Source organism: Thalia democratica, chromosome 5 (genome assembly GCF_965202585.1).
Source record: "Thalia democratica chromosome 5, ktThaDemo2.hap1.1, whole genome shotgun sequence".
Taxonomy (NCBI): Eukaryota; Metazoa; Chordata; class Thaliacea; order Salpida; family Salpidae; genus Thalia; species Thalia democratica.
Window position 1 is genome coordinate 54,763,791 of NC_139169.1, and position 68,384 is coordinate 54,832,174.

The 68,384-nt window shown below is 26.0% G+C and overlaps 2 protein-coding genes across 2 annotated transcripts; both read left to right on the top strand.

The window, feature by feature from the left end:
- Positions 1-13,138: 13,138 nt before the first annotated feature.
- Positions 13,139-41,018, top strand: LOC145836635 (endoribonuclease Dicer-like). The gene is made up of 35 exons (XM_082944421.1): positions 13,139-13,230; positions 13,561-13,702; positions 14,106-14,224; positions 18,533-18,670; positions 18,847-18,972; positions 19,190-19,351; positions 20,512-20,579; positions 21,060-21,181; positions 21,706-21,926; positions 23,810-23,967; positions 24,407-24,691; positions 25,381-25,501; positions 26,162-26,316; positions 26,489-26,633; positions 26,804-26,909; positions 27,883-27,971; positions 28,158-28,337; positions 28,974-29,072; positions 32,555-32,669; positions 32,981-33,191; positions 33,380-33,535; positions 34,331-34,537; positions 35,596-36,031; positions 36,218-36,400; positions 36,501-36,624; positions 37,274-37,486; positions 37,669-37,722; positions 37,878-38,024; positions 38,131-38,262; positions 38,580-38,755; positions 38,928-39,153; positions 39,519-39,697; positions 39,761-39,997; positions 40,237-40,430; positions 40,714-41,018. The coding sequence occupies exons 1-35, from the start codon at positions 13,183-13,185 to the stop codon at positions 40,865-40,867; spliced, it is 5,628 nt and encodes a 1,875-aa protein (XP_082800547.1). The 5' UTR covers positions 13,139-13,182; the 3' UTR covers positions 40,868-41,018.
- Positions 41,019-48,607: 7,589 nt separating this feature from the next.
- On the top strand, positions 48,608-51,016 carry LOC145836199 (uncharacterized). The gene is made up of 4 exons (XM_082944017.1): positions 48,608-48,782; positions 49,427-49,492; positions 49,842-49,980; positions 50,411-51,016. Exons 1-4 carry the CDS (start codon positions 48,650-48,652, stop codon positions 50,595-50,597), a joined length of 525 nt encoding a protein of 174 aa, XP_082800143.1. The 5' UTR covers positions 48,608-48,649; the 3' UTR covers positions 50,598-51,016.
- The last annotated feature ends 17,368 nt before the right edge of the window (positions 51,017-68,384 follow it).

The following is a 68,384-nucleotide window of genomic DNA, read 5'->3' on the forward strand; positions in this document are numbered from 1 at the left end:
TAGTTCCAAAAAACAGCAACTGTCTATATTAGTATGCAACGCATAAAAATTAACTTATTTTGCCAAAAAACATGGGTTGAAAAATCAAAAAGTATACCTAACAAAAACTTTTTTAATTTATGTCATTTATATTGTTTTAAATGTGTCTGTACACACTTAGATATAACACGTAGAAACAATAATCATGCATGAACTAAATTTTATCTCGTTAAGTATTAAGTAAAAAAAGGTTTAAAATATGAGCATCTTCATTTATTGGTGTGCATAGGAATTAATTTAAAATGCAAAGAAAACTTCTAAAATATCAAAGGTGTCAAAACCAAAACAAATAAAACGTATTTCTTCTTTTTCTTCTTCTTCTTATTATCAGTATTGTTATCATTATTACTATGTTATTTAAAATGTTTTTGTATAAATTAGAAAATAACATTTAAAAACAAAACATCTGTAATAGAAACTTAGGTATAAAAAACGACACTTTAGTTCATTACTATGCATTTGTATGCATTATACAAAAACGGAAAACATTTGAATGAAGTTTTTACCAAATAGGTATTATATAACTATCTTACTAATTTAAAGCACTTTTTAACTTCCTTTTTCAGAAAATATTTTGCTGTTGTAAGAAGAAAATTATAAGTAAATTGAGAAAAAACCCTAGTAGAATGCTAAGCTGTCCTTCTCACATTTTAAAGCTAAATCATTAAAGTCTTTTAATTGTTTAAAATGTTATACTGGAACTTAAAACTAAATTTATCAAAAAAATTTGACTGAAAATATATTTTTGCTCATCGGGCCACATTTATATGGTCGCGGGCCGCAAAATTTTCTTTTGCGGGCCGCATTCCATTCAAAAAAATAACGTGCTCGCGGGCCGCAGATTTACCCTTTGCGGGCCACATTTGGCCCGCGGGCCGCAGTTTGCCGACCTCTGCTACTGCAATTGTATAACATTTTTGAAAATTTTTTTTTTAAATATTCTTGTTTAACTAAGTTTTTTACAACAAAAAATTTTTTTTTTTGATTTTTTTTATAAGACCTATGCGAGTTTTACATAAATTCATAGCACTTAAGCAAGAAATCCCTCAAATAATGTAAACAAATATGAATTTATGTGAAACTTGCATCAGTCATAAATTTTTTTTTTAATCGGAAAAATAAATATTTCCTTAATATAAAAGTTTGTTAAATAAGAATAATAAAAAAAATTATTAATATTGTATAATTGCAGTAAAACCATGATAAATTTAAACATTAAAAAAAAAAATTGAAGAAAAAAATTCATATCTTATTATATAAAAATAGAAAAAAAAACTTTCATCATAAAAAACTTAGTTTAATAAAAAACAGGTGGGGATACTGGAGTTTTTAAATACCAATTCAGTAAGAAACACATTCTACGTTTAAAATTTATTCGCATGACGACGTTTCGACTTTCAATAAGTCATTATCAACAAATTACTGTGCAAAAATAAATAAAATTAGTGATAAGCAACTAAGTATACAAAAAAAAAAAAAATTTTCTAAGTGATACATTATATAAAAATTTTATAAATTAAGATTATAAACTCTAATAAAATAACATTTTACATAAGTACTAACAAATTGTTACACTAATATATATCAAACTAATCAAAAATTCTTAATGTATGGGTAATACCCGGTTTAATTAATTGTTTATTTAAAATTGGATTATAGCGTTTAATTAGTAGAGCTTCACTTATCAGGGTCTCAAATTTATTTCTACATTCTTTCAAAATTCCAAAATTATTAGCAGTTATAGTTTGTTAGTACTTATGTAAAATGTTATTTTATTAGAGTTTATAATCTTAATTTATAAAATTTTTATCACTTAGAAAATTTTTTTTTTTGTATACTTAGTTGTTTATCACTAATTTTATTTATTTTTGCACAGTAATTTGTTGATAATGACTTATTGAAAGTCGAAACGTCGTCATGCGAATAAATTTTAAACGTAGAATGTGTTTCTTACTGAATTGGTATTTAGTTTAATAAGTAATTTAAAAGAAAAATTCTTAATTTATTTTTTGAGAAAAGCTAAAATAAGTAAAAAAATTGAAAAAAACGTTAAATTTTTAAAGCGGCCCTACTTCAAAAGTCAAACCTCAATCCAATGGATTTTTTTTATTAAAAGGCAAAATAAGGTTCTTTAGACTAAAAAAAAATCTAAGTTAGCTTTAAAGATAAGGAAAATAATTGGATATAAAGTTTAGACATTTTTTTTTAAATACAAAAAAAGCTATTCGAGCCAAATTAACTCTTGTGGTTAAGTTAACTCGTGTGATTGTAGAAGTTAGTGTGTACTTCAAACTTTAAGTTTTTAATTTAGATAGGTTAAGAGAAAAAACTTATTTTCAACATCAAACAATTTTTTGTTTATTCGTGAAATTTTGTTCTCGTGCAACTTAGTCCCCTCGTGCAATTTAGTAACCTCGTGCAGTTTTTATCTTCGTGTAATTTAGACCCGTTCTCGGCCCGCAAACAGCAATCTCTGGCACGAGATTTGTACTTTTTCTTGAAAACAATTTGTTAAAAAACAACTTTTAAAACTCACTTTTTTATTACTTTTACTTTAAAATGCTATCTTAATACAACATTTAGTACACTGTATTGTTTATAACCGTAGTCGGAAGCCTTTTATAAATCGACAGCCTTTTGTAAGTCGACAGCCAAACTCCAATGAAAAAATTGCTTGCAGGCCGAAGTTATTTATGGTAGTTAAAATAGTTAATGTAAAACTGGGTTTCACAAAGTGGGCAATCACAGATATTCAGAGGGCCATGAGCAGCAAAGAGGCCATAGGTGGGCCATCAGGTCATAATTTGAAAATTACACTAGGTATTCTGGAGCTGTTAATAAAGAGCAAAAAAAGGTCTTAGGTGTTTTTAATGGTAGTTTTTTGAGTAACTTTCTTGGAGGGCCATAGCTTTTTTAACTTCTCTAAAGGGGACCATTAAAAAAAAAATCAACAAACCCTGATATAAAATTATTATTTAAAGCAACAACTTTAAAAAAAGTTAGTAAGCACTAGTAGCTTAAGGAGCGTAAATGTAAGTTTTTACTATATCAACTTAATTGATTGTTCTTTTTCCTAAATGAAACTTTTGATCTGAAACTTACATCGCAGGCCGCAGACTTTGACTTTGCAGAACGCATTTGACCCGCAGGCAGAATTTTGCTGTCCCCTGGTTTATAAAACGATTATTTTATAACAATTTCGCTCCAAAAATAATGGTTTAGTTTTTATAGCACAATTTTTGCTTTTAGGCGGCTTGTAAACATGTTTATTACCAAATCCTGCTTTTTTTTTTTTTGGTAAATCTGGTCTGTCGACTAAAAAAATTGCCTATTATTAAATTATAAGTCACTAAAGTTTTTTTTTACTCAAAGAATTTACATTAATAAAATTTTAAAGATAATCAAAGAATAAAATAATATACAACACGTATTTTTGCAATTATTAAATTTAGTTTTATCAATTACAGTAACCTCTTGCTTATCTACGCACATTGTGTCCACAGAAAAAATGCGCAAGATACGAGAAATCGTAAAGATACGAGAGGTACCAAATATACTTACTATAATGGCTGTTTTTTAATATTGCTTCTAGTTAAAAGCAGATTGGGGACCTTCCCACTTTTAACATTTTGTTTACTTTATTTATAAATATGAAAACAAAAGATAGAACTATACATATTTAAAAAAAAAAAATTTATATGAAATATTTATACGAGTAAAAAAAAATTACTAATTTTAATAATAAGTAGATTTTATCTTTATCTATATGTGACTTATTTGATACTTAACATTTATATTCTATTCTACTTAGTAAGTTTTATTTATATTTAAGTATTTGTTTACAACTATAAAATAGTGTTTATTCAAATATAGGGCAAGGGTGCTGTATTATTTATTTTTGTTTTAAACTCTTATTAGTTCATTATACTTTCATCATTTAACATAGTCATATTTCTTTGAGAATTTTAATTTTATCTTTTATTGACAACAAAGTTTCTGATATACTGAGGTATAACTAAATTTTTATCAATTTGTCAACGAACATAAGTTTACAAAGTCTAAAGATATAGAGAGGTGAGTTAGCATTTAAAAACATGTTTTAGAAAAAAAAATATACAATAAACCTAATTTGTGAAACATTAAAGAAAATTAAAGTTTTTATTTTTTGATTTTTTTAGAATTCAAAATGCGTAACTAAACGAGAGTGCGTAACGTCACGAGTACTTAAAGATTGCGAGAGGTTACTGTACTTGACTATTACGATATTGAATTAGTTCTTACTAAAAATAGTATAACTTCAAAACTTTGAAAACATTGAGTTTGTAGTTTTTATTTTAACATTTTTGTTTGATGTAAACTTTAGTTTTATGTGAAAAAGTTATGAAGTAATCAAGCTTAAGGCTGTAAAACTAATTTACTAACTTGAACAGGTGACGTCCTATTTAGAATACATTTTGATTCTCAAATATACGGGTTCTATTGAAACTATGCATAATTTTTAAAAGCTCTTCTATTATAAATAAATAATTTAAACTATTTTAAAAGGGATAATAACTTTAAACTAAATCTAAACTGTAATATAAGAGACAAAAACTTCATTTGTAGATGTTATTCGTTGTGATAAAAGTTTTGTAAATTTTATTATTTACCAAATATGGCAAATTTTCGCAAAAAATAAAACACCTTTTCATCACATCTACATTTTAACTCTTTATCTCTGATAATATAGTACAAACTAACTAGTCATATATTTGAAGTTTTTGTCTCCGATAAGATAGTTTAAATCTACTACTTGCATTAAGCTAAAGGGCTTTAATAAAGAGCTACAATATGGCTTCATAATTACTCCAGTATGACATTTCAAATAATAAAATATTAAAATATATTAAGCCAGTTGTTTCAGGGTAATTAACATCTGCGTACAACAAACTTAAAAAATAATCTGTGCACCAGGGCGTGTTTTGACTGATTTCCTGTTTCCTGTGAACCCTATGAAAAAAAAAGTATTAAAAAAAAGTATTAAAAAAAAAAAAGCTTAGATTATTCACTTAAAACATTATCGAATCGGATATTTTACATATTTAAGTAGATTTAGCTGTGCTTTTTTTCTAAACTTTTGAATAATTTTGATCTATAATGACGTAGTTTCAAAAGATTTTATGTTAAAAAAAGTAAAAACTGTATAAAAATTTTATAATTCAAAAAGATGCACATACGAAAAATGAAACTTTTGATACAAAATAAGCCAATCAAAATTGTTTAAAAAACTAATTTTGAATGTTAATCCGACTCAATTGGTTTCATTTTTAACTTTAGAAACTTTCACTATATATTTCGTTTTCAAAATTATAATTAACTTTAGTTAATAATTTTGATTAATTCTTGTGTTCAGTGTCGTGTTAATAAATATTTTCGTTATTCATGTAAGCTTCACTTTTTAATACAAATTTCTGCATTGTCATTAATAAATGACCTAATGTACATCCTTTAATTGTTTTACTAAAATAAAAATAATTTTATACTTATCAATTTGTTGCTTTCTGTTTAAATAGTATTTTTAAATTTTTGAAAGTAAAAAGAATTATGTAGATAAGAAAACTTTAGACAATTATATGATAGACATTCATGAAAATTTCTAAAGTGTTTATTAAAATTTACCATACATAATAATTTGTATTTGAACAAAAATTTGTGCTACTCACTGAAAAAAGTCTAGACACGTCTCTGCTACTTTTTGTTTTTTTATTTCTAAGCAGAAAAAAGCATTCTAGACACAGAGTTTTTCGGCTAAATTTTGCGTACTTAACTGACAGTGCATACCTAAGAAATGCGTACTTAAGCGGCAAATTAAGAACAAAAAAATTGTGAACCCCCTTTAAAAAAAGTCTAGACACGCCCCTGCTGTGCACCCCAACCAAGCTTAAAACTATCCGTTTCTTTCTCTTTATTTCAAATCCAGAATAACTAGTATAAGTTTCGATTTTTCCGTGAAATGTACCCAATACTTTTTCTTTTGCTCTCAAGCACAAACCCGGAGTACCTAGTGAAACATACAGAAAAAAGCTTGTTCCTCTCTTACACGACTTTTGTGAATCCCAAGCTTCTGTGTGCACGGTGAATACCATTCTAACTAATACACTTTAAACTACTAGGTGTATGCTTTTTTTTTCAATAGTTTTTCAATAAAAAGTATGAAATTCTGAAAAATAAATAAATAAAATAAATAATATTTTTTAATAACACATGAACACTCAAACTTTTTTCTTTCAAATATATTTCGTCAAATTCTCTTTAGGGAAATTACAATTGAAACAATACAATAAAACACAACAAGTATATATAAAAAAAATTACAAATTAATTAACTAATCGATTAAATAAACGTAAATGTAATCAACAAAAACTTTAGAAATTAACACAAAATGGTCTTAACTTAATAAGGCTAAAGTGTAGTCAAATTCTTTCTTTTTACATAAAATTGGTTTATTTAAATGTATTAAAATGGCTTCAAGTCTAATTAATTCCAATGTAATTAAACATTGTCGCATTACACTGAAATTAGATAATGCAAACTTTTTTCCACAACTCGGATTATTCACAAGGTGTTCTGCTATCGCAGACTTTTTTATTGCATTTTTGACTGCAACACTCTTTTCGTCTTTTTTGTCTTTAATATACGAAGTGATACACTTGGGAACATGTTCCTTTACTCTAGTTATGAGGTGTCGAGAAGTTTGACCAATGTAGCTGCTGTCACAGCAGCAATTAAACTTGTAAACTACAAGACTTTTTTCTTCAGGTGTCATTAGGTCTTTTCCCGAACGTTGAAGTATTGGTTTGGACATGAATAGAAAACAACTAGAATAAAGGAACATGTTCCCAAGTGTATCACTTCGTATATTAAAGACAAGAAAGACAAAAAGAGGGTTACATGACAATTCAAACTCGGACAACTCAAATTCCGACAATTCAAATTGTTAAAGAAATGTTTAAAAGACTATATCTCAACAAGTAATATAAATTTGAAAAAAATAAAAAATTGGTATGTAGATCTTATTAATATATACCAGCCACTTTTATCTTTTTTGATAAATCCAAAAAAATTTATTAAAATTAACTATATTTTTTACTTAAATAAAGCCATATCTTAAAATATATTTAATTTTTTGCAAAAAGAAAAAAATGGCCTGTAGATATTAATATGATTCAAGTATGCATTTTTTAATTTAGATAAATATACATTACTTTTTTATTTTTAGCCGTTTCAATTTTTTATTAAGAATTTGAATTGTCAGATTTGAATTGTTTGAATTTGAATAGTCGTGCAATCCGAAAAGAGTGTTGCAGTCAAAAATGCAATTAAAAATTTTGCAATAGCAGAACACCTTGTGAATAATCCCAGTTGTGGAAAAAAGTTTGCATTATCTAATTTCAGTGTAATGCGACAATGTTCAAATACATTTGAATTAATTAAACTTGAAGCCATTATAATACATTTAAATAAATCAAATTTATGTAAAAAGAAAGAATTTGACTACAGTTTAGCTTTATTTAGTTAAGACCATTTTGTGTTGATTTTTAAAGTTTTTGTTGATTACATTTTTGTTAATTACATTTACGTTTAGTTAATCGATTAATTAACTAATTTGTAAAATTTTTGTATATATACTTATTGTGTTTTATTGTATTGTTTCAATTGTAATTTCCATGAAGAGAATTTGACGAAATATATTTGAAAGCAAAAAAAATTGAGTGTTAATTTATTCATTAAAAATTATAAAGTAAAGTCTGATGTTAAAATTACTAAAAATAGATATTAGTTGTATATTATTTTTTAATTTTTTGTGCTTGTTCTTTAATTATAATTTATGGTCGATTTAAACGTTTTTAATTAAATTTCAATGTGTTTGGGTAAGGTAGGTTTTAATTATAGTTTATTAAACGACAAAAAAGAAGCTCAAAATATTTGGTCCTAGGACCTGGTGCACAAAAAACCATTTGGTTATTAAGTCGCACATCACGGAAACCTTTCAACGTCTTGTCTTTGACTACAAACTTACAACACAATGTTAGATGAATGTTTAAAGATGCTTAAAAAGAATAATAGTTTATTTTACTAAGTTATAATACTGTAAAACTGTAAAAAAAAACTAGTGCGATATATACGGATATCTGATTTTAGTTAACTGCGAAACCTTTGCATACTTAAAAGTATACTTAGATTTCAGTCTGAGCTAAAAAAAAACTGAGTCAGCATTTTTTTTACAGCTAAAATATATATCTTTTAGTATATACCCTTATCTCTAACCTGGAAAAGTCGTTAGAAGATATCCGTGGTGTGCGACTCTATAACTGAGTGGTTCATATTCAAAGGACTCTACAAAAACCAACCGTAGTAGTAGTTTACAGTTAAAACTGAAATATAGTATAGGTTGGCCATTAAAGGCTACCCGCAGTCTGTATAGGTTTGATGATGAACTGTTTTTATTGATTTCTTTAAGTACTTTTTTTTTATTTTGTTTAAGTACTTTTTTTATTAATTTTTTTTATAAAGCACAGCCTGAACTTATCCTTTGCTTTTAATTATTTTTCTGCGAAACTAAAAGCTTTTTTAGATTGTTTAACAACTTAATTCTACAATAAAATAAAATCTCAATTGTTATACAGTTTATTTGTATTTGACTAAAAAACTTAATTTTAAGTTGTAAGTTGACTAATAAGTCATTCAACTAATACTTTTTTTACTTAGTATTTGTGATGACATTATGATTAAAAATATAATTATAAAGACTGTAATAATAATATTGTTTTATTATTTAGCATATATATATTATTTAAATATCTTGTATGGTATTTTACCTCGTTTTTAAGAATAAATACTGTTTTAAACTTCAAAATAGTCATCGAAAGCAAATTTTATACAGTAATTTCGTTTTTTCTTTTTACTTTCTTTTTAAAGTTATTTTAACAGATTTTCATTTTAGTACGCAAACTAGAACATTTATTAAAATGTGTTTTGAATTTTGAATTCATTAAAATTGTAAATAAATATTTTTCATCTAGTGTTTTAACTTCAGTGCATTTCATTCAATAGCAGCAGAGCTAGAGTAACATGCAGTATTTATATGACAATTTAAATTTTGAACTACATATAGAAACCCCCTATACAGGCTTGGGTTGAAATACTTTTGAAGCTAACAAAAAAAGTGGTTTAGTTGCTTTACTTCTGAAGTTTGCGGCCTAAAACTCTTTTGGGGAGGCTACATATAGGTGGTATGGCTCATAATAGTCATTTTTTAACTGTACAAAATAAGATAAAGATCTCTAAAACAAACTATTTGTTATTTACCTAGCATGATGTTGCATCAATATCAAGCTGAAATTATATAGTATTCATTGTCTTTTTTAAGTATAAATTTTGGCTACAAATCAATGTTTTTAGTGTAATATGTTAAGTCTATAAAAATATTTTGTTCTAAACAAGCTACATAAATAAGTAAAAAGTATTTACGTGTTCAGAAAGTAAACAAGATAGTAACTTTTGGTAATTACCTAGGATGATGTTGCACTAATAAGGGTTGCCACACACTCAGGGAACTCAGGGAATTTCCAAGTTATAGAAAATCTCAGGGAAAATCAGGGAATTTGATTCTTTTTTATTCTAACTCAGGGAAACTCAGGGGAGTTTTGTTTATTTCTAAAAATTTCAGGAAAATTCTAAGATTTTTAAAAAAATCTCAGGGAATATTTTTTTCAAGATCTACAATGAGATTTAGTTAATCCAGTTTCAATATTTTGTTCAAAAAAAATAATTTTATTTATTTTTAATTGCTTATCTAGAAATTTTTTAGCCTTGCGGTAGCTTAGCCTTATCTATAACTAATTGCGGCTAGTTCTTCAATTTTCTTAGAATTGACACTATAATTTTTTAAAAAATAGTTACATTTTTATGGATTTGAAAAAAACTCAGGGAAGTTTCTGGTCACTCAGGGAAGGTTTTTTGACTTAAAGAGTGACCAAAAACTTCCCTGAGTAACCTTAAATTTCCCTGAGTTTTTTTCAAATTGTTAAAAAATGTATTTATTATAAAATTACCATTTTAATTCTAAAATTATTGAAGACCTAGTGGCAAGGCTAAAAAGATTGTAAACAGGCAGTTAAAAATGAATAAAATTAACTCTTTTGAACAAAATATTGAAACTGGATAACTAAATCTTATTGTAGATCTAGAAAAAAAATTCCCTGAAAATTTTAGAAAAAACCAAAACTGCCCTGAGTTTCCCTGAGTTAAAAAAAGAGAATCAAAATTCCCTGAGTGTGTGGCAAAATTGTCAAAGAGTGGCAACCCTGATTTTAACAAAAAATTAAATCGCATCTACTATTAACTCAGATTTCTTATAGTTATAATATTTTTGGCAATCCAGATAAGACTTACTGATTACCTGAAGCAGTTGTTAATTACATTTAAGGTGATCCCATTAGTATTTTCAGCTGTATGTATGCTTTCATTTTGTTAATATAATGTTTTATTTATAGCAGGGTTCCACACATTCAAAATACTCAGAATAACTCAAGGTAGTTTGAAATTTTTGAAAAACTCAGGATAGTTTAGATGTATTTCCTAAATATCAGGCTAGTTTTTATGACACTAATTTTTTTCATTACTTGTGTTTTTATTAAGATTTTTTGTAATTGTTTTGGTAATTTTAGGTATTTAAACCTATTTGATTGTAAACTTTTTCAGTTTTTGACTCTAACTTTTTTTTCAAAACTCACATCAACTCAGACTAATTATTTGATACATCGTAAAATAATGAAAACATGATTTAAAAAAATAGTTTTAATCTTTCATAGCACTAAACTATCCTGTTTAAGTTTATAAATTACTGATTGTAGATTTATTTACATTTACTCCATTTTACATTTAGTTATAGCTTATTGGTAAATACACACATCATCTTCTTTATCTTCTATTTTTTACAGTTGTTATTTTTATCAAAATCCTATGAAACTGTATTATTTAAGGGCATAGGGTGGTTAACTCCTTTTTTTTGAAATTTGATCTTATTTTATATAGTTTTTACTAAGCTACGAGATGCTTTTTACTGATTTAAAATTTCAAAATAACTTTTGAGATATAGCCTGTCAAAGTTGGAGGCAACATAAGGTTCCTAATGAGAGGCGCAAACTAAAACGACAAAAATAGACTGTTTTACTAAAAATATATCTTTTCCTACCTTTTTTGAGACAAGCACATAAAATTTTCAGGAAGTGTTTCTTGATATATTTAGAGAATTCTGTCAGAAGTAATTTTTATTTTTTATTTTTCTTAAATTTTGTTCTGACAGAATTTTTTAAATATTGCAAGAAACATTTCCTGAAATTTTGAAGTAGTTATCTCAAAAAACGTAGGAGAAGATAGGTTTTTAGTGATTTCTAGTTATTTGCCGTTTTAGTTTGTGCCTCCCATAGGGGACCTATTGTTGCCCCCGACTTTGACCTGCTAAATCTCAAAAATTATTTTGAATTTACCATACAACTATTTTAAAAACTATACAAAGTAAGATCAAATTAAAATAAAAAAAATGTTTTACCCCCCGCCTTATGCCCTTAATAGATTAACACAGTGAAGCTTGAAAACATGACTAAAGCAAGCAATTTGCTAATTGTTCTTATAATTGTATATTCCAACAAACTTGTTTAGTTAGGATCTTTATTAGCAAACTATAAAAAGTAAGATTTGAATACTTATATCTCAAGTAAAACTTTTAAGTTTTATAAAAAAAATCTTTTAGTTAATACTTCAAGTTTTTGTTTTAATAACCAGAAATATAAATAGTTTATATCAGCAAATCTTAACCTTTTATTTTTATTTTACCTCTTTACAGAAGATAGTTACTAAATTTACCCCATAAAAAAGGTTTTAAGTTGTTTTGAGCAGAAAAAACTAGGTTTTCTGAATATTGAGGTTACTAAATAAATTGTAAAAAAGTAAAGTTTTTATTTAAGTTAAGAATTAAAGTTAAATACTAAGTTATGAATGAAAAAGACAATAATTAAGCGTAAATTTACATAACTTTTATTCAAGAAAACTTATCTCTCAAAAAAAAATAAATTACCCTAAGTTAAAAATCACTGGTTTATTTAAAAAATTCGTACCTGTTACCTTACACTAGAAAACTTAACTTTACTTTAAAACACAGGAAAATACAGAGTAAAAAACTGAATTACAAATTTATACTTTTTTATGCTTAGTAATTGATTATTTAAAGTTTTTTTATAAGTATATTAACTAGAAATTTTAGTCAATTTTAGTTATAAAATATTTATTAACTTTTAACTTAGAGAGTTTTTAAAGTATTTTGGTATGATATCATTATTGTTAAAATTCTTATTGTTTTCATTATTTTTTATTTTTCTTATTAAAAGCATAAATTTTACAGTACTTATCTTCATATTTTTATTTATTAAGATTAAGTTCAGTTATTGTAAAAATCACTTCTTTTCATTCTTAAAAAATATTACAATAGTTTATTTAAGTATTCAAATGTAAAATTATTTTTATTGTTCAAGTTAAATTATTAAATAAAATAAAAATTACCTTTTTAGCACAAAATACTTATAAAATTGTTTCGTAAAAATATTTCAGCGTATTACATTTTACTTTTTTTAAAGAGGTTGTAATCTATAGTTCAAGTATTCACATGTTTGTTATTAGTGTTGTTTATCTCCCTTTAAAAGTTAATTTAAAGTTATACATATTTTTTAGTTCTTATGTTACAAAACAAGATTCATAGTACATTATTAAACACACAATTCAGTTAATTTTTGTTTAGTTTTATTTTCTTTCATTTTTTGTTTTGTTTAACTGATTGTTTTATAACTAAAAATTTAAATATTTAAATTATAAAAATAAGCTATGTGTAATAGCTCGTAAGAAACTTTATAAGCATGTGGTATACGACTCAATAACCGAAAGGTTCCTTTGTACACCAGGTCTTTAGACCAAACTTTTTTAGCACTTTTTTTCAGCACTTTTCAATAAACAACATGATACAGTTAAAAAAAAGACTATAGTCTCAATTATTATTTTAACAGATTTTTAAATTGTTTTATACATATTTCTACTGACAAATAAGCCAGTATGCCAATTCATTTTGGTACAAATATGCTTATTGAACGCCCGTTTGAGGTAAGATATTATTTAAGTTTATTAGTGCTTAATTTTTTATTACACAAATGAACTGTTTCAAATAAAAAGCCAATGCTAGTTGTTCGTTTTCATTAGTTTAAAATATTTTTTTTGAATTTTTTAGAACAACTTTCTAGTAAAAGGGTTGTTTTTATAATCTATATAAAACATTTAAAATGTTATTTCATTAAAAAGTTGTAAACTATAGCTAAATTCATACTATCTATTTGTTAATATGCAAATATTAATTTTTTTCACACCAACTAGAATGTTTTAAAATTCATACACTTTTATCTATCATTACATAAGTGTATATATTATTTTAACTAGGTTGGTGTGTTGGAGTACTCTTTAAAACAAAGTTCTGTCATTTGTTTTAATAGTCTTGAGCTAACAAACTTTGTTGTCCACAAACTTGTGGGAGAATTAGCTATTCAAAAAAAAAAAGTTGCAATCATACTTGCTGATACTGGTAAGAAAAAGTTGTAATTTACTATTTTTCATCACAAAAGTTATGCATTCAAATTTTACTTGTAATAACATCTACAGTGTTAAGCACACAATATAAATTCACTTTATTAGTTCAGTTGTAATAATTTTGCTGCTAGATTGCTTTTATGAATTCATACCTCAGTGAAACATTTAAGTAATTAAGCTTTGGGATATTCAAATATCTATAATCTTATTGCAGCCATGTTTGCTTTTTATAAATAAAGTAAAGACAAACTTAAATTTAAGTTGTCAGTGTTTGTAAAATTGCCAGTAACTTATAAGCTTAAAGATACTTATTACTGATAAATGTATGAAATAAAGTTATTTGTCCATAGTTTATATGGTTCATTTTGATTATATAAGTTATTAATTTGATATTACAGAAGAAGAAGTTGACAATCACAGTAGAAAATTGAGTTATAATTTAAATATCAAAGTACAAAAAATTCACAAAGGATCATCAAATACCAACAAGTCTCATGAAGAATTACATTCAGCTAATGTATGTTAAATTAGATGTCTTATCTAAAAGTTTGTGTTATCAATGATGTATTTCAGTGAAAATTAGTAAATTAGCAAAAAAGTTAACAGTTTTTTTTTATGAAATAATTATCAATCCAAAGCATGTGGTGTGCAACTCAATAACTGAAAGGACCTGTCATAAACTGGGTTGTTAGACCAAAATTTTCAAGTGTTTGTTTTTTCAATATTAAAGTTGTTTAACTGTTATCATGTTACTAGTGACTTAATAAACATAAAATTCAAATTCCATTAACTCGATTTTGAAAGTCTATTTTTAATAGTTAAAATTTTGACAAATCGAAATCTGAAAACTTAAAACATATATGGTCATCGTATAAACATTTTAATTTTAATCAGTGTTTTAAATTACCTTATCATTTTTTTGGTGATATAGAACACTTTATAATTTCATATAGATAAATTAGTTTATTTATTAATAATAAAATTTTAATCAGTGTGTATCAACTTAATGCCATTTAATTTTTTTTTTTGCATATTATGAATTTCTAATTTGTTTATAACTTTGAACTTGATTTTATTAAAGCTATAGGTGGTCCAACATTGAAAAAAAAAATTAAAAGCTCTACACTATACACTCAATTAATTTTTGAGAAGTAGTCAGTTTAGTGAAAAGTTTCAGATACAATCAAATTGAGAAGAAATGTTTAATAGTTTCCAGAAATTTATGAAACTTTACTAACTATATTTTTTCTTAACTCTTAAGCTGTCAACCAATTTCTTATCAAATACGAAAATATTTTAAACATTGTCACTTTAGTTTAGTATAAATTTGAGTGAGTTACTGCAACAAAACATTTATCCTTGATAAATAAATTAGCATAGTTTTATTATTTTGTCTATATATTTTTAATAAATAAAAATATAAAGGAAGATTAAAGTTTTAGTCAGTATTTAATGTTTTTCTAGTCCATATAACTTATTTATTGACTTACTAAGATTCAAGCGATAAAGAGTGTAGAGATAAATACTACTTAAAATCATATGTATATGAGTATAAAAATTCATATATCACAATAAAAGTTAGAGAGTAATATTTAAACTTTTCAAAACTAAATAAAGTCATCATCTCTTAACTCTTAAATTACAGCAACTTTTAATGAATTGAATTTTAACCTTATAAAACTGTTAAGAAAAAATAAAATTTTCTTAATAAATCCAAACTTATATATATTTATGCACAAGTCGTTTTGCATGATTTTTGATAGTTTCAAAACTACGTCATAATCTATTTATGCTAAATTTTTTAACTTTCATCTGTGTGTTTTGTTTTGTGCTTTATTTATTAGTATTACTTGTTTTGAAGTTGATGAGTGCATAAGCACGAAACTCGAGTCCTTCAAGTTTTACATCTTGAAATAAATCTTTTTATTAAAAAATCCCTTAAGGTGGCCTCCGTGTGAAAGATTTGATTTATCAAGTTAATTAACTTAATTCTATATATATATATATATATAGAATTAAGTTATTTAACTTAATAAATTAAATTTTTCACACTGAGCCCACCTTGAGGGCTTTGTTAATAAAAAGGTTTATTTAAAGATGCAAAACTCGAAGAACTCAAGTTTCGTGATTACTCACTCATCAGCTTCAAAACAAGTTTAAAATAAAGCACAAAACAAAATCACTAATGAAGGTAAAAAATTTTTTGCATAAATAGATTATGACGTAATTTTGAAACTATCAAAAATCGTGCAAAACGGCTTGTGCAAAAACTAATCTACCAACAGACAATAAACTAGCGAAAATTCATATAACTTCAGTGAGTAACTACATATTAGGACAGATAATTGAAAGAGATAAAGATAAAATTAAGATGCAAATTGAAATTTAGGTTATTTTAAGATGAAATTAAAACTTGTTAAACTTTAAAAGCGACTTTTTTATATGTCTACAAGACGATACAAACTCGCTTCTTTTGTTCAAACATCTTTTGTCTTTCAGTGCATATACAACGGCTGATGCTTCTTTGAGACACAGCCTACATATCGGGCTATTGCCGTCGGCTATAGGCTGTGCTCTTTTTATAACTTCCCAGAATATTTCGTAGTCAATGCCGCTGCGCTTTAAGCCACAAACATGCTTCGAAAGTTCAGTGTCATTTTCATATATGCCGCCTTTAAAAGATTTTTTATGATTGGCATACCTGAATCTAAACTGAGTCGAGCACAAGCCGACATAGAACCTCGTCTCAACGCCAGAGTTAACTGTGGCCTTGTAGACGATGTTCTCTGAACGGCAATTACCCCCTTTCAAATTATATTTACAGCTACCAGCGCAGCCGCATTGACTTTGAATTCCTGAGTTTTGATTTAAAATTTTTTGGTTGTGTGCCTTAATGATATTCTCTAAATTTGCCGTACACGAATAACTTATTCGCATATTATGTTTGTTGAAGATTTTAGTTAGCGGATTTTGTTTATTGAAGTGTTTCTTGACTAGATTTATAAATTTTCTTCCAATATTAGTTTTTACAGAATTGCTAAAAGGAGGGTTATACCAGATTACATTTCTTTTTCTTTTGTGTTTTTGATTATTAGGTTGTTGCTCAGGTTTTTCGAATTTAAGTTTGTTGTCGTATCCGCATTTTTTCATTATTTTTTCATATTCATCTTTAGTCTTTAAAAAATTTTCTTCTTTGCTTGATCGTTTATTTAGGCGTTGATTTATTATGTTAGGAATTTGTTTTATAATATTTTTAGGGGATAATTTAAATCAAAACTCAGGAATTCAAAGTCAATGCGGCTGCGCTGGTAGCTGTAAATATAATTTGAAAGGGGGTAATTGCCGTTCAGAGAACATCGTCTACAAGGCCACAGTTAACTCTGGCGTTGAGACGAGGTTCTATGTCGGCTTGTGCTCGACTCAGTTTAGATTCAGGTATGCCAATCATAAAAAATCTTTTAAAGGCGGCATATATGAAAATGACACTGAACTTTCGAAGCATGTTTGTGGCTTAAAGCGCAGCGGCATTGACTACGAAATATTCTGGGAAGTTATAAAAAGAGCACAGCCTATAGCCGACGGCAATAGCCCGATATGTAGGCTGTGTCTCAAAGAAGCATCAGCCGTTGTATATGCACTGAAAGACAAAAGATGTTTGAACAAAAGAAACGAGTTTGTATCGTCTTGTAGACATATAAAAAAGTCGCTTTTAAAGTTTAACAAGTTTTAATTTCATCTTAAAATAACCTAAATTTCAATTTGCATCTTAATTTTATCTTTATCTCTTCCAATTATCTGTCCTAATATGTAGTTACTCACTGAAGTTATATGAATTTTCGCTAGTTTATTGTCTGTTGGTAGATTAGTTTTTGCACAAGCCGTTTTGCACGATTTTTGATAGTTTCAAAATTACGTCATAATCTATTTATGCAAAAATTTTTTTACCTTCATTAGTGATTTTGTTTTGTGCTTTATTTTAAACTTGTTTTGAAGCTGATGAGTGAGTAATCACGAAACTTGAGTTCTTCGAGTTTTGCATCTTTAAATAAACCTATATATATATATATATATATATAGAAAATAAGGTTATTATTTAAACTTAATCACTTTCTACAGAGCGAAATGGAAGGGTTTTTAAATAATTTATTAGAAAAATGCAATTTTAAAAGTTCCAGAACATATTTTTCATAAAGACCAAAAAACATTGTCTTTAATCTTCAGCTGGTTAAATTTATAATAAAAAACACTTTGGTTAACAGAGGTGCAAAAGTTATACAAAAAAACGTCATATTGTTTTTTGTATAACTTTTTGCATCTCTGTTTACCAAAGTGTTTTTCATTTTAAATTGAACCAGCTGAAGATTAAAGACATTTTTTTTTGTCGTTTAAAATCACATTTTCCTACTATAAAATTAAAAAGTTGGAAATTTTTAAATGTTGCTAAGTTTAAACACAGAGAACATATTTAAAATTTCATTAAGAAAAACAAGTTTGAAATCTAAAAGTTTGTATATTCTTAATGTCAAAGAACTAGAAAAACCTATTAAAGTTATAATACTGTTATAAAAGCCATAGAGATGTTTTATTTGTTGTAATTTGAATAGTTGAAATTTTAAATTTTGTTATCAGAATTTTTTTACATTAAAAAGTTATAATCTAAGATGTTGGAATTTGAATTGCTTGTTAAGTTTTTGTAGTTTCAAATGTCAGAATTTGAAACATAGTGCTTGAAATGCAAATAGTATTTATTGAGCTTTAGTAAATTAAACATTTATGTTTATTTTATATCTTTCAACTATGTTTAAAGAAATTTTTGATTTTTTAGGTAATTGTAAGTACATCTGGGAATGCTCTTAAGATTTTCAATGCTGATCCAGTCCTAGTTAGGAAAATTAAAATTGCTGTGTTCATGGATTGTCATAAAGTTAAAAATCCTCATCACAACTACAATAAGATTTTAGAGGTAAGAAGGATACTGTTGGTATTTATTAATCTTCTGATAGATTAATCAATATATTACTAAGTTATTTTAAAATGGTATGTAAAGAACATACATATTTTATGGCTTTTACTTATTTAGACTTTACATTCTTCTAAAATGTGATTTAAAACCTAATCTTAATTTTATTATTATTTCAGCTACTAAATAACTCAAGTTCAGAAAAGCAAATTCATGGATTAACTTCCTGTTTACTTCATGAAGAAGCAAATTTAGATGAGGTGAATGCACTAATTGGAATGATGGAATCAAAGTTCAAATGCAAAGTGTCTTATTATTACTTATCTCATTTTTGTTCTTCTATTACAAAGGCTTTCATTTACGTTCTGCAGCATTTAAATTTTGACATTAACTAAATTTTCTAACATGAACTTTTTTATTTATTTTGGTTTTGTTAATAAACTATTATTGAGATAAGTATAGAATTGTTTTAATTTGATGTTTAACAAGATTCTATTGATTAAAATAAGATGATTTTCGTAGGTTTTGACTCGAACCGATTTGATAGCTAGCAGTGTTAATTGCATATCAACGCCAAAAGAATCAATTCTGGTCAGTTCAAGTGCTGAAATGCAGAAAAATTCGTTGTACACTAAAATTAAAAAAATTCTTGACAGCACTTATAAGCATTTGACTGAATGTCAAGTTAGTTGATTTCTTTATACAGTTTTTATATGACAACTATTTGCTACGTTCATAGATATGTACTATATATATTTTAAATTTTAATAGAAGTACGTCTCCTTAACTATTTAAACAAAAGCTAAGAAGTAAACCTACTAATAGGATATTATAGTTTTTTAAATATTTAACAACTGTTATTTAAACACGTATTAAAAACATTATATTTTAGTATTTTCAATCTAAATATTTTTTTTTTGTATTGTGTTATGTACAAGTTATATTATATAGTTAGTTGTATATGATTTTTTAGTAAAATCCTTTATTATTTTGAAATGTAAAAGAAAAATAGATAGATTAAGGGCATAGGGGGGGTAAACACCCTTTTTTGGTTTTTGATCTTATTTTATATAATTTTTACTAAGCTACAAGATGCATTTTACAGATTTTAAAAATTTAAAATAATTTTTGAGATATAGCCGGTCAAAGTCGGAGGCAACAATAGGATCCTTATAGGAGGCGCAAACTAAAACGGCAAATAACTAGAAATCACTAAAAATCTATCTCCTCCTACGTTTTTTGAGATAACTACCTCAAATTTTTAGAAAATATTCCTTGCAATATTTAAAAAAATCTGTCGGAACAGAATAAAAAAAATAAAAAAATAAGAATTTTATAACAAAAAAACTTAAAAAAAAACAGTTTTTTTTGTTTATTTTTTATATAAAATTTTTATTTTTTAATTTTTTTAAAATTCTTTCCGACAGAATTTTCTAAATATATCAAGGAACATGTCCTGAAAATTTGAGGTAGTAATCTCAAAAAACGTAGGAGAAGATAGATTTTTAGAGAAATAGTCTATTTTTGCCGTTTTAGTTTGCGCCTCCCATAAGGATCCTATTGTTGCCTCCGACTTTGACCGGCTATATCTAAAAAAATATTTTGAATTTTTAAAATCTGTAAAAAGCATTTTGTAGCTTGGTATAAACTATATAAAATAAGATCAACAACCAAAAAAGGGTGTTTACCCCCCCTTATGCCCTTAATTTTGTATAGTTTGTATATATGTTTTTGATTACTTTAAAATTCAACTCTCTATGTAAAGTAGGTAAAAGTTCTCTTGTACTTTTATTCGAAGTTTTTAGCAGCAAACTTTTGTTTTGAACTGGTTATATTATTTATAGATCATGTCTTCTGACTTCAGCGAAATAAAAGACTACGAAGTAGTAAATGTACCAACTAAAAACGAAATGTTAGTTGTTTCTTTTTATTGTTATGAATTAGCTTTACATTATAATTTGTTATTATATTAAGAAAACAATAACGTTTTCGTTACTTAATCAATAAATTTATTAAGATGCACATACCGTTGATTGATTTTAAATTTTTTTAATCGTTTTTGATTCAATTTTTTTTTTTAATTTAAAAACATTTTATTAAACAGTTTTAGAAATATTAATTAATTTTAGAAGAACTTTAAGTTTAGCAAAACTAAAGTAATAATAAAAGTGCAAACTTTACTTTACAGTAGATTAAGCAACATTTTTAGTTAAAACAAATAGTTATATGAAACTTAAGTAAAAAATACTTGTAGTTTTAGTTGTTTTATGTGAAACATGCAAAAAAAAAAACAGTACTCTGACCTATCAAAATTAAGTTTTAAGCTTTAAAGTAGTTTTAAACATGTATTCCAAAGCTTTTTTTTGAAAATTACCTTTAATAAAACCAACAGAAGAATGAAGGGAGAAGCTCAAAGAAGTTGTATAGATGTTAATGACCAAATTGAAATTCATTCAAAACCTCTTAAATATATAAAAGCGCTTCTTAAAGTACTTGAAGTTCTTGGACCTTGGTGTTAGTCGATTCTCAACCAGTAGCTATTGTTTACTAATTTGCTACTTAAATTTTTAATTAGCTGCAATGTTATCATGAAAAAAATATTATAATTGTTTATTTATTTTTCAATTAAATAGTGTATGTGTTTTCAAAATAGTAAAACATATTTCCATCATTTTAGTAACTTGAGTAGAATTTTATGTAGATAAAAGTATTTAAAAATATTTTTTATGTTCTAAGAATCACATAATGAGGTTTTACATTTTTAATGGTAGATAAATATTATAAAAAAAAACCAATAGACTCCACTAAAAATCTGTAATTTCAATTCAATACTTCAAATTTCTAAAAAAACGTAAACACAGTTAGATTTAAAAAGTTAACATATATTTGAGCGTACGTTTTCAATATAACAATAGGTTAGATAAAAAAACCTTTGAAGTTCATTCTTCAGTTTTCTTACAGAAAAGTTTTCGCTTCTTTTACTTTCAAAGCTTATAACAATAAGAAAACAATAAAAACATTTTTACTCGATATAACAGCGGTGTACAAACTCTCAATTCTCCTGGCAACGAAAATTCAATCGACCATTTTGACTAAGAATCGCAAACTAGTCGCTACAAATGAGCTGAAAAGCAACGCCTTCAGCCTTGGTGTCGATCATTGGGAGGGGATGCACCTAATTAGAGTATCAACTGTGCTTAGGCATATTCACAGATTGTGCTACAGGAAGTTCAGGGGCATTGATTCACCACCTGATGAAGTTTGTTTAAATCTAAAGTTTATTAGTCAATTTAGTTAGAAAATATCGTTGCTTGGGACAATGTTAAGTAAAAAAGTATTATTTTGTAGTTTTACTGTTGATATAGTTGCAATACTTATAGTATAGAACTAAAAAAAACTTATTTGATAATTTTAACAATAGCAACAAAGGAAGTTCTAAAACTGATTGACTAAAAGAATTACCTCTTCTTTATAGTTGTTATATCTATTTTTAGCATTTTCATATTTTTTCAAAAGATAACTTACTTTTTTTTACAGTTTATTTCACAAAAAGTTCATAGATTGTTGGAAATTTTTAGGGAATACCGGCCTTCTCCTAAAAATGCCAGGCTAGTTGATTTAATATTAAAACTAAGAGCTCCGAGTACTACTTATTAAGTTCATTTAAAACATTTAATAGAAAATGGACTTATTTTAAGTTATCAATAGCTGAATATATTTCTTTGTGTTTTCTCTTTAATGAAAGTACTTTTTCGAGTTTGTGAAAATTGTTTGAAATAAACTTTTAATTTGATATTTTTGAATACAAACTATTAAGTCAACAGTATGTTTAACCAAAGTTTTTTTTATGTGTACTTGGTTGCTAAAATGTTCTGATAATTGTATTCAAATAAAAATGAAAATATTTTGAAGTTAAAATGTGTTTATATGTTCTTACAGAAATTGCATGAATTTATTAAACGTTAATACAAGTTTTATACATAGTGATTTTTACTTATATATAATTTTATTTATAAAAAAAACAATTTCAATAAAAAATACAAGTTTTCGATTCAATGCTGTAGTATTTATTTAATTTTTTAAAGTTTTTACGCTTAAGTTAAATAACTCTGTCATAGTATTTTTATTTGAATCAAAATCCATGATATTATTATTATCCATGATATCAATTATAATATTAAATTTTTAATAATTTTAAAGTAAGCACACACTATTATAATTTAATATTTGTAATTTTTATTTGAGATGATTTTTTTAAAGGTTAGTTCGTAATAAAACAAAAAAAAAAATTAATATTGCCTCCCTCATTATTTAAATAAATTGCAGACTAAATTTAAAGTTTTTTTTCTACAGGGTTGCCACTTTACCTGGAATCCTGGAAAAATCTGGAATTTGACAGTTTAGGCAAAAAAACCTGGAATTTTTAACAAAAGTCACTATAAAAACCTAGAATTTTAAGAATTTTCATATGTTCAGTAGTAAAATTTCGATTTGACTAAAAAGTTCTATCATATAAATAAAAATTTTTTGTCATCATCAAAATTTTTTTATCTTAAAACATATTTAAAGTAGCTTTACAGAATTTTTTAATGTTTTTATACTGTTTAACACAGTTTCTTAACTAAAACTTAACTTTAAACTAAAAATAGACCCAAAAATGTGTACTTTTTAAAAACCTGGAAGAAGTTTGGAAAACCTGGAAAAAATTTTGAAAAAACGAGTGACAACCCTGTCTCTTAAGTTTTAGACCAAGGTTTCCCAAAGTGGGTCATCTTATAAATTTAGTAGGCCGTAAGGCAAGGGGGGGGGGGGAATAAGGACATAAATAAAAACTTACACTAGATATTCTGGAGCTCATTATTATGAGCAAGAAAAAAAGAACTTGAGTAAAAATTACAGAAAGAATATTTAATACTTATTACAGATTTTTTTGTTTGATTTGTAGTGACAACCATGTTTTAAACAATTTTAATTAAAAATTTTTACTTAGTTCTAATGATTCGAAAATTGTAATATATTTTGCTCAATTAGTATAGTTTTTTTTTTCTTCAAACAATCATATAACTCATTTAGTATGTCTCTTTTTGTTATTTATGAATCTTTAACTTTTTTTTTTTACATAACGAAATACCAACACGCTAGATACCTTTTTACGTTTATTTTGGTTATTTCTACATAGCTATACAAATTAGGTCTATGGATGATTTTAAAACTAATCCAAACAAAGAAATTAGTTCAGAAGACAACCAAGTGCAAGACTACGCAAATCATTTTTGCTCAATTGTTTTTGTACATGACCAGTTAGTTGCTTATTTTTAATGTAACTATAAACATTTTTGTATAACAGTTTTTACTTAATCTATAGTTTTACCTTTGTCTATCATAACGATTTTATTTTAGATTTTATTATAATAATAAGTACGCTTGTAAGGGTTTACAAGTTTTTAGAGTAAAATTAACACCAAGTTTTTTTAGTATAATACTTAAAATCAAGATGCTTGTTAGATAATAGTTTTAAATTGTGCTCTGATTAGAAACTTGTGCGATTTTTATAAAATAACAATTTTTTAAATAATTGAAACGCATTAGTTTTTTATCTTATGAAAATATACTAATATAATTTTTCAAAACTTAATACTTATAATACTTATTGGTACATATCCTGTAGCTAAATTAAAACAAGGCTAGACAACAAGCGAAGGAACATACTGCAAACAACACAATATTTTAAATGTGCAGCTACGTAGCGATGATGCTGCAGCACCTCATCGTGGAACTGCAGGCGACTTCGCAGGGCGGCAAGGACGTGAGAGGGTTGAGGCACGTCAGGGGCTGGCACCTGGGCAGCCGAGGTGAGGATGGCAGTGAGGTGACGGCGATGGAGAAGTGCAAGCGGGAGGAGGTGTTGCACAAGTTCAGGTGCAGGTCGGCCAACATGCTAATCACGGGCGACGATTTGACCGACTGCCACTTCAGGATCAGGTGCAACCTCGTGGTCAGCTTCGACGCCCCGCTCACTTACAAGTGCGTTTTTGTTGAGTCATAGTTTTTTTGTTTATAAATATTGTTTAAAATGTAAATGAGTATAAGTTTTATATATTTATCAGTTTATGAGTAAAAGTTTAAATACGATATTACTTTTTGTAACAAAAATTCTATTTGTGTTTTTCAACAATTAAACATTTCATTTGATTGTATAAACATATCACTTTTTCCCTTTATCATCTGAGAAAAAATCTTAAAAGCTCACAATAAACGCATTTTGTTTGGTGGCTAACTAAAATAAGTTTTGATTTTTTCTTAAGTTGAATCACTCACTATAGTAAGTTATACCTGTTATTACTTTTATTATCTGTTTAGAAAATTCTAAAAATGCGTTTTTTACTTTAAAAATGTTAATACTGTTAAATTTTTTATATGTAGGTGTTTGTTGTTTGCTTCATAGTTTCAAAAGACAATATTATTAGAAAATGTTTTCAACCTGCTTGAGTTAAAGTTATTAATAAATAGGTAATATTTTCTAATACAAATAACTTTTATTACTAAATTGATAGTAGCAAATGTTTTATACAGTTGATATGATTGAAGTGACTGTTTTTATATCAATCCAAATTTTATATTATGTTTTAATCAAATACAATTTTATATGTTAAATTAAATTTCATATGATATTAAAATTTATTTTTAATTGATAATAAAACATTTTTTTTCAGATCATACATTGACGCAAAAAGTAAATTACACACTGAAATATCAGTTTTTATTGTGATAACTAACAAAATAAATTTGGAGTCTGTTAACAGCAGATTAATGAACTATAAAGCAATTGAAAAAGTTTGTTTCTATTTTATGTACATTCCATTCAAGTTATAATGATATATAATTAATTATAATGTAAAAAATATAATAGACGTTGGAAATGTTTTCATCTAAACCTTGGTTTCCCAAAGTGGACTAAAGGGGTAATATTGGCTATCAGGGGTGTTTACTACTAAGGCGGCGAAAAATTATATTGGTAATTAAATAGTAGGGGGGAAATTTTTTAACACTTAAGACTCTTATTTGTGAATTTCTACCAAGGGGATGTTTATAAAAATGAGTTTGTGAAGCCCTGACCAAAACTGATGCCTTAATGATATAAATTTAGTTTGACAGAAAAAAATTTTCATCTAAACATAAAAGTTTGTTTTTGATTCAAAAAAAATTAATGTCCGTTCCAAGATTTCAATATTTAAAACTGCTATCATTAGGAAAGATGTGCAGTTTTGTATGAATCGGTTACTAATATTAGCTAAAAGGCTAAATTTAATTCCAATATTAGCGTTTATCATCAAAAAAAAAAATGTTTAACAAAGTTAGCTCTGTATATTTTTATTTAATAATTAAATCTACTATAAATAGGTTTCCTACTTTCTTTAAGTATTTTAATTTTTTAACATCATTATGAAAACTTTAAACATTTCTTTCTTAAGTTCAATTATCAAAATTTTTAAGGTTTTACTTAAAACTGATTCGGATTTGTCTGAGAAAGTTAAGAATGAAATTGAGAGTGGGAAAGTAGATGCTGATAAACTCCACCTTGACACCTACAAGTTTAAATCAAAAACTATGGAAATTAATTGCAAAAACGCCATAAAGACTATTAACAGGTTGTTTTGAAATGTATTAGTTATAAAATTATCACATTAATATAACCTTTAAATTCCTTCTAATATGTAGTTATTAGTAAATTGTGTTTACTTAAAAATTAAAAACTAGTAATAACTTAACAAAAGTTTATATTGTTATTTTAAAGTTTTAAGAGTGTGTACTGTTCTTCAGGTACTGTGCAAAACTACCTAACGATACCTTAACACACATTGGACCAAAAAATGAAATAATTACAATTATAGAAAATAACGGAAATGTCAAATACTCCTGTAATTTGCAGTTACCTACACATTCTCAAATTAGATATCCGATTCAAGTATGTTTATCAATATTTAATAAAAAATACCTAAATTAAAAGTAAATGATTTAAATAGTTTACCATAGTTTTTGTTTTATTTTGTTTACACATAGAATTTGTAAGTTTACAAATGACAGAGTTTTAATTATAAATTTACTAAAAACTTATTTAGCAATAAATTTTATCAGGGGCCAGTATCAAACACCATTTTGAGGTCGCAAGAGACTGCCGCAGTGTTAGCATGCCAAAAGTTGTGTGAAATACAAGCTCTTGACAATTATGGCAGAAACAAAAGTAACTTTTGCTCTTAGATAACTCATACATAAAAATGAATATACTTTGAATAGGAAAAATTAAAGATTTCTTACAATAATTTTTAAACCAAAATGACTAAGTCAGTATATTATTTATCAACAAGTATAAAAGGTACTGAACTATTTTTAGTTGTTTGACTAAAGGGTCCTTTATATATTGTTAAAAGGATTAAGTTATTAAATAATCAGGGTTGCCACTTTACCTGGAATCCTGGAAAAACCTGGAATTTGACAATTTAGGCAAAAAAACTTGGAATTTTGAACAAAATTCACTAAAAAAAACTGAAAAAAACCTGGAATTTTAACAATTTTCACATGTTCAGTAGTAAAATTTTGATTTGACTCAAAAAATATATAATAAAAATTTAAAAAATTGGTAGTCATCAAAATTTTTTTTTATTAATAAACATATCTAAAGTAGGTTAACAGTATGTTTTCAATGTTTTTATACTTTTTAACATAGTTTCTTACCTTAAACTTAAATCTAAACAAAAAATAGACCCGAAAATGTGTACTTTAAAATCCTGGAAGAAACTTGAAAAAGCTGGAAAACATTTTGAAAAACTGAGTGGCAATCTTGAATAATTTCAAGTATAAATATATTGTTAAATAAACAACTAAGTTTCTAATGCAGCTGTGAAAAAAAAACCACATATTACAGTTTTAATAATAAAACCTGTGCTGTTACAAATATTATGCAATCTTAATACTTTGACACAATTAAAGTTTCAGTTTTATATATCTATTTTTAAAGAAATACATAGTTTTTATAAAGCGCTATTTTGTATAATTAAAACCAGAAATCATAACCTTATTTCAAAATACACCAAATTTTAGATTTTAGATGTGCAGCACAAACACTTTTTATATTTATATTAATATTGAATTATAAATATTTTTTTTGTTATCAAAAACTTCGTGATGAACGAATAAAATAATTTTGTAATTTTTAGATTTCTACAAAAATCGAGAAAAGGATGAATTGATGAGAGGTGAATACATTCATGGGAGTGAAAAAAACAAAGATACTTATGATCGAAAAGTTATTATTGTTAATTGTTAATCAACAAGTAATAAACTGGTAAAAAAGCTACTCAGATCAGAAAAAATACTTTTTTTTATAATTGTTAAAACATTTAGTTACATGAGACTGCATACTTTTTTTTTTAATAGAATATTTTTCTGATTCTATTGATAATGATATAATTTGAAACTTTTTCTAAAACAGCTACCTCGGATCGTGAGTAAATGTCTTCCGTGTCCCGAAAAATTCTGCTTTTTGTACGAGATTCGTATGGTGCTGAAGAATCCCATACCCAGCAAACTAAACGTAAGAAGCCGCAGGATTTCCAGACCTGAAAACACAACTCTCTGTTTTGGTTTTCTGACTTCTAAAATACTGCCAAAAGTTTGTAGAATAAATGTTTTAAACTTGTTCTAAGATTGAAATAATATAAATCAATTAAAACTCAAATTTATGTGTTTAAAACATATTTATGACCTTATAAAAAAAAATTGATACTTTTTTCTAAGTTTTATTACAACAAGGTGGCCACTAAACCTGGAGTTTTGAACAAAAATCACTATTAAACCTGGAACTATAAACAATTTTTACATCTTAAATAGTAAAGTTTCGATTTGACAAAAAAAGTATGCTATATAGATAAAAAAAATTGTCATCATCAAAAAATTTCTTAATTAAAGAACACATTTAAAATACTCTTACATTATCTTCAAAGTTGTTATACTATTTAACACAATTTTTTATCTTAAACTTAATTTTTGACTAAAAATAATCCCAAAACCGTGTACTTCAAAGTCCTGGAAGAAATTTCTCAAAAAAAGTGGCCACCCTGTTACAAAAAGTGTTTTCAAATGAACATTTATGTTACCTACGACTTTAATTAGTTTAAGCAAAGTAATTATGAAAAACGTATCAGCAATAAAAATTGACTGGTTATAATTATCAAAAAAAAAATTGTTACAGAATCATTAAAATAAATTATGAAAAAAAATCTTAATTAGCTGTAAAACATGTTTGTAGGTACAAAAGTTTCCGTATTACACTCGCAGTGGTGAAGAAGTAGCAAGCCTAATACTAGTTAAAAGTTTTATCAAGGTTTCCGAACAACATCTTAGCCTGGTATGTTTGAATTTTATTGAAGTAAAAAAGTACTTTTTTTCAGGGTTTCAAACAAAAAATCAAACCAGAGTCACTATAAAATAGCCTTGGTTTATTATAAACTTTTTTTCCAAATCAAGCTTAATTATGTTTTAAGTTATACGTATATTTTAGTGTATTTAATTTGGGATTGGGTCACTTTTGCACAAGGACACTTTTGCACGAGGGGACACTTTTGCACGCAGGGTCACTTTTGTACTAGGGGACACTTTTGCATGGCGACTTTTTTGCACGAGAGGACAACTAGGCACGGCGTCACTTTTGCACGGCGACATTGGCAGCATTTTGTACAGCGACATTTTGTCACGATGACTTTTTTGCACGAAACATCAATTTTGCATGCAGGCTGATTAAATGTTTTTTAGCTAGTACCAAATCTGTAACATGAAAAAAAACTGAAAATTAAAATTTTATAACAGACACATATCAAACATAATATCAAAGATTTAAATCCTTTAAATCATAAATTTTAAACAGTAAAAATTAATGTTAGAAACCAAAATAATTAAAAGATAAAAAAAAAGTTATTTAAAAAGAATCATACCAGTGACAAAAAATTAAACTTATTTAAAAACTAAGATAAAAAATACTAATAGTGCTAGTTTAAGTTGTTTACAAGAAACTAATTCGTTTTAAGTTTGTTTCATACTTCAACTGACTGATAAAAAAATTAATTATGCCAAGCCTCATTAAAATGATGTTAGCATGCAAGTTTTTGCTGTTTTCTCTCAGTAATTAATTAGTTCTATGTTGTTCAAAAAATTTTTGTATATTAATTCAGGGTTGCGACTTTACCTGGAAACCTGGAATTTGACAAATTAGAGGAAAAAACCTGGAATTTTGAACAAAAATCACTAAAAAAAACTGAAAAAATCTGGAATTTAAAAAATTTTCACATGTTCAGTAGTAAAATTTTGATTTGACTCAAAAAATCTATAATAAAAATTAAAAAAATTTGTTGTCATCAAAAATTTTTTTTATTAAAAAACATATCTAAAGTAGCTTATCAGTATGTTTTTATGTTTTATACTTTTTAACACAGTTTCTTACCTTAAACGTAACTCTAAACTAAAAATAGACCCGAAAATGTGTACTTTAAAAAACATAAATGAAATTTGGAAAACCTGGGAAAAATTTTGTAAAAATGAGTGGCAACCCTGATTAATTGTAGTTTCAGCTTTAACTAGTTTAAAAAAAGTATTGAGGTCAAATTCAATTTTCTGTATTCTAATGATTTAATATTAAGTTTTGTTAGTCTATCAAGGTAAGACATATAAGAACTATTTCAGCATATCTCTTGATACTTTGGATGAACATAAGTTCAAACTTACAAATGTTACTCTGTCATAGGCTTATTTTATGATCATGCAATGCTGGTGTGAGTATATCTTGATACTTTGGATGAACATAAGTTCAAACTTCTAAATGTTTCTCTCTCATTGGCTTATTTCATAATCATGCAACATTATAGTAATGAAATGATCCAAGTTTAACTCATGAAAAGTGCGCTCTTTTTATTTCTCTTTTTATTCTCACGCAATATAAAAATTTCCATAAAACTAAAAAATAAAAATTAAGTAAAATCTGAAATACCTTTACACTTTATAAATTACCTAAACTTTTTTTATTTATTTAACATGTGTTTAAAATTAAAACAACTTTAAAATATTTTTTTAAATAACTATTGAATGCTAATTTAAACATCAAGAGAATCAAAAATCAGACTCAATGTTCTTGTTTTAAAGCCTTATTGGATTAAGTTTATATTTCTGTTTAAATGTTATAAAAATTCAGTTTATCTATATTTAAAGTATTCAAAATTGTTTTGATTAAAAAAACTGTACTTATCTAGTTTATTTAAATTAAGATTATAAATATGATTAAAGTGAGTTAGTTGAATTACGTTAATATATTGTTCTAGGTAAAACTTCTAAAAAAACTTTACATTAAAATTTCATTAAAAAACTATCACACTCAGGGTTCGTGCGCGTCAGGCTAAATCAGGCTAAGTCAGGCTAAATCAGTTTTTTATTTAAAAATTTAAGAATATCAGTTTTTCTCCGTTCAAATGCTTGAAAATTTTTGATTAAAAAAAATTGATAAATCTTTTTAAGATCAAATTGAGATGTGAATTTATTTCTAAATAGAAATTTAGTTATAAAAGACAAAATCAGTTAGTATTTGTAAAAATAAATGCTTAAAACCGTTTATTGAATCTCTAAAATTTTTTTAAGAATCTTTATTATTTTGTTTGAGTAGATTATATATGTCATAGTTATGAAAATTCATTAAACAAATACAGTTTAAACATTACAGTTTAGTTCAACAACTTAGCTGTTTGTTTGAATTTTATATAGTACACGACAATGCACATCGTTTTAATATAAATCTTCTGGTTATAATGTTTTTACTTAGTGATTAATTAAATTGTTATTGTTTATTGAATGACAAAAAAAAGCTCAAAAGGTTAGGTCTGAGGACCTAGTGTATAAAAAACCTTTCGGTTATCGAGTCATACACCAGAATAGTTTAATGTCATTCCCGGGAATTGAACAATTGTGTTTAGTAATACATATTAAATTTTTTCACTAGGAATAGATTAGATATAACACTTATTTCAAAACTTATTACTGAATTTGTTATGTTAAGGGCATAGGGGGGAGGGGGTCAATCACCTTTTTCACAATTTAGTCTTATTTTATTAAGTTACTATGCTATGAGTTGCTTTTTGCAGATTTTTAAAGCTCAAAATATTTTCAAGATAAAGCTGGTTGAAGTCGGAGACTATAATAGTACTAATCAAGACCCCCCAATACCTAAAATGATTTTTAAAGGGGATTTTACTTACTTTGAAAAAATGTCAGGCTAAATTGGTCTCAGTCAGGCTAAATAAAAAAAAATTCGCGCACGAACCCTGCACACTGTATTATTCAAAATAATTTGCGTTTGAAAGCGAATTTTATTTAAATTGATGAAAATTAATTGTATTTATTTTATTTAAATTTTATTTATTAAAATAAAAATTTGTAGCGTGCAAAAGTGACGCTTTGCAAAAATTTCGCAATGCAAATGTAACGTCGTGCAATAAGTGACGCCGTGCAAAAATGACCCCTCGTGCTAAAGTGTCCCTTTGTGCTAAAGTGACCCTCGTGCTAAAGTGACCCTCGTGCAAAAGAGTTGCCGTGCACAAGTGTCCCTTCGTGCAAAAGTAACACCCATCCTTTTTTTAAATTTCAAACTAGCTTTGAATGTGTGGCAACCCTCTTTTTATACATAGATTTTTTGAGACTTTTACCTTTTTTAAAGTTTAGTCTTATACACAGAATATAACTTTTTATACCTTAATAACCGATATGTTTGCTAATTTCGTAGTTTTTATAAACTTATAAGTAAACTTTTGTAAAGTTTTTGTTATTATACTTAGTTTTACTATTTTTTTACAGATAAAACATTTTAACAAATATCTTTTAAGCGAAGTTTTAAATTTGGAAAGATGCTCTCTAACTTTCAATCCGAAACTATCTCCAATTCAGCTACAATTTGTTGCTCTAAATAAAAGTTTGTTTGTATGATTATCATATTTTTGAATTCGAAAATTATCTATGTGCGAATATTTTTTAGTTATATTTTATGCTGTTTTACTTCGTTCCAAGTATTTTTAAGTTAAAATAGTTTCATATTAAGCAAAAAAAAAATTAATTTATATTTTTGAATTCAAGCAGTAGATTTAGTTTACAATATCATACTGATTATTAACTTAGCTTTAAATACTTGTTATCATGAAAATATAAGACAAGACTAGCTTGCTAATAAATATAAATTTTATTCAAAATTTAAATATATACATTTTTGTTGGCTTTTTATATCAGAAGCACCTGACGAACCCCTGGATTTCGACTGGCAATTCATGGTGAAGTGTGAGTGCCAGCGCATGCACGGGGAGAAATTGCGCAAGGATTTCCAGTACAAGTACGACTGCCAGAAGAAGCAGCTGAAGAGAAAGTTCGTTTTTGACAGGAGAAACTTCGAGGACGCGGTTGTCACTCCGATGTACCGTCAAGACGACCTCATGGCCAGCAGGTTTCAATTTTTTTAATATTTCTCATCACGCTTAAATGTTTGTTTAAAGTTTAATTCTAATAGTAACCAAATCTCATAATTTTTGGCTTATTTTATATTTGTTTATTATTTCTACAACACCTATATATTTTAATCGATTTCTTTAACGTTTGTTTTAAATATTTTGTGTTGCACGAAAGTAAAAAAAGGTTTTACGTGGCGGAAATAAAGGAAAGTATGTCACCATTGTCTCCTTTCCCATCAACCATGTACTCAACATTCGAGGAGTATTACAGCAAGAAGTACAATATGAAAGTGTCCGACAAGGAACAGCCACTGATAGACGTTGACCACAGCTCAGTTAGGTTTGACTATTGTTTTTTATTTATTTTTATTTTTTATTACAAAATAAGTTTGATTACTAAAGACTTTTTTTTAATTTATCAATATTGATAAAATATTATGAAAAACTTAAATCTTTTAGTACACAAATAGTTTAAACTTGACGTCGTTATTACCTTAAAACATTTTTTTTAAATTAGATCATATAACAGACAAAGTTATCAATACTATTCTATCGGCCAGTTTTTCCTATAAGGTTGCAAAATCAAGTATCTGTTATTTTGGTTTTATTTTATTTTAAATTGCCTTTTTAGTTTAGAGATTAGTTTAAATGGGGCCCGCAAACCATAAATCTGCGATGCGCGAGGTACTTTTCAGCAAAAAACATTTTTAAGACAATAAAAAATTAAGTTTTAAAGTAAATCCTTATATTTAGGCCTTAAAACTTAGTATTTAACATTTACTAATGGTTTATTATTGATTCTTTTATCACACTTTTGGATAAAAATAGCATTAAAAAATGATTATACTAATAGTTTTAAATAACTACGGCCCACGGAAGTCTTTTATCGTCATATTGGACAATTTTTTTTTGATGAATTTTAAATGGCTGCTGACTTCTAGTTTAGTTGTTATCTAATTATAGTGCATATTAGCTTTTAAAGCTTTACATAAAGTTTTTCTTTCGTATTAATCAATTTCAAAATAATACTAATATAATTAACTTAAGTTTAAACTTGAATTATGTGATAGTTTTCAAACTCATCAAACGTTAACCAGTTTGAAAATATATTCAAACAAAAAGTAATAATATACAGGTTGAACTTTTTGTACCCGAGATACGCGATCAGCAAACATTCTTCTTCGGCACACGCCAACACCAAGCTTCAAGTTCTGGAAAAGAAGAAGAGCAGATTCGAGAGGCCGGAAAACCATCAGATTCTCGTTCCCGAGCTCTGCAACGTGCATCCGGTTCCGGCTTCGTTGTGGAAGAAAGCAGTTTGCCTTCCAACTATTACGCACAGGTAGTAGTGAGTTTGTAATGAATAAAAACAATTGTTGACTAGAAGTTTAAACCAAGTTTTATACATAATTGAACATAAAGGGGTATCTTCTAAAATACTTAAAGCAGTAAAAAAAAGTTTCTAAAAGAACCCCTTTTCTGTTTATATTATAATTTATAACGATTGGCTGCATTCAAACCTATATAATTTCTAAAATACTTAAAGCAGTAAATAAAAAGTTTTAAAAGAAGTTATGTAAGTTTGAATGCAGCCAATCGTTATAAATTTTATCTTCAAAACTTACACGATTTTTTTCTTAATTTCACGTCTAAATTAAAGCTTTCAACAACTACAAAATAAACACATGAAATAATGGTGTTTATTATTTTCACCTTCTTATCTCATTTAGTATAGTTCCACTTAAAAAATTAAAGAAATTTTAGAAAAGTCGAAAATTGATTATTTTTTTGGATTTGAAAAATTTCTATTTTTATCGATAGCTTAAGAATGTTTTTAGGACAATTTTAGTAAAGACTGATGCTTATATAATTCAAAAACTTATGAAGAGACTGCGTTTTTTCTCAGACTACAGCACATATAGTATTTAAACTACAAAAAAGTTTCAGAAATTTTTATTTATAGGCAAAAGGTTTACAGAAAGTTTTGAGTTTTTAAACGACTTACCGTATTTTTAGATATACATCACACCATAATCATTAAAATTAGTAAAATTAATTAAAAAACAAGTATTTCAGGTATTTTTCTGTAGTTTTCTGCAAGCCAATTTATAGCGAAAGTTATGAAGGTTTTCGAGTGGATTTTAAACTAAAAAAGGGAAAAAAACTGGTTGGATTTAAGCTTACATAACTTCAGAAATACTTAAAGTAGAAAAGAAATTAAACCAGTTTTGAAAACAAGAATATATCAATATCAATCCAAATATGTATAAAACTTGGTTTGATTTTATATTCACCAATTATTTTTTTCTAGTCAATTGCCGCGTGACCCTCTTTAGATCACTTTGCTATGTTTGGTTTATGAAATAATAAAAATGCAACACTCTTATAAAAACTTTACAGATTAACGCAGCTGTTTTTGTGTGACGAGTTTAGAAGAAAAGTCACCAAAAACTCGGGAATTTGCAATAATCAGCTGCCTTTTTGCTTCAAATGGCCGGATATAAGGTTTCAGTGGGAGGATATCGAGCATATGGAAGAAAAATCTGAGAAGTGTCAAGTAAATGATATAGATGATAATTTAGAAGAAGAAGAAGAAATAATATGTGATAAAATTCCTACTGTAAATGATCACAAGAATAGCAGCGATTGTATAAATAGTCATTTGAGCAACAAAAATAAATCTGATGTAGCGATTGAAAAAAAAAACGAAAACGAAGGTTCCTACCACGACTTGTTCTATGTGACAAACGAGTTTGATGAAAATATATACGCTTCTACCAATAGTTTCAAAGTAGCTAATCAAAATGGAGATTACTGTAAAATAAACGGAACAATGGTTTGTTTTATATATATTATATATGATAAGTTGTTGAGGTACTATTTGAAATATTTACGAAATTAATGTATTTTTAATTTACTTTAGCAGTTTTATTTCTATTTTAATTGCTTAGTAGGCTTGTAAAAGTGCCACTTGTTCAATAAAATATTTAATTGAAAATTGTATTCGTATTATTGTTTTTAGGAAATTTTCACAAATAAAATCAAATCGGCTGAAAATTGTGACGTATGCAATGAAAGTTCTCAAATCAATAGTTTTCCGTTTATTTTTCCTCAAAATCTCTATAAAGAACTTGAAGAAAAAGCTTGTGGTATTGTCAGCAACAATTTCGACAAATATGGACCTGACCCTTACACTATTCTCACGGTAGCTTTTTATGTTTTTTAAATTTGTAAAAATTGCTTAGTATTTATATTTTGTTAATGTTGTTTCGTTTATTTTTCTATGCTAACTTAACTTTTTACAGTCGTTAACCCACTCTTCGGCAACTGATAATGATAATTATCAGAGATTGGAAATGCTTGGCGACTCATTTCTCAAATACGCTGTCAGTACTTTCTTGTTTTGTGAGCATCCTAACGCTCATGAAGGTGAGATATATTTAAAGTATAAAATCATCTAATATCTTTTAAAGTAGCATATATGTTATTACATAGTGTTTTTTAATGCTTAATATTTTAAGTGACAGTGTCTGTCAAAAAAATAAGATTTTTTACATTTATTACATCTTTTAAAACTTTTAAAGTTAGTTTTATGTGTTATTTTTAAGTTTTAATAGTTTAACTTCTTTTTAGTTCTAGTTTTAAATTTTTTGATTTGTTGTAAGAAACTTCAAATTTCTTTAAATAATTTAATACATGTAAGTACCAAGGTCAACTTTTCCAACAAGTTATAATTCAAAACTAAAGCACAGACCTATGAAAACGTGTAGTATCAATCTGAGCAAAGCTAGCAATAAATTTTTGTTAAATGAATTTTTCAAGTGCGAGCAGGCGGCTTAAGATGTTTCATAAGATTATTTATTAATAAAATTTTCCTAAAAAAAATCTATCATTTTGTGAAGAAATTTACATATATAGGTATATAACCACAAGTCGGCTATTCTTAACTATACTTGCTATATGATAAGTTCTGAATCTCATTAAAAATAGTCATTTGTTAAGTAAAGAAGTTAACACATGTACATATATAACCATTTAACTCAATACTAGTTATATGATAAACTTTTCATTGAAACAGGCAGACTGTCGCGCCTACGCAGCCTTCAAGTTTCAAACAAGAAGCTGTACAACATCGGGCTGGCTGCCGGGTTGCCGCAAATCTCTTTCTCGCACCCTTTCAACCCCCTAGAGAACTGGCTGCCCTGCTGCTACATGGTGGGAAAGTTGTCATCTAGCGAGGAACACGGCATGTCGGATTACGACTCTTCCAGCAGCGATCAGTATGAAATCAGTTAGTCTGCAATCATATGTTTTTTGTATTTTGTTTACAGCTGATTTTTGTTGAATACTATTTTTTGTTTTATTGTCAATAAGGTTAAATAGAACATTTAAAAAGTTGTTTTAAATATTTTTTATACAATTTTCTAAGAAAAGTTTACAAAAATTTAAGATTGTTTATAAAATGCCTGACAGATCATTGGGACACCATGCAAGGAGGATCAAAAAAAGTTTTAAAGAAAAAGAAAGGTGAGAGTAAATAAAAAAAATCTAAAATATTTTAAATATGTTGTATAAGTGAACTAAAATCTACTTTTTAATATCTGTATTTGTTATTTTACATAGATACTTCACTTAATTTTTTTGTTTAATATCTTAAAGTATTTCTATTTGTAATATCTCAGTGCGGCGGTCGCTTGGTAACAGAAACGATCCTGAAGGTTCAGATAGCGAAGATCTTGCTCAGGAGTTCAGAACTTCAGACATCGATATGATAGACGGTATGCTGTCTAACTTTGGAATATCCGGCGATGCAACCAAAGAAGATTTACGTTAGTTTTTCTTTTATTTGATTAAAATATTTGTTTTGGTGTATTTGAAATTTTAAATTTTATGCTTTATGCTTCTCTTTTCAATAAGCTATAAATTGTCTTTTAGAAAATATCAATCGGAAATTCGAAACGAAAGTCATGAGTGATATTTTTGACGAAAGCTTCAAACGAACCTTGCAAAATTCTCATGTGTCTACTGATAAGCTTGATATTGGAAATTGGGAAGGATTTAATCAAAGTTTGTTAAAACTTGTATTAAACATGTATTAATGTATGTAGCTTTTTTTAAATACTAATCTAAAATGTTCTTTAATATACCTCTTATTGTCTTTTTATTTAGATAAATTAAATTTGATGTTTGTTTAATAAAAAAGTCTAATTTTGCATAAAATAATTAAATTATAAATAAAGTTTGTTTGTTGTTAATCGGAGCTTGTTTTAATTTTAAACCGCAATTATGAAATGTTTACATACTAATATATTCTAAAAGCTAATAAAAGAAACAATCGTAGGGTTATTTTTGTATAACTTGTATAAAAAATTAAATTTTTAAAGATAACAAAGAAAACAACGAGCCATTGCAAGTGGAGATGCACACCCAGCACTCGATCAGCGACAAGTCGGTTGCCGATCTGGTTGAGAGTCTGGTGGGCGCCTACTTGAACATGCAGCAAGGTTGCCTCGATTCCGGCAGAAACGCCCAACTTCTCCTGTGCTACCTCGATGTTCAAGTGATTTTAGTTTAAAAATTATGATGAATAACTAAGTTATTTTTCAATGTATTTGTGAGAAAGTTATGTAATTTAAAAGTGTCTTGTAAAAAAGGATCCTGGGAATAGTAGTTTATGTTCTAGAAAAACAAAATTGTTTGCATGAAGTTTTACCACTTGTAAATTTTATCAGGTTTTACCAGAAATTTATGAAAATAGCCACCTTAGAACTGCAGAAAGGTTCGGGTTTAACGTCCCTCCGGAGCCGAGTAAATTTACGGACGCCGAACTTGAAGATATTCAGCCGACCCTCGATTATCTGAAAGGCTTTGAAGAACACATTGGCTACAGTTTTAAAAACAAGTCTTACCTCGTACAGGCATTCACACATGCTTCGTATACGCACAAGTCTGGTATTGGTCAGTTAAACAAGAAAAAATATTTTATTTGAATTAAAAATAGTAATTAAGTAACAGAGCATAAGGTAATTTATAAGGTATAAAGTTTTGTTTGAAAATTTCGTAGCTTTATTTGAAAAGACAAAGTACTGACAAAATAAATTTTATAAAAACAAAAGTGGTTATTTGTTATCAAATCAAACTAATTAATACTGAAATATAAAATTTATTAGATAACTTTTAAGATTTTTTTTTCATATTTTATGGAGGCCTTTTGAAAACTTTTGCTTAATGTAATAATAACTAGGTGCTAAAAGTAAAATTTAAGATTGCCTCTAACATCAAGTTTTAATCAAAATATATTTAAACATTTTGTATACCAACAGAATGTTACCAGCGTTTGGAGTTCTTGGGAGACGCATTATTGGATTACTTGGTCACTAGCTACTTGTACAAGACTGGCAATCACACGGCCGGCCAACTCACTGATCTGAGAAGCGCTTTAGTGAACAACACGTTGTTTGCATCGCTCGCTGTCAGAAACGGATATCACCACTATTTCCAAGTAAACTATTTTACGCACTGTAAGAAGTATATAAATTTATCAACTATCACAAAATCACAACAGTCGGTGTCGGCGGAGTTGCAGCGGATTATCGACGAGTTCGTCAGCTACCAGCAGTCGATGGCCGACGAACAGGGCATGGATGCTGAACTTGCCAGGAGTTACACCACCGGAAGAACCAGCACGCTGATGGAAAGCAGCAGGAAGCCGAAGACAGTTTCTTCTTACAACGCGCAGCTGACCGAGATGAGGGAAGACGACTTGGACTTTGAAGAGAACGACGATGGCGAAGACATCGAGGTATTTGAAAATTTTCAGCAAATTTTCATTTGATAATCGTCCTATCAAACGTTGAACAATTTAGTATTGTATGTTCGCAAAAACTTATTTTTAGATTTTAGAAAACTAAAATATGTGCAAGGTGTATATTGCACCTTTTTTAAACTTTTTCATAAATAAAGTTTCATTTGATAATCTTCCAAATTTTTAAACGATGAAGTGTGAAATTGTTTACTAATTTTATAGTATATTATTTTTAGGTGCCGAAACAGCTCGGAGACATATTCGAGTCGGTGGCAGGTGCAATCTATGTAGACTCCGGTATGGATATGAAAGTTGTGTGGAGAGTGTACAGCAAGATGTGGCTGCCTTTGATCGAGAAATACAGCAAAAATGTGCCCAGGAGTCCGGTTAGACAACTTTTCGAGCTTGAACCGGAAACTGCTAGATTCAGGTTTTTTTTTGTTAAATTTTATTGATACTGTTGTATACTTACATTGATAGATTATATTTTATTCAGCAAATGGTTGTTACGCGTTTTTAAAGTATTCATCAAAAGCTTGAATACATTTTTCATCTTAAATGTGTTTTATAATTCAATAAGTTTTTAGTTTTTATTAAAATAACTAATTCAAAGTTTTTAATACTTTTTTTTCTGTTTTTAAAAGTAATGTTTTATTGTTAGTCAGTTAAATGAAGTGTAAAAAATATCACAGTAAAAGTTTTTTTTTTCACAGCAAGGGTGAGAAGCGTGTCGATGGAAAAATTAGAGTTACCTGTACTATTATAGGCAAAGGAACATTCAAAGGGGTTGGCAGGGGTTTCAAAATTGCCAAAGCTGCTGCTGCTAGAAGAGCATTAAGATATCTAGCCAGATTTGCTGCTAAGTGAAATACACATGAAATTTCGAAATTAGTATATTTTTGTATGTTAAAGCAGCTTACGATTACTGTTCTAGTATAATATGTTTTTAGTATACTTTTGTAGATCATGTTTGATTTGGATCTTGTTGCTAAAACACTAAACTAGTGTTACATTTTTTATTGCTTCAATTAGGTTCATGTTTTTTATCAATTAATTATATACAAGTTGTTTTAAGATGAAAGTTTTATAAAACTTATCGCAAAAACTATTTTTAAATTTTTTAATTGTTTGTAAAATTCTAAAATTTTCTTTAGCAAAATTTAATATTTAGGTAATAAATTTTTGCAGTTATATGTTTAAATCATATAGTTTTGTTTTCTTAGCTCATGTTTTAATTTAAGAATATTTAGTTATACATTCTAGTAATCGTGTATGATTTTAGTGTTTGTCTTATAACTTACACATCTTTTCAAATATAACTGTTTGAAATAAACTGTTGTTTAATTTTTTAGTGTTAATATTTTTATAGTAGGTAAACATAAAGTTTTATTATCTCTAGGTAATTTCCAAATTAGAATTTTTTTAAATATTTTTTTATTTGTTAATTAAACTTCATGAAACACTAGTTTTTTTTTTGTGGTTAATTTCATCAAGTTACTCTAAGTCTGAATTAACAAAACCTTAGACTTAAAAAAAAAATATTAAGAAAATATAAAAAAGTTATCTCATCGATTGTAGTACTTAGTTGTACGGTTGTACCTATATAGTTAGATTATTATTTTATCGTCAGATTTTAACACTGAATCACATGCCTATTTTGCTTAAAGTTGAAAATAATCATTTATTTCCTATTATGTTAAATACCCCTTTCTTACAGCTCTATCATATCAAACAAGAAATGCTTTTTCAAGCACGATCGAATAATATTTATTAAAGCAGTTTTATTGCAGAAAAACATTGATATAATGTATACTGAGTGAAGTCTGTGTACCCCAAGCTCAAAACTCCCAATAAATATGTCAAAAACCTTTTTTTTTAGTTAGCTCTTCCACACGAGTAGCAGAATATATAGTTAACATATGGTTTGTTCATACAAATCCTTCGGTAGACTGAGACCATTTTTGTCCTTTTAGGGCTCATAAGTCAGTCACGATCGAAAAACTTGTCGTTATGAAATTACAAAAAGATTAAAATGATGAAATATGGTGCAATCGTTTAATGTGTGGTGACGTCATGATTGTCTTTTGCCGGGCAACGTTTATCACGTTGTAACTAAGCAAGACAGCTGGTACGCTTATATTGAATACGATAAACGAAAACTTGTGGTCTGATGATCAAACATTCTGTTAACTTGAGCTTGTCTCACGGTATACTATAGTCCAGGCTTTGGCTCTATTAGACTTTTGTTGATCGGAATATACAGTATAAGTTTCAAAACTCAACAGATTACCCCTAAAATTTATCATGATTTTCATTTCCAAGTTCCCACTCGCTAGCTTTCCTACTTGAAACTATACTTAATTTGAAAGAAATTAATTTTAGCTGATTAAATCGTACTTATCATTATATTGATTATCCGTAAACCAACTCTATTATATATATAGTTTTGCAATTCAGTCTAAGAAACATTCGTTTTTCTAAAAGTACTTAAAAAATAAGCTGAATTTTCTAACGAACATAATATTTCTTAATTTCTGCTTTAGTTTTATTCTTTCAAAAATATAAGGATAAAATATTTAGCGATTTTAAGATTAGTTTATAATGCGCAATAAAAATCACAAAATTTACTTAAAGTTATGTAAATGTAATAAAACTATTGTTTTTAACAAGCACTTATGTAAACTAAAAATCTACATTTTTCACGTAAGCATTATTATAAAAAAAAATTACTGAAAAGCTTGATATATGGAATTATTTTTGTTAGACATGCTTGAAACTTTTAAATGAGCAATATTGAGAGGAGTGAAAAAACTCTTAAATCCTGTCATGTATGGTAAAAACGTGTCACAAATAAAACGTCAATAAAATAGTTACAAACTGTGCTATCAAATTCAGTATGGAACACTTTTAAAGGAGTATTTTTCATAAATAAAACATCTAAAAGTTTTGTAACTCTCAATCGTTACTAGCAATTGAATTTACTTTTAAACATTGAGTAATTCTATGATAACTTACTTTTAATAAAAAGAATAAAGAGTATTTGAAGCATTTTTTAAGCTACTAGGTATAAACTACAACAATTTTAGTTTTTTAAACTTATGCATAAAATGATACTATACTTATAGAATTATAATAAAAAACAAAGAATATAAAATAATAAATAAAAATTCTTTACATGTAATTGGTCTTTAGTAGATTCATTTAACCTTTAAAAAGACTTTAATCTATTTAGGAATGATTAATTATAACAAATGTTGTTCGTACCTTTAGTTTTTATCACTTTTATTATCTTCTATTGATTACTAAATGCTCATGGAGGACTAAACAAGCGGTCGTTCTTTTTTGTATAATATACAGACTGTTGCACTAGTTTTCTTTTCATCGTTTTTAAATAGTATTTTTGAGCAATTTATTAATTTCCTTAATTCGACTACATATAAGTTGACAATTTATTCAGTTTATATTAGCCTTATTAATTAAAATTGAATTGTTCTAAGACATGACAAATAGTATTTTGTTTTATAAATAGTTTTACAATTTTTTTGATGGTTTCAAACATTTTTCGTTTAACAATTCAAAATTTTAAACTAAGCTTTGAATTTCTTTTCTTTTAAAACAAGTTATTGTAACGCTATTGAAAGTATACTGAAGCTTTGCATATTTGTACAACCTACATTCCAGGTTTGTGGTTGAAGAATCAAAAGTCATTTATAAATTTTCTTAATTACTTAAGTTTATTTTGTTTGCCTAATGTGATTGTTAGTATAAACAAACTTACCCAATTTAAAATTTGTATTTATTTATTGCTAGCAGTTTTAATTATTTCTATAAAAATAAACTCTTCAAAAATTCTTAGAAAGAGTGTCTACATAACGGATAGGTTTGCTGATTTAAAAACTGTCCTTAAATGCAAACTTGACAAAACACGTGTTGACCTTTGCAGTCGAGACGCTTTAATTTTCTCTCAACTTAAATGTCTTCCATATTACACATTGATCACCTACTAATGATTCATCAGCTTCATATTGATGAAATTTCTTAACTCATTCATGGGTCAAACAACTTTGTAGTCTTTTGTCTGGTATTTGTAGATCAAGTACGCCAACTTGCTCCATAAACGTTATTTCAATCAAGGATCGTCTTCTGTCCATCATAAAGCAGCTCGTATTTCGATGTCTTCGTTTAACATCTGATACGTATAGGAAGAAAAAAACAGTTTTTCTATTTATAATACTATTAAAAGTTCATTTAAATTTATTACACTTGTTAAATCGTTTATTTTTGTCTGATAGTACAACTTTGAATGTCCTTCATCAGTTCGTTGAGGTGTTTTATCTGTAAAAAATTTAAAAAGATTTTCTCAGTTTAAAAGAAATAATTTTTTTTATTTAAAAAAAAATTGGTACATTACGCAAGAAACTTTATCTAAAACACTTACTAGCCATCTATTTTTAAACAAATTTATAACTCTAAGTAAAATGTATTTGTTTTAATTATTCCAAGCACAACTTTTTTTATTAAACGGCTATCAATAGTTTTAATTCAGTTATAAATTTATCTTTATTTATACTAAGAAATAAAAAGCTTCGAAATATATTTTATAAAAAGCAGTTAACTAAGTTTCATATATTTTTTTAATTTATAAGAGTATAAAACAAACATTTAATTGATAAAATAAATAAATAAAGTTAAAAATTAAAGTATTTTATTAGAATAAAAGAACCCAGTGTATAGAAAAAATCATATAGTAAGTTTAGATTTTAATTGAAAAATTATATTTTGTTTTTTGTGCTAATATGGTTGTTACTAATTAAGCTTTATCTACAAACAGCTAATACAAATCAAACTCTTGAATATCTGCGCGTCGTACATTAAGTCTTACCTTTTTGAATTTTATATTGCCTGTATAATTGTACTAAATTTTTTTATAAAACTTTTATTTCTTATAACTATCATTAAAACTGTACAGATAACTTTATCATTTTATTGAAAGTTAAGTTCTATCTACTAACTTTTAAAAGTTATTTATAAGTAAAAATGAGTAAAATAAAGTTTATGTTTAGCTTAAGTGAATTCTTATTTTTAAAATATCAGATTTGGTTTATTTGACTCCAACTTAACCATCTTTTTTTTTCTCTTGTCTTAAACCTAATTTGTAGACATATGATAAATTAAATTAGGGTAACACCTCAAAAACTTTTAAAATATTATTCTAAAAAGCCATTTTGTACGTTAAGGATTTAAATTTTGTTCAACCAAAGTTTAGAAAAAATGTTTTAAATTAGATTTCAAAAAAAAAAATAATATCTAGCTCAATTAATTTTTCCACTTTATTTGTATAGTTTACAAAGCTAAGCTATTTTGTTATCCATAAAAAAGTACAACAAAAAAGGTTCATAAAGTTTTTGTTATAAAAAATAAATTGCTAAGTTATTAATAAAAACAGTGTATGCGTTGCTATTAATTACAATGTTATACATAGTTTAATTTAGGGTGTGTCAAAAGGAGCCATAAGCTGAACGGGGTAAAAGGAAGGGGGCTTAGCAGCAAAGGGACTACAGGGAGGCATGAGGCCATATTTTAAACTTAAAATATATATTGTAAAATTGACGGTAAAAAAGAAAATAAAAAATTTTAGGCTATTTTAGCCATAGTTTAAAAATTTACACTAGGCCGGTGTCACTATTGGCTGCAATATATGTCACACTTAAGGATGTCACTATTGCAAAAACGGGGAAGCAAAAGGCAATAGTTTAAAAATTAAACGATATATTCTAGAATTGACGATGAAGAGCAAAAAAAGGTCCGAGGCGTATTTAACATTGGCTTTTTAAGAGATAGGGCCTTATAGCTTATTTAATTTCTTCATTTTTTTTTCCAGCATATCATTGTCTCAAGCACAAAATACGGTTTTGAGTCTTTTTATGAAAACAATAAAGAAAGTACAAATTAAAACTATTTACTGTTTGATTCAAAAACTGAATTAATATAAAATATTTTAAACTAAAAGTGAATACTATTTCAAACTTTTAAAGCTTTTAAAACTAATTTCATTTTTTCATATAGTGCTTCTTAATCAGTATAAAAACTAACAACTGTTTGAATTTAAACTTGATGAAGCTAGTGTATTACACGGTAATACATTCAAACTTTTGATGTTTTTTTAATTAATAATTGTTAATGTTATTATTACTATACAGTTTTTTAACATTTTTAGTCGACTATTTACTGGTTTTTATTTTTAAAATTATTTTAAAGTTCTTAGTTTTTTCCTAAAGTTTTAAAATAAGTTAAACTTTCACTTTTATTATATATTTTTTAATATTTAATTAAGAAAACAAATAAAGAGAACTACTAGAAGAGAAATAATAAATTTATTCTTTCAAGAATATATCTTACAAACTAAGTTTCGGTCAAGGACCTCGTCAGTGCTTAAATAAATCTTATTCAAGTATAATATTTTTTAAGTTATATTTTTAACCAAACGACATTGATAATTATTTTCTTAAATTAGTATTTTAAAACATAAATCAAACATCAAAAACTAGCTCAGGTGTTGTATACAGTGAAAACTTGATTTTTAACTTTTTTAATTTAAACTTAAAACGTAAAAAATAAATAATACTGCCTTGTTAATTCTTTTAATAAGGAACGAAATTTTTTTGTTTACAATTTTTGTCAGATATTTGAAAGCCCTCAAATTTTAGATGAGATGTCATATGACCAACCTTACTTTAGTTTGTTATTTTTAATATGCGCTTTATCACTAAAACTGTTAATAAAACAGTGTGTATACTGTATACAATTTTGATATGCTTATTAATAAAATATGTTAACTAATAATATTGGAAAGTCAAATTTTTAGACAATTTTTTTATTGAAAACTTGTATTTAAAGTTTAAAACATTAAAAACCAAATGAGTTTACTAATAATTTTAAATGTTAACTTTTCTTAAAGTAAACTTGTTTGTGCAACAATTTACATAGCTGTTTGTTTTTTGTTTTTAAAATCAATTACTTTAAAAAATTATTAGGAAAGATGATACAAAAACTAGGTACAAAATTTTACTTCTAGAACTGAATATTTAAAAAAAGCTAATACGGTTTAAAATACAAAAAATTATGCAAAAAAATAGCAATAGTATTTTTTACATGATATCATCACAATTTTTTTTTTGAGAGCTTTTTTTATATAAAAGTGGTTTAAACTTTCATAACATGAAAACTACATTTTATTTAACTGCTTCACTGTACATATTATTTTTAATTTGATAATTAACTTATATATACAGAACAGGTACATACATAGATTTATTGTAGGCCAAAACAATAAAAATATGTTCAGTTTAGTAATAATATAGTAACATTAACGTAATAACAAACATATCAAAATAAAAAACACTATTTAATCTTATCATATTTATGAGGCTTTCTAAATTAATAAGCCTGTTTTAGCTTTTATGTTCGGTTTTCCAAAATTATTTTTATGGTGTTAAAACGTTTACTATTACTTAAAGATAGTAGTTGTTTTTCTTTTTAATTAAACTTATTTTTTATATGTCAAAGTACTTAAAACCATCTACATAAACAAAATATTCTTTTTATAAAATTATTTAATAAGACAATTTTTCAGTTACAATTGTACTATAAAAAATTACACAGACTGACCTTGAAGGTATAACATTTTTTGAATATTTTAAATTAAAACACAACCTCTTTCGGGTAAAGGTTATAGTTTCAGTTGTGTAAAAACTAATTAAAAGTATAAAAAATAGATCATATATATTTTTTGTATCGAAACACAAAATTGTCTAATATACAGTATTTATATACAACTGGTGAAAATTTTTTAGCCTTAGCAAATTTAAAATGCTGTTTTTTTCTTGCCTAGGCAAAGTAGAAATGCTTACTGTTTTAGATATCCTGCCTAGGCAAATTAAAAATGCTTTTTGTTTTAGATTTCTTGCCTAGGCCAGGTTTAAAAAATATTCGCTAAATAAGTTTCATTGAGTTCATTTTCCCGTAAATAGCGTTGGTTTCATAAGTGGAAAGAAAGAAGCGTTTGTTATTAAGTATAGAGAAACTCAACTGCTGCGCTTCAGCGCTCACATAACAAATAACATAAAAGACGACACCGAGTGGTAAATATGATTCACAAATGCCTTTTACTTTACAGCTACAGTATGCGCTACAAATCAATAATGCATTTGTTTCTTTTCACTCCTAGTTGACCTAGCATATAGTTTGTTTTAGAAGACATTTATGTTGATGTGAAGACATTATTTTTCATGGATATTTTTTCCAAGCTTATGAGCTGTATTTTTGTTGGCTTCTTAATACAAAAAACAGTTTTAATAAAAAATGATTGAAGAATAGTGGTATAAATAAAGATTTTAGTTATAAACATGTGAGCAGAATTCGTTACAGAAAAGCTACTAATACTTACCAAATAAAATTAAACAATGCAAGTCTTGTTATATTTTACAACAGTTTTTCTGTAAACTGTTTGAATTATTTTTGTTTTTTTTTTACTAAAAGTATTAGTACAATCTTAGAAAGCACAAACTATATTTAAATAAAAACAAACATATTTTTTTTGTGAAGATTAAAGTAAACATACTTCATAATTTTTAACTGAAACTCAAACAAATGTTCAATACTATCGCATACTATTTTGGGTATGAAATAGAAAATATTGAGGGGGAAAATTGTCAAATATCTACGAACAATAATTTGTTGAGCGAGGAAGATTGGGAACTAGTTGAAAAGTCTAGCTCTAAAGGTTTGATAAAAATCATCAGTAAAACATGTTAAAAGTAATAAATAAGAAAATATATCAAAATTGATTACAAAGAGACTACTATTAAGACTTATTTTGTACTATTTTGTGACAAAAAATCACTAATAAGTAAAGCTATAGCAAAACTTTCAAATACAAACGAGCATTACGTTGTAGATAGATACATTTTCTCCATAAAACATAATCTAATTTTGATTCTAATTTTTTTCATCATTTTTAAATCTAACTAATTCTTTATGAAAAGAACGATATTTAATATGAGTCTTAAAATTATTTAGATTTATTTTTGGTTGACTTTTTGAAGCTTGCAGGGCCCCTGAAAATAATGAATTGTTTTCCTATTTTTATTTAAAACACTGTACAGAAAAAATATAAGATCATCAAATAATACGGTTATATAAAATATAAACCCGAAAAAAAATATTTTATACTAATTGTTTGTTTTTAAAGCACCGTGAAAAACTTAAAATTAGTAATATGTTAGTAATCAAATTTAGTTAAAGTAACAAAAAAAAACAAAGGTGAATAAAACCATCAGTTTCGGTTTAAATCACAAATATTAAATTGTTGTACTATAACCTTATAAGATTTATAAAGACACAACATTAATACCGAAAACTTTTAAGAAAACTCAAAAACTCCGTCGGAATCTTCATGGGAGTTGTCCTTGTCACCTTGTAGTTTTAATTCAGGTTTGTTAAAAGCTTAATTAATCTTTTTTTCTTAGCTGTGCCCACCAACTCATTTTAAATTTAAAAACTTTTAAACTTTGTTATAACAGAAAAAAAAACTTCAATGTTTAAAAGTTGTTAGATAATAAAAAGTTATTTTTCACACAAAAGTTTGCTATAATAAACTACTAGTATTTCAAAATAAAGCTTTTATAATATGAGATGTTTTACATTTGTTTAGTACTTAACTTTTTTACAACTTATAATTTTGTTTTATCTAATTGGATCGAATATTTGATAATATACGCTGCTTACTTTTGAAAGAAACAAAGGGTAAATTGTTTGAAAAGTATTTTTTTGAATATAACAGGTGTTGTTAAGTTACAATCAGAATCACCAGAAGTCCGAAAAAGAGAAAACTTGTTGATAGAGCATCCTTCAGTTTTCGCACCTACACAACTTAAAGAAAAACAAAACAATATTTCTGAAAACTTTAAAATTGTTGAAAAGTTGGTTATGTTTTTAGTAGTTTTTTTACTTTTATGCATTCGTTTTGGTATGGTATGTATTAATTCTTAGTTGATTTCTGAGATTTTAACCTTAATTTTCTAAAAGTATAACGCCCTAATAGGTTTTTTTTAAGTCATTACAATAGAATGTTTTTGATATTCTTAAACACTTTTTTCATAATAAAATCTTAAGTTAATCCAAGTCTAAATCGTGATTTTTATTTAATTGAAAAAAAAAATTATGTCACTTAAAAATTCTAACATTTAAATTTGTATGTTGATAGAGTCCTAATCCGATGGAACAATTTATTGCTATACTTATAAATAAATAAAAATTAAACAAGATGTAGGCTTAAAAAAACAAGTATTCAATAAATGTATAAGCTCCTAAACGGTAAGTATTACAACGTGATGTTTTTATATTTTTAAGTGAGATGAAGACAAATCAAATGTACAAAGTGACAAATGAAATGAAACATCAAACATATAAACAAGTACTTGGTATTAAGCATCGTCAGCAAAAGAAAAACTCTCAGTACGGAAAACATCTAAGACATAAAAAATTAAACTTTAACAAGTTACGCTCTAACTTACAGCAGCCAAGAAAACATTGTTAAAAAGCAATTTGAAATTTAACGATCTTACTTTGTCAAATTTAAAAGAAGTGTTAATTTTCATAAACAGTTATTTACCCAAAAAGAAACTTAAAACTAAGCAAAGCCTATTATTACTTTAAGATTGCTACAAGTCTTTTTTGAACGCTTTAAAGATACATTTTAGTAAAATATTTATAAAAATCGATTAAAATTTGCAATCTATTTTTATCATTTTAAGACTCTTTTTTGTTATTGTGCATATTTTTATTTGTTTTACTGAGTGTTTTATAACATGTATTTGAAATTTTTGCGACATTTGATAAAATTATTTCGAAAAAAGATCTATAAGTTTTTGTCTTTTAAATTATTTGTCATTTTAACAAGGTTTTTTTAAAGAAATTTTCGGCGTTTTTTAAAGTGTCTGTAATAAATATTCGTAAACTTACCTAAATTTGTATGTTAAAGTGAAAAGTTTAAATTTAGATGTATATTTCTACAATGATACTTTCAAAAGTTTTTTCATTCTTCAGTATAAAAAAGTGTCTTTTCAACGTTAGACAATAGTTATCGATTAGTTTTTTATACTTTTTTGAATAACTAACAACTTTAAATTTTTTTGATTTAGTCCCAAAAAGTTGAGTTATATATAAATTATGCGAACATTTAGTGAACAGAAATTTAAAAAAAATTTAAACGTTTTTTGAGTCAGACTATGAGGAGTAGCTTAAAAAACTATAGATAAATTTTTAACAGAAAAATCTGACTAAAAAAAGTGAAATTATTAAAGCTTAAAATGCTTACGGACAAAAAGTTAAAACTAAATTGTTTAGGCCAGTGCTTCTGAAATGGGGTTCCGCGGAACCCTAGGGTTCCGCGAAGCCTTTCGAAATTTAAAAAAGAACATTTATTTAATTAAACATTTTATGTAAAATTAAAATTAGGGGTTCCGCGGAAAAGTTGAACTTTGGTAAAGGGTTCCGCCATTAGAAAAAGGTTCAGAAGCACTGGTTTAGGCTATTTAACAGGTGTCATTAGGTTTTTAAAAGTAACAGACCAAGCTTTGTCAACTAAAGTATTCTCAGACCGCCTTTGTGATTGAAGTTTATGCTAAAGTTAGTTTAAGTTTTAACAACAACATTATGAAAAATTATTTATCAAACAAACAAAAAGTTTGGTTACTCACAATTAAACAACGAGTGTATTTTTAAGCTTACATAGACATATTTTATATAAGTTAAGTATTTTTAAACAAATTTTTGGATGATTTAAGACAAGTCATAATGATCGGACTAGATACGCTAAAATTAATTATTAAATGCTTACTAGCTACTGGCATATTTCAAAAGATATTTCTTATGTTTATTTCAATCTTTTTATCTTAATATAAAAAATAAAAAACTTTTGAAATAACTAAGCATTAATAAAACTATTTTTAAGAAATAAAACAAAAACTAAGTTCTACCAAAAGAGGTAAAACATATTTTATGGTAAACTTTAAACTTATTTTTTTAGCAATTGTTAAAATAATGAAATAAAGTACTATTTATAATTAAGTTTGAAATGTTATGAAAAAATGTTTTGCAAATTAAAACATTCTCATGTAAAATATGTAAAACAGTTGCTTAAAAATTTATTTGTTTTTAAAGAAAAGCTACTTATATTATATATGTTACAAAGAATTTTGAATTTAAGTTATGCTTTCGAGTCGTGAAATCAAACCACATTTAGTAAAGTGTATTAGAGTAGTTTATTATAAACAAGCTAAAACAAAAAAAAAAGGTTGTTTATACGAATTGAATGTTATTTATGCAAAAATTTTATAAACTATATAAATAAAAGTGTTTGTAATTTTGAAGATAGATAAAATTTGACCTCTACACTATAATACTTTGTTGCATCATTGAATTAATTTGAGCTTGATAACTATACTTATAAGTATTTATTTAATTATTAAACTGACTTAACTATTAGTTTTTTCTTTTTAATAATATTTTTATAAATAACAGCTTTTATTTTAAGGTTCACTAAATACTTCGATGCATTTAAAGCTTAATATTATACTATTTTAATAGCTATAACTGTTAATAAGGATTGCCTCATCACAGGGATTCCCAAAGTGGGCCACATGGCCGTGAAAAGTAAGGGTGGCCATTAGACCATTATTTGAAATTTATGCTAGATATCCTGTAGCTAAAAAGTAAAAAAAAAATAGTAAGCGTATTAAGGGGACTGTGGCTTTTTTTTAATTTCTTCAAAAAGGGGCTTTATGAAACAAAAGTTTTGGAAACCTTGGTCTAGTCAGTGTATGATGTATGTAGTAAAGTATGATTTTAACAATATAGTTAAATGATATTTTTTTAAAACTACTTTCCAAAGGTTTTTTTTTGTCTTAAAATAGATGATGCTTTTTTTTTCTTTTCAATCTCCTATTTTAAATCTACAAAAATATTTACTTTCAACGAATATTTTATTGCTTTCTTAAGTTTTATATAATTAACACTATACACGATTTACTGGTGATTTAAGTTTATTGCTAAACTTAAGTTTCACATTGGTAACATACAAGTGATCATCAGTAACAACAAACTTTTTAAATGTTCTTTTGCACCGAAGAACAAAGCCCACGCATTAAAATTTTTAAAGAAACCTACGGGTTTAAATCTAGATTCACACCTAAACTAGTAAACGCGTTGAAGGTATACAAAAACGATATGTCCAACTTGGCTAAAGATTTAAAAAACATAAATGCAAACGACAAATTCCAGCAAAAAAAGAGGCCGACATAAAAAAGATCAAAACATGAAAAAATATTTTAAGGCAGACTAAACTACTAATTACTACCGAATCCCAAAAGAAAAATACAGCAAATTTTCTATTGAAGAAAGTAATTGAAGAATACAAGAAATGCAATAGTAGAAAAATTGATGAAACAAACACAAAATCATTAAAAGTTGTAAAAAAAGCTTAAGCTAGATGACAGAATAAACATCCTCCAACTAAAACAATTTTTTATTATCTTAAAAGATGATGATGAGAAAGATTTAATATATATACAAGAAAATACGAAGCAGAAAATTGCTTGTTAATGTCAATGGGTAAGCTCTGACAAGGTTTTAACATAATTTATAAATATAGAAAAGTGAAATGTAAACTACTTAAATTCGACATTATCAATTTTTACTCCGGTATCAGCATTTACAGTATTTACAGTAAGAAAAGCAATAAATCTTGGGAAATTGTATGATAAGATAGAAGATCAAAAAATTAGAATAAAAATTAATGCAGAAAAATCAGTGCTTTACAAACAAGGAAAAGTTTGAATCAAAGCTAATAGCAACTATAACAGTAAGCTATTCGATGTCACTATAGAAGAAAGACACGGCACTGAAATTACATTTTATAAAGTTTGTAAAATATTAATACTTACAAGACTTCGTTGACTTTTTCTTACTGTTGGCCTTATACTAAACTAAGTAGCTTGCATATTTTAAATAAATCACAATTACAGCTAACTAAGTATGATTTAAATAATAATGCTAATTAAACAGAAGTTCTTTAGAAGAAAATTTTAAACTTGTTAAATTGTAGATTACAAAAATATAGAATCTTATTTCTTATTTATAATAATTTTTAACTCTGTTAGACATAATACTTATAATCAACAGCCTTTTAATTAAGGACCTAAATACTTTTAATGCAATCAAATGTTTCATTAGATGCAAAATTTAAAAACAAATAACTGTTATTTACTTAACTTCAATTTTTACAGTATAAAAGTTATGGGTAATGTGTTGACAAAGTTAACAGCTTTAACTATTACTCGTAAGACTCTACGTAATTGTCACTCAAATACTTTATTTAGTAGTGATGATTTTTTAAGTGCGTCCCAAAATGATGTTTTGAAAGGCAACAACGAAGAGTGCCTCAAATTTGATCAAACAGGTAACTTCTCTTTTTCTTAAAAACTTATTATAAAAAAGTTACTTAATAGTTAGTAAATATATAACGTCTTTTAGTTCATTAGAAGTAGTTACACTAGTTTGGAAAAAATCAAAAAACATCTAACAAATTTAATATTTTTACTCTAATTTTACTTTAAACAATCTAATTAGAATTTTTATTACTTATGTGAACTAATGCTAAAAAATCTTTAAAAAAACAGCTTTCCTTCCTAGGCCATTTGCTAAAAGAAAGTTGCAAAGTCATTTTAAGCTTAAAATTAGTACTACGCTTCATCATGATGCTGACTTTTAAATATACCACATCATAAAAGACAAGATGACCCCGGAAAACGTCGCAACATTTTACCAGTTCTCCAGACTCTACCATCTGCCGAGCGTTTCGAAAACACTAGACACCTAAGCTCAACTCTAGTTTACCGTCGTCACCGAAACGGACAACTTTCTCTAGTTGGAATTCCCCTTTACCTTTTCGCCTGCACGTCACCTCCGAGCTTCAAGTGCTCAACGAGGCTTCAGCGAATAGTCCTAATAAGGACGAAACCGGTCTCAGTCTACCGAAGGTTGTGTTCAGATGATCGATTAGAAATGATCAACCCTTTTGTACTCAAGTTTAATTATTTGTTGCCTCTTAAATAGTTTTAGTAAAATGTTCACCGCTACATACGTTTTTTGATAATGTAGCCTAATTTAATATTACGTACTAATGTTTTTTAACAATATTTTTTCTAAAGTCACTGCAAAGTCCGGTTATAGTTTTTATAAACAAAAAATTATTTTTCATGGCAACTTTTTGTAAACAAACTAACGTATAAGTATTTTTAAATCTAGCTTGAAGGTTGTTGAGTGATCCACCGAATCCGGTTAGATCATAACTTTAAGTATTATCTGGTTCCAGCCGGATACTAGTTAAAAAAAAAATATCCAGATCTAGATCCTATTTCGATAACATTACCCGGATCCGACCAGATCAAAAATTTTGAATCCGGTATATCACTAGAATTTTTATACCTAAGTTATTCTCTAACAACTGAAAAACCTTAAGGTTGTAAAAATCTTTACAGGTCTTTAGCGCCTTACTAGTTGAAAAAAGTTAAGATTATTGTATATTACAATGTAAAAGTAGATAAAACTGCAATAATATTTTTAATAGAATAATGCATATATTATATGAAAACAAACTTTACAACTTCATATAAACAGAAGGTATATATTAAAGTATTATATATTTTATGTAGCTTCAAAATTACTATTTTACTATTTTGTTAATATTTGACAAGGGCAGATTTTTTTTTCAATCTGAAACCTGGTTATAAAATAGATATTTAAATTGCATTTTTTTTATTATTTTCATAAAAAAACAGAAGCATACAGTTTAACACATTCAAATTATATTATTATATATAATGCATCATTGTTTTTATTAGTTATGTAATAAACTTTTTTTGAAAAACTGTGGTTCGAAGTCAATATTTTAAGAAAAATTTCTAGCCCAGCGATTTATATTAAATTTATAACTTCCGACCTTTGAATTAGAAATTTCAGTAAAAAACTGTGACAAAATATTTTTATTAGACTTTTAAATATAATAAGTACTTAGAAATATGTTTATATTTATTTACTTGCATGACCGTTCTCACTTATTCATCTTATACTTCGTTTATCACTGCAGTTTTCTATTTGTATATTTTGAAAGATTATTTTCTCAAACTGGTAATTTATACGAATAAAAGCGTAATTGATTTCTTTCAAAAAACGACGAAAAGCTTTTATTTTTCCACCACAACTTGTAAAAATTAAAACAGTTTTTTTTGTAGTATAAGAGTGTAGAGAGGTCTTTTGCAATTGTAGCTCGTTTTAAAATTTTATACAGCCTCTTAGTTATTTTTTTTTTAATGGTAAAAGCTTAGTCCTTAGTAAGATTTAGAAACTTTAAATTACAGTTGAGTTTTATTTTCTACTATTCTAGGCATCTACTATAGCTAATAGTATGTTTCTTTTTTATAATAGTTACTTGTTTTTTTTTTGTTATATGTACTAACACTATGTTTTGTAATTTTAAAAACTTGCGAAATTTAACTTTTTAATTCATTTGTTATAACAGCCAAATTTTAATTTCAAGTTAAACGTTTTTTTTAAACATTTTTTGTGATTTTTTTATTTTTCTTAAGCGTTTCTGGTTCAATATTTAATCTATTTAAGAGCATACAAACAACAAAAATACAAGTTTATCGTTAATGTAGCTAGCACGCCTATCAAAAAATTTTAACTAAGATCTTGTGTAAGTAGTTTTGATTTTTTTTTAGCAAAACGTATGTTTTTTGTTCGTTGTTTAAAAAATATATTCAAGCAATACTAATGAATTTATTTACTATTACGTTCAAAAATTTATTCAAATTTTTTTACTATATAAGTAAATAATAATATAATAAATTAACTTAAAAAATATACATAGGACTCAAATTTTAGAACAATATATATTTCATGCTTATTTTACTAGCTGTATACTAAGCAATAAATATAATGTTTGAAATCTAGCTTATATAGTGAAAATGTAATTAACGTAAAAGTAATAATAATAAAGCAAATGGTAATTAACAATACATAAGTACTTCTAATTACAATGCAACTAAAAATTAACAAAACAAGTAACAACTTATAAAACAATTTATGAAAACAACGAAACAGTATAATCAAAATCTTTATGTTAACACAATTTAGGTTTTCTTAACAAAATACAAATAGCCTTAAGTTTAATTAAATCAGAAATTTGAAAACTATTTTTAATAGTTTTAAATCTTTTCAAGTTATAATTACTAATATTATAGTTATAATAATATAAAAATTAGTTATTGTATGTACTATAAGTATATTACAAGAAATTTAAACCTTTAGGATCCCAATTTAAAAGTATCTGGATCCAAATCTTGCCGAATTCGAAATTCGTGTATCCGATAAAGCACTAGTTGTAGTTTTTAAATAAATGTTTAGCTTTTTAGTTATATGAATAAAGGTAGATTTATGTGTAGCTAAGTGTTTAACGTTTTTATTTTTTTGCTCTTCTTGTTTACGATTGCGCAGCTATTAAATTTATATGTTTACGATTGCGCAGTTTTAATCATGTATTTTATTAACTTTTCTAAGAAAAAAGTTTTTATCTGAGGAAGTTATCTTAAATATTGCAGTTTTTAAAACTGATGAGTTTAAAAGAAATTATTGACTGATAATAGTCTAAATTATTAAGTATAATATAAACTGCAAACTATACAAATTGATAGTTATAAAACACTTATGTACATTCAATATTTTTCTGATAAAATAAGTTTGTGTTAAAAAATGTTTGGAAAGTTTTTTGAATATTAAAAAGCTATAAAGAACTGCATGTGTGTTCTTCTATATAGAAAATTTTTAAGTTAGTAAAAGCACTATATTATATAAAATAGACGTGAAAGTATAGGGAACGAATAAAAAGCTTATTTACGTAGAGAAAACTCTAATTGCTTAACCTGTTTTGATAGATACAGCTCTTACAGAACTACAGCTCATAGAATTTTATGTTAATAAATTTCCACTGTAGTTGTATTAAACATTCAAGCTGTCAAAGTCTAATACTTAAGTAACATTAAACTAACAAATAATATAAAACATTGCTAATTATATTCAAATATTAAACGTCGTAATCAAAAATAAATCCTTGCAGTTGGGTAACTTACAAATCATCGATGACCGAGAGATCTTTTCGCGTATCCAGGTCCTTGAACCAAAAAACTTTGAGCAATTTTTCGTTTTTGTTCAATAAACCACTAACAAATTATAAAAATTTTGCAGTAAAAATATTTCTGAGTGCGCACTTTTAAGTCAAAAACTTTCTGTTCAAATTGAAATTTTTAAAACTGGTGCTTTTCAGGTATGCATTTCCTGTTAAGTATGCATTTCTTGAAAGTATTCAAAGTAAGTATTTAAAAAAGTTTTTTGTTTAGTTATTTTTTTTTTTTTTTTTAAATACTTGTTTCACTCTTTCACTCTAATCAAAAAACGTTGCAGTTTACTTACGTTTTGGGTTTTTATGAGAAAGACCATAAAGATTTTATGTGATGTTGTATCATAAATTAGTTTTTTACTTAGCATGTTTTTTTTACTGTTATTCACAGCTATTTGTTGCTTTTTTATGTCAATAAATTGCATTAAACAAGTTTAAATATGTTCGAGATATTTTTCAGAAGATATATTTAATTAAATACTAACTAAACATTTAACTACGAATTAAGTATATTTATAAAAGTGTATTTAAGTTTATCAATGTGTTTGAAAAGAGAGTACTAAGTAATATTTGTTGGTAAGTTTTAGCGATATAGCATTTTTAATAAAATCTTCAAGCTTTTATATTCTTTAAAATTACTTTAGTGTTCATTAATAAATACCATTAAGTTTATTAAATGTTCATTTAAATGTATTAAACAATGTATTTAGTTAATATAAGTATATATCTTATATGTGAATGGGTCGAAATTGCACGAAAACAAAATTGCACAGGCGCACTAAATTGCACGAAGATACTTTTGCACGAAGATAAGTTTGCACGAGCAGACAAAATTGCACGAGGGGAAAAAATTTCACGAAGACAACTTTGCACCAAGGGTCAATTTTGCATAAGTTACAATTTTGCACGGAGGGTCATTTTTGCACGAGAGTAAAAACAAACAAAAAATAAATAAATAAAACAGAAAAAAAAACTAAAGATAAATTAATAAACAAACAAAAAGAAATAAAAAGTTACTGACCGAGACTAAGGGTTAGGGGTAACATTGATAGTTAGAAATAAAAGTAAAGTAAAAAATAAAAAATAATACTTAAAAAAAAAAATAAAAAACGTTATCGACCGAGGGTAAGGATGAAGAGTAACAGTGAAAGTAAAAAAAAAAACTAATTCATAAAATTATTAAAAAACATATTCAACCCGTGCAAAACTTTCAGCTCGTGCAAAATTATCTTCGTGCAATTCAGTGCCCTCGTACAATTTTGTCCCCTCGTGCAATTTTGTACGCTCGTGGAAATTTGACAGCCATCCATATTTTATATTGTATAATTAGACTTTAATCTTTAAAAAATCAGACACATATAAGCTATTGTTGTTACTTAATGGATTGTTTACCAGACTTTATTGAATACGGTTTTTATATGCAAAGCTTACCACAAATTACTTTTTAATTAAAACATTTTGCATTTAATTGTACCAAGTAGAAAAACATAATCAGTTTGTTAAATTTATATACAAAAAGTATTTAGTTCTTCAAACTTTAGTTACTACTACTTACATACGTTCTTATACACATGTACCTAATAATTATTTTTTCTTTTATTTAAAGTTTTATCATTTATTATTTATATATAGAAATAAACTAAATCTAAGTTATTATTTTCTACTTATCAAATAAAGTATTATTTTGAACAAAGTCAACATTATTCAATTTTTTTATTATATATTCTATTTTGCAACTAAAGATCTGTTATACCAGTTTGTATTTAAATATGTACAAACTTTAACCTCGTATTTAGAAAAATTATAAAGCATGTATCTTAAATTTACTACATTTTTAAACAAATCTTTAACAAAGTAAACCAGTTTTAAAAGTTTTTAAAGGTTTTTACTTGCTATAATACTTTGTTTAGTTTTTTTAATAATCAAAGCTATTTTAATTAGCAAATGAAGTATTACTGTATAATGAAATTTTAAGCTGTACAAATTTTTACATTTTCTGTTTAAAAAGATAAAATAAATAAAAGTTATTCTAAACAACTAACTTAAAATGATGTATTTATGGCATTTAATTTTTCTTTTTATATGTAATTTCTTTGATTATTACGTTTGTACTATTATTTATAGCCAGTATTTATTTCGGCCATCGTCAACAAGTTGAGATGTTTTATGCCATCGAATATAAACAATGAACTTCACCGCACGATCTACAACAACAGCATCCGAGACAATCCTACGACCGTAGCGGTCGTAGGATTGTCTCGGATGCTGTTGTTGTAGATCGTGCGGTGAAGTTCATTGTTTATACTATTATTTATAACATGTAATACATAAAAAACTATTTTTAAGCTTATTACAATAAATTGTAAGATTTTTAGCGATAAAAGTTGTTTTACTTTAGAAAGCTTTTAATTTTTGCGATCACATTTAATTCAGTTAAAACTTATCGTAAACTAAGTACGTTTAAATTTTATAATACACAGTCACCTTTCTCTTGAGCACGCACTTTTTTGGTATGCACTTCCTTTTGAGTATGCAAGTTTTACCAAAAACCCAAGTTTGTACTTTTTTAGTTGCTCTTTAACGTAAAATTAATAATAAATATAATTTTTTACTTAACTTATGTCGTGTTTAAATAAAATAAATAAAAATAAACGTACAAAAAAACATACAAAAATATTAATTAACATGCAGTACAATCCAAAACTTAAAACGAAAGTAAAGAATATTGTACTTTAAAACTAAAAGGCTCATGACCAAAATGTAAAAAAAGTTTTAAAAAACGCATTATTAAAACTTATTTATTTTACAAAATATCAAAATTGTAATTCATATTTGCAATATTTATGTTTGTATACATTGTATAATATACATATATATATACTATACAGTATACTATACACATTATTACAAAATTAAATCGCAATTACTCTTGTGGTGACAATCTAGTTAGAGACCAATGTTAAAAAACTCTCTGCTTGTTTTTAAAGCAATCAGTAACTTAGCTAAGATTTAAAAAATACAAAATACATTACAAAATTTATTTAAAACACTTAATTATACAATTCAATAATTAAACATACCTTAATATTTTTTTAAATGATGTTTTTGAAAAGTTTTATTATCTTTTTCAGGGTGTTTTAAGCATTTTTAAACAATAGTAATTTTTATTATAACAAAATTAGCCTAAGGAGCACTCACTTTAAGGTTTTGTTCAAAGTTCGGTAACTGTACTTATGTTTCTTTTTTGTGATAGTGAATTCAATGTTAAACTCAACGTAAGTAATAAGAAAATAAATATTAAGTTTTTACAAGTTTTATGTTACACAAACGAATGAATCTAATTTAATAAAAGCTTATTTGCTTTTACTAACTAGTAGTTTCAAATAAGCTTTAATTAAATTCACATACAGGAAAACATTATTGAAACGTGTACAAGAGTTTTAGCACAACTACGCTGCTATAACTTTATTTACAATAAATGGATAAGATTACAAGCTAGCCTTAATAAAATCAAAAAAAAAAAACGCTTACTAGATTGATGAAGATCAAAGAAACTTTTTTATCTAGTTACTTTTTTATGAATATCTACATCTTTAAATATTCAAATTTTAAATTTAATCTTCTGCTAATAAAGATCCTAGCGAAACAAGTTCACTAGAATATATAATACTAACAAATTTAAACAGCACTCTTTCTTTATTACACTAAAATATGTTTCTAGTTGTGTTAAGAATTTAAAACACTTCAACAGAGCTCAGTAAAAAAGTAAATACTGTAAGGAAAGAATAAAAGCTTAAGTAGGTATATTTTGTGTTTATTAAAAATAAGAAAAAACACTATAGATTATTGTAGATTAATGTGTATTGATAAATACATAATATAATGTTAAATCCGACTATTATATAATTATATGATATTTGTAACTCTTAAGTTTAAGATATGATAAAGTTAGGTAAAGTACGAAATAAAATAAAAAAATTCATTCTTTCCTTACAGTATATATTTTTAACAGAACTTCGTTGAAGTGTATTAACTTGTTAACACACAGAAACATGTCTTAGTGTAATAAAGAAAAAGTGCTGTTTAACAATGTTATTATTATCTACATCTTTATAAATTATTTATAAGTTATGTTCTTAATATCGTTTTTAAATTGTATCAAAGATATAATTTGTTAACATTTTTTTATGTTTTGTAAAAAATCTAAGCTGGAAATTTGAAAAAAATGCTGTTACTGAAAAGATCTATACTAAAATACATTTTTATAAGTGTTTGTATATTTATTAAAAGTAAGTATTGTTACAAAATTACACTAGTTATAGTTTTATACAAACAAATATATGCGATTATTTATGATGAGTTTTTGTATTATATTTAAAATAATAATTTTTAACTAGTTATATCTGTTAATTAATAAATATATATATTGAAATGCTAGTTGTATACTTTTGCAAGCGACAAAATAAACTAACTTATTACAAGCTTTTCTTAAAATACAAAATTTTTGTATTTAATATTCTTTATTATTTCTTAATAAACTTTTTAAACAATTGTATTGACTTATATGCCAGCTTAACTTTATTTTAAAAAATACTTAATTTGTTTCTGAAAAGTTTTTTTTAGATATTAAAACAGTACTTACAGCTTTAAACTTATTTAAGCACAAAAAGGTGCTGCATATAAAAGGTTGGTTTCAAAATTTTAAGTTAGTTTTATATAACTAATAAGTTCTATAAAGTTATTGAAAAAAAAATATTTTATAGGTAATTCTAGATCAGTAAATATATTTTTAAAATCATCATTTTTTATTTAAAAACTACTTACAATTCTTGATACTTGTTGCATTTGTGCATCACGTTTAAAGTGCCTCGGGTAAAGTTATGTATTTAAAAGGTCTTTAAAACAATTTTTAAACTCTTTTCATTTTGCAATTTAGTTTTTTAGAAGTGAGTATAAAAGTAAGAAGTTGTAAATTTCAGCACATTAGAAATAAAGCAATTTTTTAATAAAGAAGTTTACAGTGTTTTTACAGTTTTTACAGTGTTTTTAGCTATGCTAGAATTTTTAGTAAAACCTAGTTGCTGTATTTATTTATATTACATAGCTTGAACTTTAAAATTAATTCTGTTGATAACACTTTGAAACTTGTTAAATACTTTTTAGTAAGTTTATTTTTAATCGGTTAAAAAAGTATAGATTAGTGTTTTTATAGAATTTAAAACTAAGGTTATTAAATTTTCGAAAAAAATAACTACTTAATTTTTTGTTTGAGGTTTTTTATTGATTACTAAAATAAACATAACAATCAGTACATTAACTTTTGTATACGTTTTGTACTTGTGATTAACATTTCAAAGTTGAATATTTAACTTAATGTTTTCAGTATTACAAATTAGCAATAGTTATGAATTTGTTAATTACGTTCATGATGCTTCTTGCTTTTATTTCTGCTTGTTTTGCTGAAACAGAAGAGGATTGCAAAGAAAATCACTTTTTTAGTGTTCACAAAAACCGTTGTTTTGGTATGAAGTTTGTTATATACTTTTACGATCAAAATAAAATTACTAATCGACGTAGGTCATATAATTTATTTACATTAAAAAAATAGTTTTTAATAAAAGGAGGTGAACAATGTTGCTGGTGTTTTTTGTTGCTTCTGTTAGTGTTTATTTGGTGTGTAAAATATATCAATAAATTAAAAAAAAAAATCTATTTCAAATAATAAGTAAACAAAAAGTTGGAGAAATATTTTTTCCAAGTATTAATAAATTTTTCTACTTAAAAATATCGTAAATTAAATTTGTAAATAAAAAATATATATAATTATAAAGATTTGTACATTATACAAAAAGCTTATCATAAAGGAAAAAAAATAATCAGTCAAATATTTTTCTTCAATCCACTGCTTTTTAAATACTTCTGTATACACACACAATCAAAATACTGTGCGCAGAGGTTTTATAGGATTTAAAATACTTTGCAATTAATTATCTAACAAATACTTATCAAAAAATTAAGTTGATGGTTTGAATTATGTGTTATTAGGCGGTTTTAATGCTGAAACTGTGTTTTTTAGTTGAGATATACAATAGCAGTTTTAAATGAAATATTTTAAAAAGGTATAAAGTTAAACATTTAAATGCTTTATAAACCTTTATGTATCGAGACACAATCAAAATATTGTGGTCTTAAAGGGTTTTGAAAACTATGCAATAGATAATTAAACAAGTATTTAAAAAAAAAACAATTAAAGTTGGTGATTTGAATTATGTGTTATAAGGCGCTTATAATACTGAAACTGTGTTTTTAATTGAATTATACAACAGCGGTTTTAAACAAAATTAATTAAAAGGGTAGAAGGTGTAAAATACTTCTTAACCAAAAATTTATGAGTAGTTCGTATGAATTTTGTAGTGTAAAAAGTCTTACATTTACTTTTATATTAAATAGTTTTACATAAATTTTCACTTTATTGCCATAACGAATTTTCATCAACTAAGGCTTTTTGATACGCTTTTATATTTATAGACCAAACATTTAAAATTCATTTAACTAACAAACTACTTAAGTTAATTTTATTCAATGAATCGTAAAATTACTTATAAATAGTAATATTTTTTGAAACATTGTTAAGTAGCTGTTACAACAATTACAATACAAAATAAACATTTAAAAAAAACTATTATCTTATTAACACATGTCAAAAATTTATCACATGCTTTATATCTATTATATGAACCTTTTTTTATTTAGAATGTAAAGATCCCCCTACTTACGGATGCGGAAAATCGATTTGTGACAAACTAAAAGTATTTTGCGATAGTGAAATTGCAGCAATCGGTGGATATGCTAAGCACAGGTGTCCTATTTCATGTGGCGTCAAAGCTTGTTTGAAAAGGGACGAATTAATTTCTACTACTGATGACGAAAAGATAAAACAATCCAAAGAAGTTCTGATAGAAACTGTAAATACTAAAACTAACATTTTTAAAATTTAAAACAGTGTTTTAACTTACTAAAACTTAACAATGTTTTGTATAAAATAAATTATAAAAAATATAAAAAAGGATGTAAATATTTTATTTAGAGAAACACTTAAAAGGATATAATTGCTTTAAAAAAAGTAATCTTAGTTCAATTTAATGCTTAAAATCATATTTGTAAGCATAAATTAAATTCAAGTAACTAAACTTAATTACATTAGTTAGTTTAAATAACAACAATTTTGTTATGTACATGAATACTTTGAGAGTTTTTTTGGTTTTTTTTTTTGTGATAAACTGTTTTTAAGTTATATATAAACAGATAAAATTTAAACTCATGCTATAACTTTAAACACACTTTTTCTTAATTTTAACTAAAAAACAATATTGTTAATGTTTTAAACAAATTGTAGTAAATTTTTAACTATTTTAGAAACAACTTAAATTAATGAAAAATAACTTTTACATACTCTTAGCCTTTTATAATGCCATTTACGCAAATTTTACTTAATTATAAGTGCAATTTCATACAAAAACATAAATTAAAAAACTGAGTGTATAGTAACTATAAAAAAAATTTTAGTTTTTCCGAAAATAAAACTACTGTTTTGTTAATCCTTTAAAGTACTTATGTAAATAAAAAAGACCAAATCAAGTTTCTAAAGTCGTTTGATTTTTTTTTGTACAATACAGTTTATTTTATATAAAAATATTTCTTTTGATATTAACAAAAACAATCATATACATTTCTTTGATAGGAAGACCTTTATAGTTCTACTTAGTTGTAAAAACGAACTATTTTGCAAAAATAAATTCGGGTTTAAAAACAAACAATCAAAAATTTCTTTAACTTCAACAAGACTAAGCTAAAAGGGCTAAATAAAAGAAGATTCCAGACTAGTTCTATATTTTGTTTTTAATATATTTTTAATTTTTGAGGTTCATAAAAAACTGTCATTTCAACTATTTACAGTTTATCAACCTTAACATTACTATAGTGATACTTAAACTTTACTTTCTTTACATTTTCCGCTTGTTATACAACAATAGCTTAAAGTTTAAATTACAATTTAAATCAGGGTTTCCCAAAGTGGGCGATATCGCCCCCCTGGGGGAGATTTTAGTAATTCGGGGGGCGATAATTAGTAAGGGGGCGAAAGGGTGGGCGATAACTAGTAAGGGGGCGAAAAGGGGGCGATTTTAAAATTTTGGACTGTCATACAATTTTTACTTTTTTTCTTGCTATTTTACTAATTTTAGCTTGCTATTAATTATTTGACCCTGAGGTAAAACTTAAACAAAAAAGATAATTTTATTTATGTAAAAAAAAAAAAAAAAAAATCAAGTGCTTATGACTCCTACTTTCAAGTAAATACTATATTTTCTATCATATATTCCCTTATTTAAAAATTACATAGATCATAGACGATTGGAATCCCTCTCACTATTTTATAACCTGACAGATATGTTATTTGGGACCATAAATGGTAAAAATTTATGTTATTTATTTTTAACTATAACCTCATGATATTTCCAGTTTTTTTTGAAAAGTCACTAAGTTAGACTAAGAAATAAAACTATACAGGGTTGCCAATTTACCTAGAAACCTTGAAAAACCTGGAATTTTACAATTTAGCCAAAAACAAACCTGGAAAAAATCTGGAATTTTTAACAATTTTAACATATTAAGTAGTAAAATTTAGATTTGACACAAAAAAGCTATCATATAGATAAAAATATGGATTCCTTCGAGGCAGATACTTTTGAAGTAAACGACTAACAGGAAACCTTCTCAGACTTACAAACTGACTTTAAACTTAAAGTAAATTCTTCCAAAGAACGATATGAAAGCTTTTGGACTCAACAAAAACTAAGGCAAAAGTATCCAATCATTTGAGAGGAATTTAGATTGTTGTTTATAGCTTTTCCTTCTAGCTATATTGTTGAGAAAGCTTTCAGTTCAGTTATCAACATCTTGAGCAAAAGATCTTATCTAGATATTTATAAAGGAGGTGACTTAAGGCTCTATTTTACTGATTAAGAATCAGATTATAAAAACTTGCAAGCAGTCATGAACCTCATCCTTCACATTATATTAGACTTTAGTAGCAGACTTTATTTTATGAAAGTTTTTTAATTTTATTTGATCTTTTAAAATATTTCTTATTTAACCTGGTTTGTATTGTATTTAAGTAGTCTTTTAATAATAACAACTGTATTAAGCTATTTATTCTAAAACAGGTTTGCATAATGCCTAATAAATATTAATTACGGTAAACTTCCTCTTGAGTTCGAACTTTTTACCCAAAAAAAATTGCAAATTTATATTTTCTTAAATTTAACGAATGTAAATCCTATTACTAACTAAATATTAATAAAACAAATTACACATAATATTTAATAGCTTATATAGATCTATTTTTTTTAATTAAAGTTTGTTTTATGTTTTAGTGGATTTCATGTTTTTTCATAACATTATTGCATATAACACATTGAAATTTGTCATTTTGTAAAAAAATGTGGTAATAATTTTTTGAATTTGCACTTTTTGATTTTTTTTAAAGTCCGAACTCAAGCGGAAGTCTACTATATCTATTAAATGGTTTATGTTTTAAAGTTGTTAATAGTTTTATTTTGACCTGGTTAATTTTGTAGTTCATATTCGTCGTTTTACATTGCACTAAAATTTTTTATAGCATAGTGATTAAAATATTTGTTTGAAAGACCCTTATTTGACAGATTTTTATTATTACTTGTTTAATCTGTATATAACTTATATCACTATATAACTATTATCTGATTGTAAAATTTTGATAACATTAAAGTTTTTATTTCTAAAAATATTTTTTTGGTTTTAAAAGAGTATAAATTTGAGTCCTCTATTTGAAATGACTTCTACGTTTTCATTTAAAAGTTTCTTAAACTTAATTTTATTTTCTAACTTGATTTACTAATGTTAAATTTTTTTTTATCATATAAGGAGTTTTAAACTGTTAATACAACTATTTTTTGTTTTATCTTAACTCAATATATATTAGCAATTAGAATATACTTAGTTTTTTAAATATTTCAACACTAGCTTTTAGATTTCACTATTTTCCTCTGT

Coding starts and splice junctions, on each gene's coding strand:
- LOC145836635 (XM_082944421.1), top strand. CDS start 13,183: ATGCCAATTCATTTTGGTACAAATATGCTTATTGAACGCCCGTTTGAG. Junction 29,073..32,554: donor CCGAACAACATCTTAGCCTG/GTATGTTTGAAT, acceptor ATTTTTTTACAG/ATAAAACATTTTAACAAATA. Junction 40,431..40,713: donor CCGGAAACTGCTAGATTCAG/GTTTTTTTTTGT, acceptor TTTTTTTCACAG/CAAGGGTGAGAAGCGTGTCG.
- LOC145836199 (XM_082944017.1), top strand. CDS start 48,650: ATGTTCAATACTATCGCATACTATTTTGGGTATGAAATAGAAAATATT. Junction 48,783..49,426: donor TGAAAAGTCTAGCTCTAAAG/GTTTGATAAAAA, acceptor AAAACTTTTAAG/AAAACTCAAAAACTCCGTCG. Junction 49,493..49,841: donor ACCTTGTAGTTTTAATTCAG/GTTTGTTAAAAG, acceptor TGAATATAACAG/GTGTTGTTAAGTTACAATCA.